Source organism: Panicum virgatum, chromosome 1N (genome assembly GCF_016808335.1).
Source record: "Panicum virgatum strain AP13 chromosome 1N, P.virgatum_v5, whole genome shotgun sequence".
Taxonomy (NCBI): domain Eukaryota; kingdom Viridiplantae; phylum Streptophyta; class Magnoliopsida; order Poales; family Poaceae; genus Panicum; species Panicum virgatum.
The window spans coordinates 16,693,447-16,765,535 of record NC_053145.1 but is presented as its reverse complement, the minus strand read 5'-3'; the positions used below and the strand labels follow the sequence as shown (position 1 = coordinate 16,765,535).

Genomic DNA, 72,089 nt, shown 5'->3' with positions numbered 1-72,089 from the left:
GACATTCCAATGGGTGTCTTGTATGCTATCCGGTATGCCCAAAGTGCATCCGGTAATTTCAGCTTCCATCCCCTTTCCATCTCATTCGCGGTCTTCTGCAGAATATTCTTGATTTGCTTGTTAGATGTTTCTGCTTGACCGCTGGTCTGAGGGTGGTACGGAGTCGCGATGTTGTGCCTTGTCCCTAGTTCCTTGAGGAAGTTCCGGAAGGCCGAGTCAATGAAGTGTGACCCTCCGTCACTGATTACCATCTGTGGTGTGCCAAACCTTGGAAAGATAATCTCACGAAACATCTTACGGGCATGCTTTGCATCAGTGGCTCTGCATGGCATGGCTTCGACCCATTTGGAGACGTAATCTACGGCGGCTAAGATATACTCGCATCCTTGGGATTTCACAAAGGGTCCCATATAGTCAATACCCCAAACGTCAAAAAGTTCAACTTGAATATTGTAGTTTAGGGGCATTGAGTCGCGAGCTGTGATCCCTCCATGCCTCTGGCAGTTTGGACATCTGCGGATGAAGTTCTTTGTATCTTCGTACATAGATGGCCAATAGAAACCACTTTGCCAGATTTTCGCTTGAGTGCGAAATACACCATAGTGACTTCCATATGGTGCTGCATGGCATTTCTCTATGATCTTTTGTCCTTCTGCCGTAGGTACACAACATCTGAGTAACCCATCTGCATAGACTCGGTACAGATATGGTGCATCCCATAGGTGGCGTCTGCTCTCTTGAACCAACTTCTTTTTGCTCTCCCCTGGGGTTACATACCCCGAGACCATGAAGTTCACGATATTCGCATACCAGGGGTGCGAAGCTATTACTTTGAGAAGCATGTCATCCCGTAGGAAGTCATTTATCAGCGAGTCTTGGGTATTCGTATTGGTCATGCGCGATAAATGATCCGCCACTGAATTCTCTACTCCTTTCTTATCTTTAATTTCCAAATCAAACTCTTGGAGTAGAAGAATCCATCTGATCAACCTTGGTTTAGCATCCTTCTTAGTGAAGAGGTACTTGAGTGCGGCATGGTCTGTATAGACGATGACCTTGGTACCCACTAGATAGGATCTAAACTTGTCGATAGCAAAGACAACTGCTAGGAGCTCTTTTTCTATGGTGGCATAATTGAACTGAGCTCCAGTGAGTGTCTTGCTTTCATACGCGATCGAGTGATGCTTCTTATCCTTGGTTTGACCAAGTACGGCCCCCACCGCATAATCACTAGCATCACACATGATCTCGAACGGGAGCTTCCAATCCGGGGGTTGAATGATTGGAGCTGAGATGAGTGCCTTTTTGAGAGTAACAAAGGCTTTATGGCACTCATCTGTGAATTGGAAAGGAACATCCTTGGCTAAGGAGACTTGTGAGGGGTCTAGCGATCTGGAAGAAGTTCGCGATGAACCTTCGATAGAATCCGGCATGGCCAAGGAAGCTTCTGATTCCTTTCACATTGATGGGAGGCAGAAGTTGTTCAATGACTTCAATCTTCGCCTTATCCACCTCTATCCCTCTTTCGGACACTAAGTGTCCTAAAACGATGCCTTCACGGACCATGAACTAACATTTCTCCCAGTTGAGGATCAGGTCCTTCTCTTGGCATCTCTGCAAGACTCTGTCCAAATTTTCTAGACAATGATCGAAGGTTGTTCCATAGACTGAGAAGTCGTCCATGAAAACTTCCATGATTTCTTCGATCATGTCGGAGAAGATGGACATCATGCACCTTTGGAATGACACGGGCACGTTGCATAACCCAAACGACATTCGTCGGTAGGCATATGTTCCATAGGGGCACGCGAACGTAGTCTTGTTCTGATCTTCGGGATGGATGGGTATTTGATGGTAACCAGAATAACCATCAAGGAAACAGAAGTAGGAGTGCTTTACCAATCGCTCTAACATCTCATCGATGAAAGGTAGTGGGAAGTGATCCTTCTTAGTGGCCTTGTTGAGTTTTCTGTAATCTATACACATCCTCCATCCCGTGACGGTTCGTTGGGGAATTAGCTCGTTCCTGCTATTTTCCACCACCGTCATGTCTCCTTTCTTGGGCACGACTTGAACTGGGCTTACCCACTCACTATGCGGAATAGGATAGATAATTCCAGCATCTAAGAGTTTGAGGACCTCTTTCTTTACCAACTCCCTCATAGCATTGTTCAACCTTCTTTGGGGTTCCCTAGAAGGTGCTATTGCGGGATCCAATGGGATTCGGTGGGTACAGAGGGCAGGATTGATGCCCTTGAGGTCTTGTAGGGTATAGTCTAAGACTGATCGATGCTTCTCTAGAACAGCGATGAGTTTATTCGTCTCCTCTTCTGAGAGTTTGTCGCTAATGATCACGGGAGACTCTACATCGCTATTCAGAAAGGCGTATCTAAGCCCGGAAGGTAAAGGCTTTAGCTCAATCGGAGGTCGTGATGGCCTCTCAGTCATGAGCAGTTCAGAAGTGTCACCAGATTCTTCTTCTGCATCACTGGCTTCTTCCAGCATTTCCTCGATATCCTCCTCGAGGCCCAAGTCAAAAAACTCAGAGGTGGAAGTGGCCATTATTTCTTCGATCGGCTCTGGAATAGGGAGATCTTCCACTGAGCATGTCAATGCTCGATCCATGGGGATGTGGAACGTGTCCTTCCCTAATTTGATGTTTAAACATCCGTCTTTAGGAACATCCGTAAAGAGAGCCTTAAGGGGATGTCCTATCAAGAAATCGAGGTTGAGATCTTCGAAGATATGGAAGTTCAGACAGATTTTAACATCATTGTGCCAAAATTGCACATCGGTGATTATCCCGTAGCTGCTCGTAAGAGAACCTGAAGGTCTCTTGAGCTGTTTGTCTGTCGGAGTGAGTTTGTAATTGCCCAGACAGGCTAAGGCAAACTCATCTGACATTAGATTGGCTCCAACAGCGGGACTATAGAGAGCGTCCACATTTTGATCTTGGAGACGGCAACGGAATGATGAGGAGGGAGAGTTGAGAGAGATTGGAGATAAGGATAATTCTCCTTCCTGCAGACATTCGTTGCTGATCAATGTTGTCAATTCTTGAATCGTCTCCCGAAGAAAATTCTCTTCTACGGGATCCGTAGGAGTGACAGGACTTGGTGGTCGCTTCTGGTAGAAGTATCTTGAGGTGTTGCCAAAGTCTTCAAAGACATCCGGCTCGATACTTCGGAGAAACTCCGGAGGTGAAGGGTCTTCCTCCTCCGATGTTTCGGATTCATGTTCAGGGGCGGTTTCATAAATCGAATCTACTGATGGGCTTTTAGAGGGTTCCGATTCGATTTCTGAAGGCTCCGCTTGACGCATCTTGGGCTCTGTGGGAACTGGCTCGTGGATACAAACGAAAGAGGTTCTATCCAAGATTTTGTCGAGGACTCTCCTACTTTCGGTTGGGGTAAGATGAGCGAAAGATCCTCCAGAGGTAAGGTCGAGATGGTGTGCAGACTCTTTGTCAAGACCAGCATAAAAATGCTGGAGCAATAAGTGCTCGGGTAATGACAAATCTGGGCCTGATTTTTCCAATAAGGTAAATCTAGCCCAAGATACACCGATTGATTCCTTATCATTCTGACGGAAAGTTAAAATTTCCGTTCGTAAGGCACATATTCATGAAAGCGGAAAGAACACAGAACAGAATCTGTCCCGAAGTTCAATCCAATTTCCATTCAGACAGCCTACGACACGAATGTACCATTGCTTCGCTTCGCCCGAAAGGGAAAGAGGAAACAATTTCCATTTAAGAGTTTTGTGTGTCATGCCTGAAATTTTCTTGCATGAGCACACTTGCTCGAACTCGCGCAGATGATGGTTGGGATTTTCACAATCCCTTCCTGAAAAGGAATTTTCCTGAACAAAAGCTATGTAGCCTGAGTCGAGTTCATAGCTAATAGAAAGAATTAGGTCAGCAGAGGGTGCTGGCTCATTGAACTCGCTCTTGGGTGAAGAGAGCTATAAAAGATTCAAGGGGAGCGGGGGTTGAGGTAGAATCAAGGAAAAAAGAAAAAAAAGTACGAGGACGACTGAGTCCGCAGATAATGTAGCTACCGTTCCCCGGCAACGGCGCCAGAAAGCTTGTTGGTATTTTGCAACGTCACGAATAAAATCCGCAAGCACACGGATACCGCTGTAGCTTTCACCCAAGAGTATTTCAGGGTATCATATCCACTAGGGAATGTGAGTACGCTATCTACAGGTTCAGGTTCATCGAAGGACACACGCGCCAGTGTGGAGAAGACAGAAGAGAGGACTTTCTATATCTAGAATCTATGCCTAGAAGAAGAGATCACGTCGCCGTTATACTTCGAGCTAAAGGTGTCGACCGGCTTATACAAGCCGATAGCTCCTAAATGATGCTCTATCCAATATCTGAACATGGAGGATTACTAGAAGGCTCGAACAGGGCTGTCACCATCAGCCGGCTACCTCTACAAACCATGGGACTATCAGACAACTGAGTGCTATAGTCCAGCCTAGACACCACGTCTACGCCTTTCCCTACTAACCTTAGCCCTGGCCAAGACTACCCTTTTCTATCCGGGGTCGTAAGCTAAGATCAAATGCTACTCACACGCATACACATCAACTAATATAAGGCAGATATGATAACTTGCGATCTAAACTCTAATTCCAAATAAACAAACAAAGAAAGTCTCGAACACTTACAACCGAATAAGCATCCGTCGAGGTACAAGCGGAGAAGAGTGCCGACAAACCCGGCACTTCCCCCGACTCCTCCTCACTCTCCTCCTCTTCTTCTACACCTCCTAGTCTACCTAAGCATCTAGGATGAAGGCCTCAAGCTCCAAGGGAGGAAGGGTGAGTTGAGAGGGTGAGATGTGTGTGTGTTCATTCCTCTACCCCTCCCCTTGTATTTATAGGAGGGAGCCATAGGGTGAGCTGCAGCCGAGCCTCATCAAACCGCCATCACCAACCAGTAAGAGACCTCCACGTGGAACCTGAAGGCGGTGGGGCCCACGGGTAGGTCGGCCGGCCTGCTTGGTCGGCCGGCATCCCAGTGGGCTCCCCGACCTTGCATTTTGGCCTGTGGCTCGCTTCCTGGGCCCACTTGTTAATGGAATGAGGTTTATCTTTTATCATGTCGGTTCCTTGCTCTGGTGGGCCCTATACTCCATATTCTGACACATGTCGCATCCTGATTCGTCGGAACATTGTGTCTTGAATTAAACCACACCATTATGCTGCAAAATTAGCTCAAAATCACCTGCACACATTCTATAATATCATCTGTGGAATCTGTTAGTAAATAAATCTATCCTAGCATTTATTCCACATTTTGGTTCCTTTTTGTGCAGAAGTTGACGGTCAAAATTGGTCGTTAGTGACCGTCAACAATGAGGATGCTGAAGTTGTTAGTGAACTGTAGGGCCAAGTGAGTCTCTTCTGAGGTGGGACGATGCGGCGTCTCACGCTTCTCCCGATTCTTTCTGGATTCGGGTTGAAGTTACTTGGTAGGTCGAAAATGGTCATTCACTACTCTGCATCGATCAAAACATAGAGAGAGCAATGATAAGCCCGCTAGGGTTAGCGGCGACAAAATAGTAAAGTTTATCAAACTATCTATGATATCTTTAGCCAATTGCTTCCCCGGCAATGGCGCCGGAAATGCTTGTTGGCATTTCTTATGCCCGATAGAATAGATATTCTGCAAGCGCACAGAATCACCGCTGTAGCACTTCACCTTGGAGTATTCCAGGGTATCGTATTTTTCCTCAGGGAAGCACTATGGTAAAGAGTATCATAAATTGAGTGATAATTGTACTAGCTTGATTGACCGACTGACTAGACAGGGGTAAGCTAGATAGTTAAGTGAGATAAATGGCCAGGCGATGACTGAGTGACACATGGAGGTTCAACTGCTTAGAGAGGTAGCAATTGGGAGGACAACGAGCGAGAAAAGACACCTGATACACTTCAGAACTATCGAGCTAGCCTCTCTAGATCAGACTAAACACCTAACTAGTTCTCGGGAAAGCAGAGCTTACTTTGGTGGCTGGAAGAGGAAGGACTTCAGAAAGGGATGAGAGGGGAGTCCAACGGCAACCTGCACTACAGCTATGAAAACACCCGAACGTGGTGGACTACTAAGGACGGATAGGGCTGTTACCACCTACCGACTACCACAACGGTTCTGTGGGGGTGGAACACACTTTCTAGCTAACACTAAGGTCAGACACAACGTATGCACTCGGTGTTAGGATTTCTCTCGAGGCCTTCGAGAGAAATCCCCCTCAACCTAGAGCACTAACTTGAGATACTCTAGTCCGGGTGAGAAAACTTGTAAGATAAGATCCCGATCACTTAGAAAGATAACTTAGCCAAAGCTAAAGGAAAAATTCCGCGCTCGAGCTAGACACTCAGACTCGAGTAAATAAAAGACAGCGTAAAGTAAAGCTGACTCAGAAAAGTAAAGAAGATAACTTGTATTGATAATGTCAAAAGAAAGATACAAGCGCTATACCAGACTTCCGACGACTCCGGAATCCCGAGCAAGCTCGACTCGACTCTAACTCCCAAGCTACTAACCTACTCTAGAAAGTACAAGTGAAGAGAGAAGAGCTCCAATGGTGTGTGTTACAAGTGATGGATGGGTTCTCTATTTATAGGCTTTCAAGGTCGGTTCCTGGATGGTACTGCAGTTGGTGTCAGTTGTAAGCAGGTAAGGCGGTTGAGCTTAACTTCCACGCCAAGACCCAACCTGAGGGGCTTCCAAGTGGGGCCGGCCGGCCTGGGGGTGAGGCCATCTGGCCACTGTCATTGCACGGACGTTCCTGATTGCTTCCTGAGGTCGATATTCGTTGCGTGGCCCGAATACTGACAGTTGTAGGCCGGCCGGCCTCCCTCTGGCCCAACTCAGCCCTCCGTTGCGCCGACGTTCCCTCTGCGTTCTTGTGATCTTGCCATGGTGGTGGATCGCTGCCCTGGACCCAAGTTGGTACTGAGTTGTGGGTCCTTTGTCCTTTGTGCAAGCCTTTCAATCCATCCAATCAAACCGAGACCCAATCCTCGACTCAGGGCATTATGATCGTGTCACATTGCCACTGGTTCGAAGCCGAGACCTTGTCTTCAAGGGTGCCAGGCCGGCCGGCCTGGGAGAGGCCGGTTGGCTTGGGTTTTTGCCCAAATTTGCCCATTTTTGGTAGATGTTCACCTGAAATCAGAACTCATCCAAAAGTTGTGGAACTCGTTAGAAATAAATAAAATATGAATGGAATATAGTGTAAAGCATGTGTTATTCCCAAGAAGTTGACGGCTAGAATGTGAATTTATGGCCGTCAACACTTCTAAAACTGTAATTTTTTGAAAAAAACCAAGTGATCTGTTTAATAATTGGTTTATTTTTGAAGCTGGAACAATTTGAGAGAATTCTGCATTCTTAACATGATTTGAAGTGAGAAACAACAGAGAATAAATGATAAATTATATCTTTCAATTTTTATTGCTTATTCAAAAAGTCATTTGTTTAGCATATGAACTCAATATGAGCATGTGGACAAAATGGTAATTGTTTTGTTTGCTCATATGCCTTGGGCTAAGTTAGTTGCTGCTCTAATTATTAAACATATTAGTGTGGTGTGTACCTATAAGTGAAAAACAGCACTATACCAGATAGCTAGTTTTGCCATCCAATAATATTAACAATAGCTGCATGTTGTGTGGTTGTTTGCCATTTCCTTTTCTGAAACTGCTGAAAATTTTTACTCACATGTTCAAATTGACTTTCAGGGAGAAATGTCAGGTGGGACGGTTGATGACGATGGTTGCAAGCTGATCACAATGTTCGTTGAAGCATATGTGTTTGTTTTGTTTTGAACTTCCTAGAGATGAAATCTTTTGCCCACAACCTTGAGGGCTGCTGCGATCTTGGTTGTAGTGAACCGTGATATTTTGGTCATAATTGTTTGATAGCTTGCTCACAATGATAGACGTAGAAATGTGGATTCCTTGACCATATGCAAACTTTATGGCTGTGAGCTAGGTCAGTTTGTTTTAATGATCTATGTGATATTACATTGGACTAGATCATGTATAGATGTCTTAATAATATCAATGTTTGTGTATGCTGATTTTGAATAAATCGATGTCTATTTTCTATTTCTAAAGTATCTTGTGATGCATGTTTATGCACGGGTAATAGAATAATTTGGGGGACAAGTACATGCTAATTAGCAATATATATATATGCTGAATAATAATTTATATTATGTTTATTTGAATAGTTGCCGTTGGATTGTTGGTCGGTATTTCTTTCCTGTCGCATCGGATAGTCTATCGGTAAAAAAGCCGGTCAGTATATATTTATACCGACGCCACTTTTACCGATAAATAGTTAGGATCGACATAATTTTATGCCGATTGATGATTTGTTGCTAAAACAACTTATAGCGACCTTGCAGTAACTATCTTGGGGGCTATGGTGTAGTACTAGCAGCTAAAGTTTAACTGATGGATCCAAACACGATCAAACTGAGGAGCATGCATGCACTTGCTGCCTGCCTAAAAAAATGTAAACTAAGACGTCAGCCTAACTTTTGCCTGCTTAGTGCCTATTGGCATCGACTTTCGTGAGCAATAAACCAATCCGAAGGTACCCATGTGACCTTTCTCCCGAGAGATTCGACGAGCACGCGAGTTAACCGCTACCATATACTCGCCAACGCCAATATGGATGCAAGCTTACGGTCGCATGTGTAAGTAGGGTTAGTGACTTGTAACTATTTAAAATTCAAATTCGATTTCATAACAAAAATGATGGACGTACCAATTGGGACGAAAACTATTAATTCTGGTTGGGACCACCTATCGGAACTAAATGTGCTAGCATATATTCATCCTTCACTACGACAACAACCCACTCTAGGGGCGTCTGGTGAGCCACTATAGGGCAGCTTGGCTAGGCGCCTGTACCCAACCAGCGCTGGAAATCAAAGATTTGTAGGGGTTGTTTGGGAATCACAGCTTAGAGCCGCTTCTACAAATCTGATCTGTAGAGGCGGCCCCTATATATAAAGTTATTTGTAGAGGCAGTTCCCAAGCCGCTCATACAAATCTGATTTTCAACTAACTAGATTAGGATATGCGCCTTGTTTAAATAAAGGGAATATAATAAGATGTTAGACGATGGTATTGATGTAGAATTGGTCAACACACAAGCGCTAGGACACGCGGATCGCAGTTGATCACAGCACCAGCAAAGATCCCAGGCGACCAATCAGACCGGTCGCGCCAACCGGTCAAACCACACGGATCACAGTTGATCACAGCACCAACGAAGATCCCAAGCGACCAGTCAGACCAGTCGCGCCGACCGGTCAGACCGTTTGGACGCAGAGAGCACTGCAAAACCTAAAATCCCAAGCTCGGGAGGGATCCCGTCGGAGCTTGGAGATCTAGGGTTGTCTTGAAGTCGGCAGGCCACCCAAGATGCCCTTAAACGCCGTAGAGACGAGCAAAGAACAGCACGAGATTGGAAAAGCTAGAGTTTGAGAAAAAATAATAGATTAAATTATTCGATTGGGTGCGTTGACCTCAATCGGCCATGACCTTTATATTTATAGGCCGGGGAGGACGTACCCCTATCAAATCGAGTTACAAAAGGACTCCAAAATACAATTTTACCACGACTCAGATTTCTCAGGTCCAGACCGATCTGACCGGTTAGTCCAACCGGTCAGACCGGTTGGCCTTGGTGCTTGTCAATTTTGGCTGCCAACATATGCCCTCTGCCTTATTGGCGAGCTTTAAAAGCCAAAAAGCAAATACCAGCAACTAGTCTAAATACATGATTTACACAGAAAGTACAAGGCTCAAAAATAATGCTAAGGACGATACTCATATACCGGCCATGTCCGTTTCAAGCGTCTTGCCACACGCTGGGTAGTATTTCTTCAAGTATCTTCCATTAAGAGCCCTTGGAAGACTTGTCCTTGCAGCGTCTTCACCATATAAGAATTGCCGAAGATAACCTTGACTATTTTATATGGTCCTTCCCAACTTGGTGACCACTTGCCGAACTTGTTGCTCTTTGTCCCAAGAGGTAAAATTGTCTTCCAAACCAGCTCACTAACCTGAAAAGATTTAGTTTTTACCTTCTTGTTGTAAGCTCTAGCACCTGAAACTTGTCATTCTCAATTTCCTTCAAAACTTGCAACCGCTTGTCGCTCTCCTCATCAATGTTATCCATCATCAAATCATGGTAATCAACAGCAGAAATGTCATATTTTTAGCCAATCTATAAGCGTCCAGATTCACCTCAATGGGATAAAACGGCCTCTTGACCATATACAAGCTCAAAAGAAGTAACTTTATTAGCACCATGTCTAGATATGTGATGAGCCCACAATGCTTCAGATAAAACCTCATGCCACCTCCTAGAATTTTTTTCTATCTTCTTCTTGATGAGCTTTGTCAAGATCTTCTTACTAGACTTAGTTTGACCATTGGCCTGAGCATAATATGGAGATGAATTGAGTATCTTAATTTTATAAGATTCAGCAAAATCACGCACCTCCTTCGAAATAAATGATGAACCTTGATCCGTTGTCAAAGTTTGTGGAATGCCGAATCTATAAATAATATGCTCTGTAATAAAGTCAATCACCTCTCTATGTGTCATATTCTTTAAAGGAACTGCTTCGGTCCACTTGGTGAAGTAATCCATAGGGACACGAAGTGATGTCCTTTTGAAGAAGGAGGATTAATCTGTCCAATAAAATCTAGCCCCCATCCTCTGAATGGTCATGACTTGATAATATAATGTAATAAGGCAGCAGGCACCAATTGTATATCACCAAATCGCTGACATTCTTCACACTCTTTATAGTATCTGAAATAATTTGCCATCATACTATGCCAATAAAAACCGGTTCTCCTAAGTAACCACTTCAGTTTAGGAGCCGATTGATGTGTACCACATATGCCTTCATGAACTTCTCCCATATAGTAACACGAGCCTCATTAGAATCTAAGCACTTTAGAAGCAAATCTTTGGTGGTCCGATGATAAAGCTCATCGTCGCTCAAAACATATTTAAATGTCAATCGCCGAATATTTCTCTCTGCACCACGACCAGGATCCCTCAAATAAGTTATAATAGGCACCCTCCAATCACCAACATTAGCCTTACTCTTTGAAAAAGATTTATTGGCCGAACTGCTGTCTTCAACTGCTTCGGCAGTTAGACCGGTCGGTGCGACCGGTCGGATCGGTTGGTCCAGAACCAGTTACTCGGATGTTGCTCGCATCGGCTTTCTCATGTTAAAATATTTTCTAGTAACATTATAACCAGATGCTTGCTGAGCCAGATATTAGCCTTTTTATTATCTTCTCTTGAAATATGTCGAATTACAAATTCATCAAGTAAGAGATAATATCAAGGCATCTATCAAGGTATGCATTTAAAGATCCATTGTAACATTGGCATACCTTGGATACTTGCTGCACCACCAGAAGTGAATCTCCTTAAGCTTCCATATGCTTGACGCCCATAGATTCCAAAAATTCCAAACCAAATAGAAGTGCTTCATATTTAACTTGATTATTTGTGCGTTCTTCTGCTAATCGGTTTGAGAATTCAAAAATAGTGCCACTCGGAGAAATAGGAACATCACCAACCCACTGACCATCATCACAAGCTGACTCATCGAAGAACAACTTCCATGGTGTGCAAGTAATATCGCCGACTTCCAAATCATGCTCATCATTAATCCGATATTCAAAAATAAAATCTGCTACAATTTGGCCCCTCATAGATTTCAAAGATTCATAAGCCAAATCATACTCAACAAGTGCATAGGCCCATTTAGCGATTCTCCCACTTAAAATCAGTTTTTATAGCATATGCTTAATAACATCGGCTTGACAAGTGACTATGCAAGTACTAGATAATAAATAATGTCTCAATTTGGTACAAGCATAACACAAAGACAAGCACAACTTCTCAATAAAAGTGTATCTTGTTTTCACATCAATAAGTCGTCGACCCATATACGTAATAATATACTCCTTCCCATCGGTTTCTTGAGTCAAAACAGTACCAATGACTTTATCCTCTGCAACCACATAAAGCTTAAAAGGAGTACCTCTTCTAGGCGCCCTGAGAACCGGTAGTGAAGATAAATTATTCTTGATTTTCTCAAAAGCTTTTTGTTGTTCCGCCCACAAGTAAATTCCGCTTCATTCTTTAACCGAAGAATAGAAGTAAAAGCATCAATCTTCCTAGACAAATTAGATATAAATCTCCTCAAGAAGTTTATTTTGCCTAGAAACTTTTGCAAATTCTTTTTGCAAGTAGGAGCCTCTACACACTTCATGACTTCAACTCACTTTGGATCAATCTCTGTGCCCTTTTCATGAATAATGAAACCCAAAAATTTTCCAGCCGACACACCAAAAGCACACTTGAGTGGATTCATCTTTAAACCATACCGACACATTCTCTCAAGAGCAAGTTTTGAATTAGCCAAATGATGATTCCCGCCGGCCGACTTAATCACAATATCATCAATATAAACCTCCAATATAACACCAAGCAAATAATGGAAGATTAAAATCATAGCCCTTTGATATGTAGCGCCAGTATTTGTTAAACCGAAAGTCATGACAACCCACTCAAACAAACCAATAAAACCAGGACATCTAAAGGCCGTTTTAGACGTATCTTCTTCGGCCATAAAATTTTGATTGTAACCCACAATACCATCAACAAAGCTAATAACACGATGTTCAGAAGCTTCATTGATAAACATATCGGCTATAGGCAAAGGATATTCATCTTTAGGAGTAGCTTTATTAAGATCTCTAAAATCAATGCAAACTCTAATCTTGCCCGAATCTTTCTTTTCAACAGGTACAATATTAGAAATGCACTCTGCATAACGATAAGACTGAATAAATCCAGCATTTAATAAATAACTAATTTCTTCTTTTATTTGATCATACATAACAGGATTGAAACACCTAGCAGATTGTTTATAAGGTCTAAAACTGGCTTTAATCGGCAGCCGGCGCTCAACCAAATCATGACTCAAACCAGGCATCTCAGAATATTTCCATGCAAAACAATCGACATATTCTTTTAATAACTTTATTAAATCAGCCTTATAATCAACTGATAAATTTGTATTTACAAAAGTCGGCCTAGGAACAGTACCATCTCCAATATCTATGATTAGCCAACTTAAAATCCTGACCTAATTTATCTATATCACCGAAGTCCTCAATGGCCTCGCACATATCGTTCGTCCTGGCCTGATAATGCTTGATGCACGGTTGCAGCTAGTCTACACTGGACCAGTCTGACCAGTCTGGTGTACCGGTCTAACCGGTCGGCCGGTTAGACCGGTCAGAAGCTACGGTCTGACTGGTTGGCTCTATGTTGCTGACCTGATGCATCACAACAATAAGTGTAACCGATTCTCCATCGGCTTTAGGACAGCAGATACAAAACCCTCCTTGGTGCAGCTGATCAAGTCGTAATTGGTCAAATCCAAGCCCAATAAGCACTTGATGTTGTCGCGTGCGCCACCAAACTCAGAATCAGCGGTTGCAATGAAAGAAGAGGTGTCACCATGCACCACCTCAATTTCATTGCCGATCCACTAAATAAGAAACTAGCGCAAGGAAGATGGTACATATTGATTTGCATGAATCCAATTATGTCCAAGTATGAGGTTGAAGTTACCTTGCACTCAGAGATGAAGAAGGCTGTTGGGATCATCTTGCTCCCAATGGTCAATTGCATCGAAGCAACCCCCTTAGCACCAATGGGATCGCCTCTACCGATACCGCTGACCGTCATGTTTGTCTTGATCAGCTCCTTGTCTGTCCCACCAAGCTTTTTGTACAATGAATAGGGGATTAGATTTACAATTGCCCCGCTATCAACAAGCATACGGGAAACTGGCTTCCCATTGATGTGCCCCCTCATGCTTCAAATGATTATCTGACTCTTTGGGGTTCAAAAAAGTAGCCTCGCGTGGCCCAAAGTCCAGATGAGTAGTTTCTTCTTCTGAGATTGCCAAGTACTTCTCAGAGAAGTGCACAACATTGATCTCCATATTGCTGTGCTCAGGAAAAGCTTCATAATCTACCAGCTCCTCATCTTCCTATGATGGAGGAGCCACTGGTACCTCTATTGTGCTAGTAGCCGAAGCGGGAGCATCTCCTTCGGCTTTCTGCTCTGTCTCAAGCTCGACCGGTTCCTCTGACCGGTCAGATCGGTCTGTCGCACCGGTTAGACTGGTCGGCTGGGGTAGTCCGACCGGTCCTGCTAGCTAGTCAATTGCCTTGACCTGCCACACCTTGCCTTGAGGGATCCTCGGTCTGTACTTCTTGAAGTGCTCATCCCTCAACTTCTTATCCTCCTTCTCTTTCTGCTTTTGGCGGCGAAGGCGCTGCAAGCTCCACTTTTGAGTATGTGTCAACCCCGGTGGGTACCACCTAGGTTGAAGATATTTCTTCTTGTCTTGGTCCTTGGAGCTGTTGCTGCTGGCCTCATGGTCATTAGCCAACAAAACTTCTGAGAAGTGTTGACCGATTTCCCAAAGATCATCGGTCCATCTTGTGCATCTTGAGCTTTGATTTCAACATCTCTAGCTTGCACAATACTGCTAATTGGGGCCTTCCTAGAATACACTTGCATTGGCTCAGGTTCGTCCTTCTCCTTAATGCGATATTCTTGGCATGGAGGATGAATCTAGAACGATCTCTACTGAGACCGGTCTGACCGGTGTGGAGTTTTGCCCCTGACCAGATTGGCAATGCCCTAATCGGTCCTGCACCGGCTGTCTCAACCTGTCAAATACAAGTTCTCTGGAGCTTCCCTCCCCTAGAAGTGTGGTGGATATGGCATTGGATAGCATCGCATCCAAAATCCTCCATGCTCCCATGAAGGAAACTGAGAATCTGATGCTGGTGGAGCCCATGGCATAGTAGCGTAAATCGGCTGTGGCTGCGGTAGAGGGAACAAAGTAGTCATGTCACCCCGGCGCTTGCTGGATTCTCCCCTAGGAGATGATGGTGCGCCTTGCCGCGGTGGTGACCTTGATCTCTTTTTTAACGGTCGATCGTTACGAACGGCCTTTGAGTACTTGTTGAGCAACTAGCCAAAGGTAGGTTTCTGAATTGCAAGCCTTCCCTGTACCTTTGGCTGGTTTGTCTTCCACGTACCCACTTCCAGACGCTTTGGTTTGAAGGTCCGGGGCTGACCACTGGGGCGGTCTGATCGGTGTACCGAACCAGTCTGACCGGTTTGATCGGTCTGCTTGGTCGGAGTAACTGGACTGACCGATCACCTGAAGAAGAACTCTCTTGCCCCTCAGGCATACGAGCTTTGATGCTATCTTCAGGGTCTCCTTTCCATTAGGAGTTTTCTCCTGAACCAACTCCCTGGCCAGAATCTTGCTATCAACGGTTATTGGCCTTTTATCACCAATGATCACATTCTTTCCCTTTGCTCCTTCGGCTTGTTCAGGCTGAGTAAGAACCTTGGAGTTGTTCAGATCAATGTTGTGTTCAGGAAACGGACCTTTATCTATCTTCATCTCCGGAAAGGTCAATCATCCTTCATTTATGGCTGATTGTACCTGTCGACGAAACACATTACAGTCATTAATAGCGTGAGATGAAAAATTATGAAATTTGCAATAAGCACGCCGCTTTAGCTCCTCAACCGGCGGTATAACATGAGTAATCTTCAAATACCCAAGTCTTAATAATTCATCAAATATACGATCGCACTTGGACACATCAAAAGTAAACTTCATCTCTTCTTGCCGATTCTTTTGATCGGATTGAGAGATGCACAAGAACAAGGTTTGGCCGCCGCTGGCCAAACAAACTCAATAGTGTACACCTCTTTGTCCTCATCGTCCGATGAATCGGAATCAAGCTCAACAATATATTTGTTTGAACGATGAGGTTTGTAGGTGTCCTTTTTCCTTTTAAATCCTACCTCTTGACCTAAATCTCTTAGCTGAAGTTGATTTGTAGAGTAATGATCCATACCATGCATCAAGCTTTTCTATATAATTAGAACGCAAAACCCGCAGGAGCTAAATCGGCCAAATTCTTTTCGAAAAGCGACAAATTAAAGCATCGGTTTTTAATGTCTTTAAATCTTTTAAAATACTCATAGATAGACTCATCTCTACCCTGTCTAATCGATGTCAAATCTGTCAATTTAGTTTCACTATCTCCATTATAAAAATGATCATGAAATTTCTGTTCTAATTCGTTCTAAGAGTGGACCGAATTTGGGGCTAACAAAGAAAACCAAAAAAAGCTATTTCAGTTAATGAAAAAGAAAATAAATAAACATGCAAAGAGTTACAAGAACCAGCCTCCTCAAGTTGAGGCACCGGCTGGACCGGTTCGGCCATTGTGGGCCGAACTGAGCCTGGTGGTGGTGATTGCCCTGCAAAGTAATTCGGCGGCATACCATATCGTGGATTTTCTGTTTGAGCAGCCAAAGAACTAACATTAGGGGTTCTCTAGGATAATCATGAGCCACTTTTTTTCCTTGTTATTACCAAGTCGTATATTCATATCAATAAGCAAATCTTGTGTAAGTTTTTGCAACTCTTCAAATCTACTACAAAAAGCATCTACAAACTGATTAAGAGAATCATTTGTAACACTTGCATTGCTTGTGCCAGAAATAGATGTAGTAGTAGTAGATGGGTTCGGCGGCATGAAAGATGGCATGACAAACTTCTCCTTCTCGACGACGCCTTGCCGAGTCTTCCCATAACAAGCAAGCAATCTCCTCGTGGCCTCTTCTTGCTCCTTCTTGAGCTGGGCCTCGAATTGCTTACGATGCTACTCAGACAGGTCTTCATACTTGATGTCAGTGGTTGTAGCATCTACCTTGGATGGATCTGGCTTGTCACCGGACATAACTGCTGAAGGATGCTTCTCCTTCCCCAGCGGAGTCGTAAAAAAGTAAGTTGACACAGAATTGGTCAGCACACAAGCGCTAGAACGCGCAGATCGCAGTCGATCACAGCACCAGTGAAGATCCCAGGCGACTGGTCAGACCGGTCGCGCCAACCGGTCTGACCGGTTGGATACAGAGAGCATTGCAAAACCTAAAACCCTAAGCTCGGGAGGGATCTCGTCGGAGCTTGGAGATCTATGATTGTCTTGAAGTCGGCAGGCCACCCAAGACGCCCTTAAACGCCGTAGAGACGAGCAAAGAACAGCACGAGATTGGAAAAGTTAGAATTTGAGGAAAATAGTAGATTGAATGATTCGATTGGGTGCGTTGACCTCAATCGGCCGTAACTTTTATATTTATAAGCTGGAGAGGACGTAGCCTTCCAAATTGTGTTACAAAAGGACTCCAAAATACAATTCTACCACGACTCAAATTTTTCAGGTACAGACCGGTCTGGCCGGTTGGCCTCGGTGCTTCCAATTTTGGTGGCCTAACACACGGTCTATCCCACCCTCCTGCTTAAATTGTAAGCAGCAGCAGCTCTCTTCAGCTAGCGTCACTTCTGCGCGGGGGGGGGGGGGGGGGGGGTTGTGCTTGTGCGGAGGGAGAAGCAGCGCTGTTCTACATCAAACAGCAACGGTACTGTTCTCTCTGGCACTTTATTTTTTTTGGGGGGGGGGGGGGTGGCGGCGGAAGAGTAATCCGCCTCTAGTGTTGTTGTGCGTTTTCTCCTTCATCACGAGGATTTTTCCTAGGTTTCCTTGCTCCACCCTCCGCCCCGCGGGCTCGCCCTGCACTCGCTCCCGCGCTAGCTCCTGCTGCCTGCTGGGAAGGCCGGCCGCCCTGCTCGGCAAGCAAATTTGCTGAGGAGATCGATGAAGCTACGGAATCCGATGTCCAAATTGGAGGTACTACGGAATCTAGTCGGAATTTTTGCTGAAGAATCAGATTTGGACGGGAAAAAAATAATTGATTTGCCGCTGGGGAGAACAACAGAAGAGACAAACTCGTCGCTGCTGCCATGGAGATCGATGGTGAGAGCCAGCCGGCAATCAATTTTTCCAGAGAGAGAGAGAGAACCGGTCCAACAGTCTATGTAAAATAAGTTGGATAGGTAAATATAGCCAAACTGAGGTAAAAAATTAGATCCAAGAATCCTCACTACCTCGCTAGCTATCCGCGGCGCCCCGTTAGCCATCTTTGCCGAGCCCTGTTGCCTCGCTATCTCCTCCTCCCGCGCAGTCCGCACGCTCTCGCGCCCTACCAATCCTTTCCCGCACGCCGAGATCCACCAGCAGCTAGCCATGGCGTGCCTCTTTCCTTTCCCTCACCGGCGGCAGTGTACCAGCCAGCCTGCCTCTTCGCTTTCTTCCCCACCGAACAGCCGCAGGGAGCCGCCCCCTCTCTCCCATGGAGCACCTCCACCAGCAGCAGCTCTCCCCTCCAGCCCTTCCTCGCACTGCGTCCACGGCCAGCCGCGGGCGTGTCCAACAACCGGGCTGGCGCCGGCGCAGGAGCTCAGGGAGGTGATGCGCAGCCAGCCGCCACCAGGCGGCCAACGCGGGGCGGCTCCAGGCGCGGCACAGCACGGCCTAGAGACCAGCTTGCGGCAGATCCAGGCCGATCCTGCCGGTGATACCTTGCCATGCGGCCCACCAGGCACCAGCCACGGGGCCAGCCGGGCGTGGTCGACCATCGGCGACCCAGCCGCACGAGGGGAGTAGAGAGGGGGATGGGCGCCGGCTGCTGCTGGTGGAGGAGGCAGAGGAGAGGGGCGCTGGCAATGGAAGGGGAGGTAGAAGATGAGTTGTTGCTCGTACCGTTGCTTGCATGTTGAGTGAAATTTTGCTAGATTGTTGGAGCATACTAAAATATGGAGAGGTGATTTTAGCTAATTAAATGGAAATTTGATGAGTGAGATTTAGCTAGGCTTTTAGAATTGCTCAGGTTAATTGATTTATTATTGTATTAAAGTGGGTCCCATATAAGGTAGCTAACGTTGTAGGTATGTCAACTCATCTATTATATATTCATCTGAACTTCTATCCAAATTTTCCTAATTTTATGGTACAATAAATTAAAAAATTATCACCATAGTTGCTTTCAACTCATATTCACCATACAAATCAGCCTAGGGTCATATAAGTCATTTTACACTGATGATAGAGAATCTACCGGCAACAAACAGGCACCCAGATTTTTCAAACCATAGATCTTTTCTAGACCATTGTTTATCAGAAAATTCTGATCAGATTGAAATTGATTCTCAGATAAGCATTTCCAAACAGATCTATTTGTTGCTTGTTTATGTTGTTCCTGTTGACACTGTATGTTGCTGCTCCTCCGTGTGTGTTTCCTTAATTGTATCCGCTGTGGTGCTAATTCTAACTGCAGTGCGTAGGTGCTAGTTTGTTTCCGTTATGTTAACTTCAGTTGACGATTAGAGGTGCTGGTTGTTGGCGCTCATTAATTAATTCGTACTATTGCAAGGTGACACAACCCGTATTAATTACATACCTGCACTTCGTCCCAAAACACTAAGACGTCCTGAGTTTGTTCTAATCAAACTATTCAAAATATGACTAAGCTCGTGTGCTTGCATTTGTAGCTAGGTGCTTAGCTGCCTGTAGGCAGTGAGCAGGGCTAAAAAAACTGATACTTTACTTTCTCTAGTGAAGGCTGTTCGATACGTGGGCCGTGCAACAGTGGAGGTCGGTTCTGCCTGCCAGCTGTGCGAAGGAGCCTTCTCATGGATCCGGACAGCATTTCAGATCCACCCCTATGTTTGTATGTTGGGAAGTTCGCCGAAGATACAACTCCAGGGGATCTCTGGGAATTACAAACAGTGTTAAAGGAGCCGCTCACGTGAGTACGGTCCATTTTCTTTCGCTTCGCTTTTACATTTGATTTTTTCTGTAATTCATAATCTCCTTTTCCTTTTTATACAGCTGGAAATTATAAAAAAAGAAAAAGAGAAGCCGTATGCTATTGTTACATTCAAGGATGCACAGTTAGCTTCCAATGCCGTTCCACTGGTCAACAAGAAAGATCTAAATGGTTTGTTTTCAGCTTAACACAGGGTTGATTCTTTTTTTTAAAATTCATTTCAATTTTTTTTGCCATCATTTATATTGTTCTCAAGAGAAAAAATGTAGGTGATAAAATATGTCAGACCATAAATAAATCTTCCCAAAAATAGTATTAGGCAACTAAGTTGAATTTTTTTATCTTGACATAGATTGTTACAACTAATTAATCATAAATAGGATCTTAGCTTAGTCTAATCATAATCACTAATTAATATTAATGCGGGAATCATAAAACTAGGACTAACCAGAGCCTTGCAATGCCATAGATGCCTCTGTTGTTGTAGATGTGTTGATGTAGTTCTTGTAGATGTCTTGATGTAGGTGAAGTAGACTTGAATCTTCACCAGATTTAGACCTTGTAGCCCTAGTTGAAGAAGAACATGTTTGTAGATGTAGATGAACAGCAGTCCAAGAGCTTCCGCTCCTCTCTAACACGTTTAGCAATCGGATTTATGGTGGCTAATCACGTTTAGGGTTTTTGGATGCCAAAAAGAGTCGGCCACCCCCTTAGATTTATAGTGCTGCTGGTGCAGGGCCTTACCCTTAGTTTAAAACTAATCTGAACCCACCGATATTATAGCCCAATAACTTAATCACATTTAGGTGGTAAATGTGCTATTAGTTCTTTTAATTTCTTAACTGTGAAGATCACCTTATAACTACATCTCATGAGGTATTTAAGTCCTAACTGCCCTGATCTTTTGTGTATCGTTGTGACAAAGCCAATTACAAGGTTTTTTTCACAATTATTCCCACATCCGCTTTCTGCTTTTAAAAAAATCTCAACTGGTTCCGCTGCAATTGCTGTTCTGCTATACTTTCAGAAAACAAAACTGTGGAAGGTGATACCATAATTTACACTAAATTCATGGGGGAACTTTCAAACGAAAGCTGCAAATCTGTATTGTGCTAACCTATTACTACTGTAAGAACATTTATGTTCTAGCTGGTACTTCCTGGTTCCTTGGTGTACCTGATTAATTCTTTTATCTTCTATTTTGATACTAAATATAACTTATGCTCTTGTAACAGGAAAGGAGATAGCAGCTTCTATTTTCGTGCATGGTCAGGTAATGGTTGAAGTTTCTAAAAATTTTAAAAGAAAAAGTTCAATTTACATTACACAACTATATTTTTTAAGAAGATAAAAATGGGATAAGAACGCATACAACACAACACACACAAAACCACACACAACTCTACACACTCCACTGCTGCTGCTGATGCTGCTAGGAAACTAACACACTCATGACATAAAAATCACGTCCTACAACCAAGGTAGACAGGGCTCTAACCTCTTAGAGCAAGGGCATCGAAGAGGGATAATCCTCGAGCCCCCACCAAAGACCACGACCTTCTTTAATTTCATCTTCAGCTACAGCAAGTGCGCCTGCAACATTTGGGGCGGCTCCATCAAAGACACATTTGTTGCGGTATGTCCATAAGGACCATGCTCCAAGGATTATGAGAGAGTTCGTTCCTTTCCTTAACATGTCACTAGCAGCATTGCTCACTTTCTTCCACCAAAAATGGAAGGATGTTTCTCTGGGTTGCGGGGGAAAAGCTTGGAGTCCAATCCAAGAAAAGAGACAGAACCAAAACTCTCTTCGAAAGACACACTGGAGTAAGAGGTGATCAATAGTTTCGGCAGCCTGGTCACAGAAAGGACAACGCTCAGGATGAGGGAGCCCACGACGTGCAGGGCAGTTTGTAGTCCAATATCGGTTGTGAGCTACCAACCAAACAAAGTAGCGGCACTTGGGTGGCGCCCAAGTCTTCCAAACTTATCACAATGCTCAAAAGATGTAGTCCCCACAAAAATCCCTTGTCTGCAGTCCTGGTCGAATATTGACCATCTGATGAAAACCGCCTAATATGTCTATCTTCGACATCCGGTTGAAAAAAGAAATCAGATAGGACATCCCAAAGGTGGAGATAATCAATAATTACACCAACCGTGAGAGCCCCTTTTATATCAGAAATCATTGTTTGATCCACCTTTTAGGAATGACGGCAAAAACACAAGGCGCAAGATCTGCGATACATTGGCCATGGAGCCAATGGTCTGTCCAGAAAAGGGTTTTTGTTCCATTCCCAACTTTGGAATAAACAACCACTGCGAAGAAGGCTCCGACTTGCTCACTCGCAGTGCCCAGCCCAATGATTCAAGATATCAAATTCCTAAACCTCCAAGTTCTCCAGGGAGACATACCTTAACCCAAGCAACGAGACAGTGATGCCCCCCTCCTTTCGCATCTCTGCGACCTCTCTAAAGGAACCCACGCTGAATTTTATCCACTGCTCTAATAGCCCAAGGTGGAAAGTCAAAAGCCATAACTAGATAGGTGAGCATACCAGTGAGCACAAATTGAAATTGAACCTTTCTTCCGACCTTGGTCATCAATTTCCAGATAGGAAGCTGATCAGCGATGTGATCAATAATGGGTTGAATTTGTTCCATGGTGAGCTTCTTCAAAGTGAGGGGCAATCCAAAGTATTTGCATGGAAAGTCTGTGAGTGGACAGGGTAGCATGTTTTGCAATCATGCAAGCTCCTCATTGCCACATCTGATGGGCAACACGCGTTGCTCTTTTGTAAGTTTGTCTTGAGTACCTTTGCTTCTCCAAACAAATTGAGGATAACCAAAGTTACATCAATGTCCCCAGCTTCTGGACGGAGGAACATAACCACATCATCTGCATAAGTGGATATTCTGTGTTGTAAGATGTGGCTAGATAGTGGCTGCAACAAGCCATCATTCTCGGCCTTCAAAATCATGTGCCTCAACGCATCCATAACCAAGATAAACAGCATTGGGAAGAGGGGGTCAATCACCTTGCCGCAGACCTCGTTGATGAGTAATATGATTGTTGGATGTATGCCCTAGAGCCAACCGGATTGGGATCCGCTGATGGGCTTTGATGGATTTGATTCATTAGTAGAGTCATAATAGGCTAAGGCCCATTAGTCACATCTATACAAAGGGCGGCAATACACCAAGAGAAACCCTAGCCTTCTCTCCTAGGTGAACAGAGAATACCACCACCAGCTACTTGCACTGAAATTGGAGTCGTCAGAGGAGACACACCTGATAACTGCTGGGTAAGCTGGGCACTGATAAAAGAAGTGGAACTGCCCAAGTCAACAAGGATGGAGACAGACTTATGTTGAATAGAACCACTGAACTTCATAGTACGAGGAGTACCCTGACCTATCACCGCTGCCTTAGAAATGGCTATAAACAATTGCTCAGAAGAACCATCCGGCACAGAGTTGGTTTCAACAGACATGTCCTCTAACTGAAATAATTCCTAGAGTTCCTGAACGGCATGTAGCTGCACTGTGGGAGAGCACTTGTGATCTCTACTCCACTTTTCAGCACACTCATAGCAAAGTCCCATTGCACGATGATAAGAGCGCAGAGTGGCCAACTTGGCATCAGGAGAACTCACTTGGGAAGTTTCCCCACTGCGATGATCATCAGGAGGCACAGGAGGAGATGGCCGTGTACGAGAAGGGGGAGCCGGCAGAGGAAGAGCCCCCCCGAAGCAGAGGCTTAAATGACGGGTCAAAATCCGATCGCCGGGAATCCTTGCGGTGAGTGAAATCCCCAACTTCTTGCAATGAAGCAAGCACAATAGCAGTATCTAGATCCCGTGGACGTTGCACTAACATGACCGATTTAATGTCATCACGCAGCCCATCAATAAAATGCAAAACAAAGTACAAGGGATCATTAGAAGATGAGTAAGCAGCTAATTGGTCGACCAGTGCAGATAATTCCTCGACATACTATGACATTGAGCCGGTCTGCTCTATGTGAAGGAGTTGGCGAATCAACATTTCATGCTGATCACACCCAAATCTATCCTGAATCAAGCAACAAATATCCTACCAACTAAGAGACATGAGCTTGCGCTCGATCGACTGCAACCAATGGGATGCAGCGTCCTCGAACTGCATAGCTGCCACACAAACCCAAACCGACTTGTCGACGCCATACATATCAAAGTAATTCTCAGTACGAGACTGGCAAAGCTTAGGGTTCTCGCCAGTGAAAATGGGGAAATTCAATTTAGGCACACGACCGGTAGCAGGAAACATAGCAGGGCCCGACGGACTCTGGAAGCGGTAGAAACCAGAATTACGCGAATCGGAGGCAGAAGAGAGTGGATCGGCGGACGTACCCTTGACCGGGAGATGGGAAATGGTCATGACCGACCCAAACCCAGGCTCCTGGTGAGAATTGTTGATGAGGCACCCATCAGGGCCGACGGCTGTGTTGCCGGCAGGAGTAGTTGCCGCAGCCAGGATGTCAGGAGGAAGGCGATCGAGGACCACTCTATCCAACTTGCTGGAGAGGGAGCCCAATTGATCCTTGAGGTCGTCAACTGCGCCGAGCTTGGAGTTGAGATTCGCGATGGCGGAGTCGATCCTTGGTTGCCTCGCGCGGAGATCGGAGGCGGACTGCTCGACAGTGAGGAAGCGGTCGGTGAGGGATCCTTCCAAGCTGTCGACACGGGCTTCAACCAGAGAGAAGCAGTCCCCCAATTTCTTCATCTCGTCGAGGAGAAGCTTGGATCTGGAATCCATCGCGCCAAGAGATTTCGGCATACGGGTGTACTGGTGATGGGGATCTAGGCTGACGGCGCTGGAATGAGTCTCTGATACCAGATGTTAGCGGAGCGGTAGTAGGAGGAAGATGGGAGGAACTCGAGAGAATCGGAGCAAGCAGAGACGGGAGAGAGAGCACGAGGTCGATGAACAGAGGCCGTCTTCCTTGGATCAAGTGTCTGGTACAAAACTGAGTGGTTCTCTCCTCTCCTTCTCAGACTATATCTAGTCTACATCTGCCACTCTGGGCCTTGGAGTCGGACGTTGGGCCGTGCTGTGCCCTTGGGTCTCGGGCCAGGGTGATCAGTAGTGCTAACACTCCCCTCCTCTTGAGACGCGACTTGTCCCCTCATTTTCTCGCTCCAAAAAATATATCTTTGAAACATAGTGGTGTGGGATCTTGTTTTGAAACTTTTATTGAAATGAGTGCAACAGTTTAATGGGATTTTGATTTGGACGTTTGATATTGAAACTATGATCTTTTTTTTGTTTGAAATTGTATATTTTATACATGATGCAAAAATTGATCGAAGTAGAAGAACTGCCAAAATAGGAAATCATATTAGAGACTTCCCTTAAAAGGAGCAGCTGTACAGCCGATCGTACATTAGGCAGGTATAGAAATATGGATTAATCCAAATAGTTTTTAGCTAATTCATTTTAAACAAGAAAAATATGAAACTATCACTACTAGAAAAGAGACCTTAGCTAAAAAAACCGGTTAGTAAGGGTCTTAGGTACCGGTTTTCGAACCGGTACCCCGAAACCGCGACCTTTGGCGGCCTTAGGTACCGTTTTTTGAACCGGTACCGATTTCGACCTTTGGCCTCGATCTTCGGCACCGGTGCCTAAGGCTCTCTTAGATACCGGGTGAAAGTTCCATCCGTACCCAAGTAGTTTTGGCCAAAAGAATATATTAAACCTGGGAAGAGGCTCACACACGCGCGTGCGGTGGCCGGGATTCGAACCCGCGACCTCTTGCCTCGCGCGTAGCTTTCTTACTATCTCACCTACACATCACTTGTAATTGAGAGGATATATTTTTCTTTTGAAGTAACATATGGATGAGCCTAAGATACCGGTCGCTAACACCAACCAGTACCTAAGACTATCCTTAGGGACTTGTTGGTGTTACCAACCGGTACCTAAGATTCTCCATAGGCTTCCATCCAACTCAAAAGTATCGGTATGAAGAAGAATCGGTACTTATGCTAGTATTGGTACCGGATCTTCGTCATGGTGGTACTTTTGGAGTGGACATTCGGCCTCTTTTCTAGTATATTATAGTTTTCTTTATAAAAATGTAACCTATCTGTCGGCGATGTAATTGATTTTATTTGTAGCTTCTTCTTGTATTTTATTAGTTGTTCTTGGCCATACATGTTATTATTTAAAATATTATATTGGGCTCTACTTTGTGCAGCACTAGTTTTGCCCTAACCTTGTGTGTGTATGCCTTATACATGAGTATGTCCACATGCTCTATGTATGGTCACATACTCAACATATATACCATTATAGATATTTTAGTATGATCACGTACTCTATGTACATGCTCTTCACTAGGTCAGAATTGCATCCTACGTCATAAGATACACATGTGGGAGTAGCTACAAGTGCGTGCATAATGTAATTTTTCTATATTTATACACACACATATACATGTATATACATATACATATACATATACATATACATATACATATACATATACATATACATATACATATACATATACATATACATATACATATACATATACATATACATGTTTTAGCAGTTTATATATTGCTGTGTTTTCTTAAAAATAAACGCTTCTACACGAACACTAATAAAGCCTATGCATCCATCCCATGCAAATGACTCAGCGAGTTTTCATGCCGTACAGTACATAATTGAGGATAAGCCACGGAAGTACAAGGATTTCATCGGCCGCCTGCGTAACCTCGTCGCCCGCCGCAACGATGGTGCCCTGGAGTATATCGACGAGGGAGAAGACGGCAAATCAGGCACTACCAACCCAGTAGTGCTTGGGGAACAGCGAGGTGGACAACGTCCAAATCGGTGGATTCACATCAAGCTGTTTGCGAAGGACAGCGAAGAGTCAACAACACTAGTCATCCGGGATGACAACCTTTATGTCAAAGGCTTCACCGGCAGGGACGGAAGATGGTTCGAGCTTTGCGAGGCGAGAGAACCGGAGAATGAGAAGCTCCCAAAGGAAATATACCGCAATCCCACGAGGCTGACATGGGGTAGCAAGTACGACAATTTAATGAAGCTTAATGACAGGGAGCAAGTCAAGGAGACACTCAAGAACACGAAGCTGGGTAAGGACTTCGCGGCGAGGGCCGTGCTCAGGCTCTCGCGCTACTGCCAAGAAGATGTAGAGAATAATGATGATATCCCCGTCCGGGTGGGATTGGCGGGCCTGATCGTGATGATCTGTGAGTCCGCAAGGTTCAATCCTATCCTCGACAACATTGCAGGTGATGAATGAATATAATGATCCTCCGATCCCTAGCTGGAAGAAATAGAAAATATATAGCTCAAAAAAACAAAAACACAAAACTAACCAAAGAAGTCTCTGCAGATTCTCGTTCGTGGAATCAGGGGCGGGGACTAGCAGCGCTGAAGGATCTGGCCGGTCTTATCTGGAATTGGAAGAACATGTCAGCCGCTCTGCTCAAGTGGAGGAACAGTCGTGGTAAGGACCCCTGGAACGGACAGTGCGGTGCCGATACTCTTAAACAAGTGACAAAATATGTTAAGCTTGTGCTCAAGGCCAAAGATCGCCGTAACGAAGTCCACGTGGAGGTTCTTGGAGTCTCTGCCAACTTGGACGTCGGTGACATCAATGTCATCGATGAATATAACCGGCTGCAGAATATCTACACTAAGAAACAAGGACATGATGCGAACAAGGTACATATAATAATTCAACCTATAAACCTCATTCCATCAGTTTTCTTGATTTGTTTGATCATTCATCTCTGCAAGTACATATTTTCCAACCATCGTTTACGCACTTATCTGTTATTATGAAAGCTGCTCTATCATAGATGTGTGAATGTTTCATTCGTCAGTTACCATTACCAATTTATTATTCTTTTAAGATTTAGATTTAGAATACCGTTAGTATTGTTGTGTCGAATTCTCAGTCTAAGCGCCAATCTTCAACACAATCCATACTTGCAGTAGAGGCCTATCCTTTTATTTGCCTTAATAACACATGTGCAACCTAAAATCAAGAAATAATCATTTATCGATCTGATCCACATCCACAAACCCAAGCTTCCAAAATTTATAAAAAGAAAGAACGTACATATAATATTTGATCCGTAACTCTGATAAGTTACAGGTATAGCGCATCTCACGTAACTCCAACAATGATAAAGTTTTCTTATTTTTTTGGTGTCCTTGGCATTAGAAGCCAGAAGATGGGATGGAAGAATCAACAAGAAGATGAGAAGTTATCTCTAATAGTATTTTAGGGTCCTGTTAGCATCTGGACGTCTGAAGGAAAACTTTCCATCGGCATATATAAAAGAATAAAGCCCCTGCAACGTTGAAGCTTACCTTCTGCAACATCAAAAAGTATGTGGCAAAAATAACAGGTATCAAACATCTAATTAAGGAGACCCGAAGAAAATAAATTCTCAAACAAATGGAGATGTTTTATGCCACTCCAATCCAAATCCTCCTTTTTCTTTGAGAACCACGGCTTTGCAAAGTCTGACATCGAAATATTTGTGAAGAACTTATCGCAACCTTAGACTAATAGTCTAACACATCACTGCCGGTTAGGGACCCCCCCCCCCCCCCCCCCCCTCTTTCACAAGCAGTTTTTGAACTGCCAGAAGGACAAAGGCAGTGATGAGCCCGCCTAATCACTGTCGGTTCTTATAAACCGGCGGTGATCACAACTTTCACTATCTATTGGTGTAACAAGCCACCAGTGATCTGTAGAGCCATCACTTTTGGTTGGTGGCTGCGGTAAACATATTGAATACGGTCGGATACCTATGGATACAAATACAAATGATTATTTTTCTTCTTCGATCCAGATCGGGTACGGATGGTGTCAAATGTGTCGGATAAGATATAATATTCGAATTCGGATACAACGTCAGATACTGAATATCCGGACTTGAATATAGATGGATATTAACCCATCTAAATGAATCCAAACTCAAATATGAACGGATATTATCCGTACCATTCTCACCCCTGGGTGGCTCAAACTGGCAGTGTTGACTCCAAAAACATTGTCAGTTGGTGACTCGAAAACAGGAAGTGTTGAGTCCAACACCACTACTAGTTCATTTCTCAAACCGGCAGTCATTTGCCTATGATTACTGCCGGTGTGTGTAATGAACTGGCAGTGATGGTTTAGGCAGCACTATCGCTTCGTTGCATAAACTGGCAGTATTATGTCCGGTTTTTAATGAAACGGCTACAATATAATTTTCATATTTTGTTATTAATAATTTATTTTGTTGTTTAATAATTTATTTGAACCGGTTATGGTAATAATATAGGCTAGACTGGCATACATCACATCACAAATCCATCATGATCTATATTACAAACATTATGGTTACACTGAAAATATACTTATCAAAGATGTTATCACAACAATATTACAACATTCTTGCAATCAGCTCGTTACCATAATCTTTGAGGAACTTTATGGACCTTGCAACCGGGTATTGTTCCTTTTTTACTGCATATCTCGCTCGTCAGTGATGAATTTTGCTAGCACCTCTTGGAATCCTCCGATCTCCATTTCGGTCAATCTTTTGTGCCCAAGTTTCTTGCACTGTCATTCAAGCACAATTATATTGAAATACACAAATATAAGATGGAACAGTAGATGTTTTAGTTTAGTTAAGCGATAAACATAAAATGAAAAGTATACACCAGCTCATCTCCTTCGGGGGTGTGCTGAAGCTGACGTGATAGACCATTGTCCACATTACATAGAACCAGCATTCGTTGTTGGCCAGCGGCTGTTTCCCAGTTACATATAATCAACCTCGAGTTTGTGCCCTCTTCCATTTGTCCCTTGACACTATGACATGTTATAAAATGTGAAAGGCGCAGCGACAACAGATGCACTTGGCCTTCTCTTCGTGTCCCACACCTTGATATGTGATCCTTCAACATCAATATCAACGCGGAAAAAATGGTGTCTGTGTAAGAAACATGGCCCCATTAGGCCATTATTTGTGATTTTGGTGATTGTGTGACAACATAATCAATAGGACTAACAAGTTTGTGAGATCACATTTGTAGGATTTTTAGGTCCCATGGATAAAATCTATAATTCGCCATAGAGATGTGTCCAATTCACTGTCGAGACACTCAAACCATTATGAAAAAGTAGAGAGTATTTTTTAGGTGTCCAAATGACCCCCGCGACGAGTTGGACAAGTGGATGCAGAAAACAACTGCACCGGTTTAACCAATGGACAGGCATCAGTCCATCCGGACAGCATCGGACACACCGATGGTTCAGCGTCGGTGCATTGCGCTGTGTGTTTTGGAAATCAAGCGAAGACTCAGTGGAGAAACACTATAGCACCAATTGAACCGATGGTATCAAGACAGGCATTGGTACAAGCAACGTACTATTGTCCAGAGGCGATATCAAGCGCGCAGGAGCCAAGTCTTCAACACCGCTTAAACTGATGGTGCATCGAAGCAAGGCATCAGTGCAATGATGTCAGCGCTACAGGAATGTCAAGGCAGATCTTTTCAGCACTGGTTGAACCGATGGGTCATCGGTGCAATGCATCGGTTTAACCGATGGTTGTTGAGTTAGCAAGACAGGCGCATCGAAGGCCAACGGCTAGTTCAGAACTGTGTGTGACCGGTTACACCGATGCCCAGTCATCAGTTCTTCCGATGCCTTATGCAGAAAATGGATAACAACTAGTAACAGCTTTATGGGCTTGGAGGCCTATATATGCCACCCCCCGGCCATTTCAAGGTTTCTAGAGTTGCTAGAAGTCCCACACACATCCAAGAACATCTCCAAGCCATCCAAATGCTTAGTGATCAAATCTTTAGCCCTTAGCACAAGCTTTGTAAGTGTAAGTGCTAGGCTTAGTTCCCAAGTGAGTGAGAGAGTAAGGTGTTTAAGCCTTGTGTGCTAGTTCTTGAGTGAACCACCATTGTAACTCAGTGCGCCGGCCTCCTTGGAGTCTTGGTGGCTCGCCGAAATGTCAACGACCCTCCGACTTGGTGTGGAGTGGCATCGACAATGTTGTGCGGCGGATGTGGAGGCCCCCACCCTTTTTGGTGAAGCTCCTTAGTGGAAAGCGGGATCAAGGTGACCATGATTGTGTTCACGGAAGAGACTTGATTGCCGTGAATCCATACTCTTTGTAAGTGCTTCAACAACGTGGATGTAAGCGTGCCTTTGTGGCTAACCGAACCACAGGATAAATCTTCGTGTCGGGGGCTTGCTTCCTCTCATCCTGCCTCTACATTTCTGCATTGCATACTAGCAATCTTTATGTGCCTTTACTCTCATAGAGTAGTATCTTTATGTCTCAAATGAAATGTGGAAGGAGACCCCTAAAATTCAAACAATCATGCGTGCCAAGGACTCGTTTCAAAATATTAAGGACCTTTCTAGTGTTAAGTGTCACAAGTAGATGAAGGACACTTGATTTAGTTGAGGTTTTATAGTTTTTAGTTCTTGACTGTACTATTAAGAGGGGTTCTTGAGTTAGTAGCTTGATCCAAATTGAGTTGGCCTTAGAAATCTCGCACACTTGCTCAAACTCAGCTCAAGACAGCTCAAAGAATTCAAGAAAACACTTGGAAGTTCAAAAACTCGAAGAAGCAATTAACTCCAAGTCAATTCAGCTAAAAAACAGAAAAACTCAGCAGCACCGGTTAAACCGACGTCAAGGCATCGGTGCAACCGAAGGGCATCGGATGCACCAATGCCTAGGCTTCGGTCTAACACTGAAGTGCAGATGGAACCAGTTGAGAAAATCGTTACTGCACTGGTTTAACCGACGCTTCAAGGAACATGCATTGGTCTATTCATGGTACTATTACTCAGAGAGCAAGTTTTGGGAATTCAAAATTAACTTCAGCACCGGTTGAACCGGTGGTATCAAGGGAAGCATTAGTGCAAGCACTGTACTAATGACCAGAGATGATGTTTTGCTCGAATCAAAACATCCTTCAGCACCGGTTTAACCGATGCCCCATCTGAACATGCATCGATGCATTGACGCAAATCTGTCAACAGTGTTAGAACCCCAATGGCTACTATTGGGACTCAGAGTGACCAGTTGAACCGCCACCTAGTGATGTAGACTAGGCCCGATCTTCTGAGAGATAATGGTACGTTCGATTGGTGGAGTACGTGACATTGGCGATTCGGCTTCTAATCAGACACGAATTCAAAGTTTACAACCGTTACACCACCACTCCGTTGGTTATCAACCAAGCACAACTTGATTGACCTCGCCAAGAAAGCTTTTCCTGCAAGTGAATCGAAGAACACAAGCAAGAAAGTATAAACGCACAATCTGAAATTGCAAGTATGAATGAAGCGAAGGTAAAGTAGGGGTTCAAGAACTCGATTCCAAAGGACTAATCGACACAGTGGAGGAGATCAAGAACGGGGGCCCTGATTCACAGCAAAAGGACTTGTCATGACAGTTACAATGAAGAAGACAATTTCTCGATGGAAAATCTGATCTAAATAAAACCCAAGTCTAAACGGTGGCGGCTATTGAGTTTATGGGAGAAGCCAGGGCGACCTAGGGTTGGGGGCGACTGGGGGCCCCCACAACATGGGCTTAAGGCCTGACACGATACACGGGCCATTGGCCCAAAAGAGGTGGCGCAGCACCCTGACAGATTCTGGACCTCAACTTGTTTCGTGAATTGCCGTCGACTCCGAACTGCTATGGACGTGAATCTGGTGGCGTTGGAAAGTTTATGAAATTATCTTTCCAACCATATAAAGGTCTCCTCAAACGGACTCCATATGTGGCTGTGCTCGACTCCATCCCATCATCAATCTCCTGCAAAAGGTTAGTGACAGCAGGATGCATTGTGCTAGACATAGGAGCATTCGTAAAAGATACATATCGACAAAGCATAGTATAGCAATGTGCATTATGATTATCGCAAAGCTCAGCAGCAGATATAGTAGCAATATAAACTCCTTTCAATTTAAATCCATTAGTTTTAGCATTAGAAGATTCATTGCTAGTAAGTGTATTTGTAACATTTTCAGCAAGCTCTTTAAAATATTTCCTAATATCAGCTGGTAATAAAGGAAGCAAAGTAATTTTTTTGTCCTTATGCATGAAAGTATATGTATTAGTTCTATCAAGGTGTGTAGCATCAGTATCAAATTCCCGTGGTCGTCCTAACAACAATGAAGATGATTGCATAGGTACAACATCAAAATCAGCATAATCACGACAAGAACCAACAGAAAGTGTATGCATGCTGATTTAGTTACCTTAGTCTTACCATAATTGTTGAACCATTCTAGGTGGTAGGGGTGAGGGATAGAACGACTGGTCAAGCCAAGCTTCTTGACCAAATCTGAACTCATCAAGTTGCTGCAACTCCCGCTATCAATTATGGTGAGAACACGGCAATCCTGAACAATGAGAAATATGTGGAATAAATTCTTGCGTTGGAGCTTCTCCTCATTCTCATGTTCTGCTTTAGAACTCAACACACGCTGCAAAAGAAGACTAGGAAGATCTGCCATTGCAGCCACGAAATCAATTGCATTACCCTCATCTTCCTCCGAATCTACAACAATGTTAGCTGCAAGAACTAAATCATCCTCAACATCACTAGCACTTACATATCCATTACCATCAGGTGCAGTGATGTAAGCACGAGCACTTGGACAATCTTTCATGACATGTCCCATGCCCTTGCAGCGGTGGTACACGATGTTTGCAGATCTACTCGAAGAACCCTTTTTCAAAGTAGTATGCTTCTTGTGTTGTTGGCAATGTTCTCAAGGCGCTGCGGCGACTCGTGGCGACCTACCCCCCTCACAACGCCTAGGCGTATAAGGCGCGCGGCGAGGCGACGCCTTAGACGTATCCAGGTATCCTAAATATACTATGACAGCAAAAAATTTAGTAGCATATACATACCTTTGTTGAGCTGTTGTACCATAGATTCTTCCCTTCCCAATTGCTCCTGCCATACTTTCTCTTCTCCCAAGCAGCAAGCTACATAAAGAATGAGCAAGAATGATAATCAGCAAGACCAACAACAAACCTAATTAAGTGAAAGCTGGACATTAGCAACATAAATGCATGGGAATGACAATATAACTAATATCATTAGTTCAGTACTTCAGTCCACAAGCTTAGAATATAGTGGGCATGATTAATAGGTCCCCGTCCACAGTTTTGGACCACATTACAGAATAAAAGATAATAAGTAGGGCACAAAGCAAAAGCAGCATGCATTAGTCTAAATCTCTCAACTCCCATCTCTCAGCTCTCAATATCCATCATCAAATTCATTGGAGTTAGCAGCATCTCTGTTTTCTTCAGCATCATTGGAGGGAGAATCCTCATCATCGGTGACATCTACATCATCATATGGATCTTGAAGCTCTTCCTCTTCTTCATTCTCTGAACACATGTGTTCATCTTCATCATCTTCAACAATTGTAGCAGAACTTCTTGCACGTTTCTTGTAAGTGATTGGCTCACCATGGTTGTATCTATGAGCTGTCCTAGGAAGATTGCGACCACGAAGTGCTTCTGATGCTCCAACAACTTCATCAACAAGGTTCCATGTGAGACCATCATCTAACTCACAGCCACGATGACCTTGAGGAGGTACATGCAACGAATCAGCCCATTCATTGTCCCAATCAAAATGTGAAATGACCAAAGGATCAATGTTTTTCTTCTTCTGACGCAACATTTGAAATCTAGTTTTCATCTTGCGGTTGTATGAAATGAAGACAATGGCATTCAATCTCTTATGTAGCAGCCGGTTCCTTTTCTTTGTATGGATCTGGAAAGATCATGGATTAGTAGTTATATATTTTGCTGAAAAACAGCAAACAAACTACATAGTACAGTAACTCACTTGTTCAAAAGTACTCCAATTTCGCTCGCAGCCAGCTGAGGAAGCACATAGACCAACAACATGCCTAGCAAACCTTTGCAAGTCAATGGCCAAGCCACCATAGGAACGCCACCAATCAACTAGAATGGCAAATTCAAGCATAGCACACATTAAGAGTAATGAAATCAACTTAGCAAGCTGTAATAAATTGCAGAAATTAACAGCACTTACGAGGGCTCTTTGATTCAATGTTTTCTATAGCCATTTCATCTGAAAATGCATCTCCTCTTTGACACTCATAGTCCATGGCTTGATCATTGATCTTGTTCCGAATTTCCCTCTCTGGTACCATTCTTCGAAGCACTTTAAGGAAGCAAGCCCTTAACTGCCCAACAGTTTCATCATCATCAGCTTTTATGAGGGGAAACAATTTTCCTGGATTCAAATACAGTGCAGCCCCATACAATGGATGATCCATTTGGTTCAACCAACGTTTCTCAATAATTCCCATGATTTTTTTGAGCAGCCCTGACTTGTTTTGAGTGGCAAAGCTTAGCTTTATCTTTTCCTTTGCTTCAGCCATTAGTGCAGCAACCTCCGGCATTGCCGGCTTTTCATCACCATCAGCAGCCCTTAGCACAATCAGCAGTGGGGCTGAAGCTCTAAGACAATCTTCAACTGAGTTCCAGAATTCAGTAGAGAGCACAGTGTCATGTGCTTTTGTCCCAGCATTAGTTTTTGCCAACTTGCTGGTAGTCCATATGTCGCAAACAAACAAGGCCTTCAATGGATCCTTGAGTGTATACAAGCTCTTCAAAGAAAGATATGAAGTTGCAAATCGAGTGGCACCAGGTCTCACAATTTCTTTACCATTTGTCTTCTCCCTCATTGCACTAAGAATTCTCCCATGCCTATAAATGAAATTGGCGACCCGCTTACCACGTGTAATAGTCTTCTTAAATTCCTTCAAATTCCCTATGTCCTCTAGCATAAGATCCAGGCAATGTGTAGCACAAGGACTCCAAAACAGTGTAGGAATCCTCTCCATTAGAAGCTTGCCTGCTGCCTTGTAGTTAGAACCATTATCAGTGACAACTTGAACCACTTTGTCTTTTCCAATCTGATTAATTCTCTCCTCCAATAGATCAACTAGCAAATAGGCATCATGTACTTCACCTGATGCATCAATTGACTCCAAAAAATAAGTCCCCTCTGGGCTATTCACAAGAAAGTTGATCAAATGACGCCCTCTCCTATCAGTCCAACCATCTGACATAAGTGTGCAACCATAGTGCTTCCATGCTCGTTCATGGTCAACTCTCATGTTACCTGTCAACTTGACACACTCCCAAAGCAATGGCTCCCTGAGCATGTATTCAGAAGGAGGCACATATCCAGAACCATATTGTGCTGTGGCCTCAAGTGCAACCTCAAACTGTCTTGCAGCAGCAGCATGGATTGCTATGCCTGCCTCGTAGAAAAACAGAGCCCATTGCACATCCACATAATGCTTCTCATCCTTAGTCCTCATGCTGTTTTGGATGGTCTTTTGGAACCTCCCTGAATGCCTTTCATCAACAATCTCTTCAGGAGTTCTTCTAAACATAGCAGCAACTGACTTCTTATTCTCATTTGGTTTTTCCTTGCCCTTGCTAGCTGCTGCAGGCTTGAATTGGAGGGTTGATTGTCTTCTTTTAGAAGCTGTTCCTGAACTTGGCACCTTGGTGGTGACCTGGGAATTTGCAGTGGCAGCCCTTGAAGCCTCTTCTTGTACCACCTCCACCACATCTTCATCTTCCTCATTTTCTTGTTCATCCAAGTACAGTGGCCTCCTCCTCTTGTTGCCATCCAAGTATTCTTTCATCCTTTTCCTTAACTCAGTGCTAGACCCTGGACATAGGATCACATCTCCATAACCACCAGCTAGATGTTGCTTAAACCTTTTAATTCCTCCTGGAATCTTCTTGCTGCACATCTTGCATGTCACTTTATCTCGATCATTAGGATTTTCCCAGTAGCCAAACTCCCATCCTGGATCTTTTGAGTTGGCTGGTCTTCTCTTTGGATCAGTCTTGGGATCGTACTCGGCTGCCACAGAAGCTGGACTTGCTGCTGTGTTGCTGGTGCTGGTGTTGCCCTGTTGGCTGTGTATAAAGAACAAGAGAATTATTAAACTATCAAGCACTTGCACAGCACAACCTAGAGAGCAATATAGTATTATCTAGCAAACATTATACTAATCAATTGACAGTAATAAAGTATACATCAGCTAGTCCATAGCACACAGCAACATCGCATGGCTCAATTAGTAAATAAAAGAGGCACAAATTACAGAGCCACGCACTGGGCTGTTGTGCTCTGGGCTGCTCTTGGCTGCAGCAGCAGCAGCCAGCAGCAGCGAGCAGCCAGCAGCAGCCTAGCAGACAGGCAGACAGCAGCAAGCAGCAGCCAGCAGCAGCGAGCAGCCAGCAGCAGCCTAGCAGACAGCAGCAAGCAGCAGCACCGAACGACAGCAGCAGCCGGAAGCAGCCCAGTAGCAAGCAGCTGGACACGGTGGCTACCAGCAGAGGCATAAAGCAGAGCAGCATACCAGCAAAGCAGAGGGAAGAAAGATTGGAGATGGAATTACCTTGCCATTGCAGTCTTGCAGGGCCAGGGGTCGCACGAGGCCGCACCGCCGCAGAGAAACAGAGGAGGTGGACGGAGCCGCGGCCGCAAGGGGCTGTCGACTAGCAGATGCGCCGCCGCACGGAGGCTCAGAGGAGGCGGGGCCTAGCGGAGGCGGAGATGTGCGGGACTGCGGGGCCGCACGGACGGCGGAGATGTGCAGGGCCGTGCGGCGGGTCCTCGCGGACGAGCAGAGCTGCGCAGGGCCACGCCGTTCCTCGCGGACGGGAAGTTGAGCGAGGCAGCGAGGTCGCCGTGGCCGCCTCGCCGAGATCCGCTCCGACGCTCCGTGAGTTCTCCCGCGCTCTCCTCTGCTCTCTTCTTTCTTTCCCTCGCTCGATTAAGCCTGCGCTCACTCGATTCCGCGCCCAATTTCCGCCCTCCTTTGTTTCCCGCTCGGTTTCCCGCCCGCCCGCTCGATTTCCCGCGCCGGCACAAGGATGGCGCCCGCCTCATCCTCTATGGCGTCCAGAGGACGCCTTAGGACGCCCAGGCGGACGCCTTGCCTCTAAGGCGGACGCCATATGCATCCTGGCAAGGCGATGCAGACGCCTAGCACCCCGAGGGCACCTGGACGCCTAGTCGTCGCCTAGGCGACGCCTAGGCGATGCCTTACGAACCATGGTTGTTGGGTATACACAGCAGACACATTGCTTACCTCAGAAGCGGGCGCAGGAGCTGGTGGTGTTGCTGGTGGCTTAGCAATTGGCGCCATGGGCTTCTCAACATTGGAATGCTGCTGAAACGATCTCCCAGTGTTGGACCTGAAAGAAAGTTGGTCTTGGCGGCGTCCCTGTACTTCTCGTTCTGCCTTAAGAGCAAGATGATACAATTGGAAAAAAAACGAGTCCATTCTTTGTAATCGAGAATGTTCTCTATCTCACGGTTTAAACCACCAAAGAATCTAGCACTAGTTTCATCATCATCCTCACGAATACCTTATTTCAAGGTTTGTAATTTTAAACGTAAATCATGTTGGTAATAAGGAGGAACAAAACGAGACTTCATGCACTGTTTTAAAACAGGCCAAGTTTGAGGCACGGCAGTAGCATTACCAGCATTGCAAAGATCATTCCACCAAAATAGAGCAAAGCTAGTAAATTCACTATTAGCAAGTCTAACTCTATGCTCAGCACGAACTAAATGAGAATTAAACTTTTGTTCAATAGTAAGTTCCCAATCTAAATAAGCCTCAGGATCAGCAGTGCCAGCAAAAGGAATCATGATAAATTTTGCTTTAGCAAAAGGATCATTATTACCACGATTTTGATTACCTCCCATACCTTGACGATTGCGTCGAAGATGGTCCGCAGCACGAGCATCATCATCAAGGTCGGCATCCTCATCCTCTTCATCGTCATCCCCATAAGTTTGCCGTTGGTGTTGTTGTGGAGGAGGACGTTATTCAACATGTTCAACCCGGGTGACCAGGCCGTTGATAATGCGCATCAGCTCATCAAACTTCCCATCGATGTAGGTGCGCTGGTCATCAACAAGTCTCTGAAGCTCATTCTTTGCTATACACTCGTTTAAGTCCGTAGGTGACTCTCCTCCTGTCCCTGACATGGTTAGCAGATAGCAAAAGACAATACTAAGGTATTATCCCTATCAACTAAAAGCTATTAGGTGGTGGTGACAGTGGAGTGCAAAATCTCAAACGGCTTACCATCGTATTGCAAGTGTTCTTACCAATGCCAAACAGGATGGTACAATCTGTTGTTGAGCTGGGTGTAATAGTTGCAAGATGAACCTGTGCTGATCAGAAGTACATGTGTAGCTTGGACAAGCACAATATGGTAGCAAGGGATTAGCAATAAACGCAACAGAGTAGCAAAGTTCAATAAGTATCCAAGGTACAAGTCACAATTGCTGGCTAAGATTTATCCCTGGGCGTAGCACAACAAGTTGGAACAAAGAACGATGGATAAAACTCAAATAACAAGCAGAACAGCACTTGCGCGATTGTTTTTAATCTTTTTGCCGAATTTCCTCCAGGACTAGTAGGGAGCAGCATTTCTTATTTTCTCAACTATTTTTTATATTTTTCTTTGAACAAGGATCACATGAGATGGAACCACAAAAATTTTCACCTTTAACAGAGGTGGGATGTGGTCTACAGAAAATCAGAAACGTTTCTTGAAAAATTGAAAACAACTTCGGAGCCTCAAAACTCGATGTTTGTGAATTATTTTGGAATTTCTGAGATCGGTCCCAAATGGCGAAGTGATTTTACCATATGTGCAAAATTTCATCACCTTTCTGTTGTAAAAAATTGAGCCAAAACGGAATACCGAGCGAAAAGTTATGCTTGTTTTACCGAAGGTAACTCAAGTTATGGATCTGAGAGTGCACAACTTGGCAATTCGGGTGACGGCGGCTAGGGCAAAGCTTCCCTATTCTCCAACACAGAACCACGGCTGAGCAAAGCTTCTCAGCAAATGAACAACCTAGGGCAAAGCGTCCCTAGTGTATGCAGCAAAGGTATTGCCAGATGAAATAAAAAAGGGCTGCGATGCAAGGCGAAAACAAAAGGCGGTTTGCAACCTATCTAGGGCTTGCGCGGCAAGAGTTCACACAAGACGGCTAGCCAGGGCAAGTCAAGTAACGTGAGGGCTCGACTTGTTGTTTGGATAAAAGTGGATGGGACAGCGGCGGAAACAAAAACAGCGATGGGCGGTTGACTACGACTACGAACACACTAAACCAGCAACAAGACTCGACCACGGACACGAACTCAACCAAGCAAAACTGAAACAAAAATTGTAGAGGCTAAAATAGGTTAGAGGACAGCAGAAAGTGTAAATTTTTTTGGACTTTTTGTGGACTGTAGGTAAAGGAACAAGATGAATCTAAAGGAGAAACATGAAATTATACCTCACGGTAAACCTAAATCCTGATACCACTTGATGTAGACTAGTCCCGATCTTCCGAGAGGTAATGGTACGTTCGATTTGTGGAGTACATGACGTTGGCGATCCGGCTTCTAATCAGACACAAATTCAAAGCCTGCAACCGTTACACCACCGCTCCATTGGTTATCAACCAACCACAACTTGATTGACCTCGCCAAGAAAGCTTTTCTTGCAAGCGAATCGAAGAACACAAGCAAGAAAGTATAAACGCGCAATCTGAAATTGCAAGTATGAATGAAGCGAAGGTAAAGTAGGGGTTCAAGAACTTGATTTCAAAATACTAATCGACACAGTGGAGGAGATCAACAACGGGAGCCCTGATTCATAGCAAAAGGACTTGTCGTCACAGTTACAATGAAGAAGACAGTTTCTCGATGGAAAATCTGATCTAAACAAAACCCAAATCTAAACAGCGATGGTTACTGAGTTTATGGGAGAAACTAGGACGACCTAGGGTTGGGGGCGATCAGGGGGGGCCCACACCATGGGCTTAAGGCCCGACACGATACACAGGCCATTGGCCCAAAAGAGGTGGCGCAGCACCCTGACAGATTCTGGATGTTGACTTGTTTTGTGAATTTCTGTTGACTCCGAACTGCTATGGACCTGAATCTGGTTGCGTTGGAAAGGTTATGAAATTATCTTTCCAACCATATAAAGATATTCTCAAACGGTCTCCATATGTGGCCGTGGCGTCGTTTTTGGTGCAGACTGTTTCTAGAATCCAAGAAGGAAACAAAGTCCAAGTTGAAGACGATTGGGTCTTGAACGTGTACGTATCCGATGCAGCAATGTCCTCATCACCTAGCCATCGATTTAACCGATACTCTTGACTTTTATGTAGTTGGCTTGCAATGGCTATGGGGGCGCCTCTACACTATATAAGTCGACTCCCTGGCTCATTTATGTGGCTTTTGACGTATTGAATACCTGAGGCCACCCTAGAGAAGAGGAGAGAGTACTTTGAGCCATGAGATGAAGACCTAGAGCTACAAATTTATCCAAACTTGAAGAAAACATCCATTTCTTGAGTAGCAAGTGTGCTTGAGCTTAGGGCCATCTTAGTGAGGGTCCAATGAAGTCTTGAGAGCTTGTTACTCTTGGTATTTGATGGCACCTAGACGGTCTTGGTGATCGGGAGGTTTTTGGTGAGCTCTTGGAATTTGTGGGAGCCCCAAGAAGTGAAGATTGTACACGGTGTGAAGCTCGCCTTTTCGGAGATGGAAAAATAGCATTCTTAGTGAAGACTTGCTTCTTTTGGGGCAAGGGAGCGATACCCTTAGTGGGTGCTCCAACGTGGACTAAGGGGAGTGTCAACTCCTCGATACCACGAGAAAAGATCCGGTTGTCTCGTGCCCCTTGCATTTACATTCTAGCATTTCACATTATTTGTGCTTGATCTTACTCTTGCTTGATTGATCTTTGACTGGAACATCTACTTTCTAGTGTGTTCTTTTGACTAAGGTTAATTATTTGTTAGGATGATCTTCAATAGGAAAAATGATCATGTTAGTGTGTTTCCCAACCTAGGATCATGGTGTTAGTGTGCTCTAGTTGACAGGTTCCAACTTCATAGATTGGGCAACACTAGTTTGGGTTAAGGACTTGATAGATTTTTTAAAAAGTCTCAATTCAACCCCCTTCTTGGGCCTCGATCCTTTCACAGATGTCCCACGTCATCAGCGCATTCAGCGCATATGCATGTTTTCTCCTTAACTAAACAAAGGTCCAAGAAGGCTATATCATCTAGCTCCTTCCGACCTTCCCTGAGTAACACTCTGCAAAACATCTGCATAAAGCACAATGTTGAAGACGTAGTTGAGATAATATCGTGTAGGTAGTGTACTTACAAAGTAAACAACATCATAGTTTGGGCACCGAGGTCGAACCTTTGGAAGAACTGAAAGAAGGTCTCATAGTCGACATGGTGCAACATTTCTTCTTCATATAATGAAAATTCAATCTGCGGGCCGGGGGATAACAACTGCGATACCAGCATTTTTGGTTGTACAGCTATCAGCCATGTAATATTTATGCAGAGAATGCATAAGTGTTGCCAAATCATTCAACTTAGATTTGGTGGCCACTAAACGTTTGCCTAGTTTAAACTGGTATACGCGACTTTTGCGGTCTGAAATTCCTGCTTCCCATAAAAGATATTCGAAGCCTCCTCAAAAGTTATGTCCAATTCATTGCACATCTGATTTATTGTAATGGATTGCTGCAGGATAGAGACGCTACTAATAAACTTGTGACCGGCACCATCAGTTCAGTGTCAGAGCAACATCGGTTCACGGTACGTACACTCTTTGCGAAAACAAAACCTTCTATATATCTCCTGCAATCATCATTACTATAAAAATTGAAACAATTGAAAATATTTCTCACCAAAAAAGTTGAAACAATTGAAAATATTTCTCACCAAAATTAGGCCCACCGTACCCCTCACGGAGGCCCCACATGTCAGGTCAAAAGGCTTGACGAAAGGAAGGGGGAGATTGATTTTGTCAATGTTTTCCACCAAAATCATATTATTTTTTACACCAGCAATTTCCTATACACACCTCTTGTACCCACATATTACTTTCCTTTAGCACACACATACTTTCTTTTGCACATACATTATATTTATGGAAGGAAAAGAAAGATGCGTATTATTTTTTGAAAGAAAATAAACAACATCATTGTTTGATGGAAGAAAAATTATATATTGTTTGATGGAAGAAAAATTATATACATGCCACAGGCACATACAAATAATAGAGATTTTGTGCATGCATGTATATATGATAAATCCGTGTAGGCTTTCCATTAGATGATAGTATGTTTTTCAAGGAAGAATCATATTTTAGTAATAGCTGAAATAAATAATATTAATTAGAAAGTGCAACAAATATGAATTCATTTTTACGGTGACTTTATTATCAATGTCAAAATCTGCTGGTTATTAGGTTCATTGGAGGTGCAGAGAATTATGTTTAATTTCTAATATACGAGCCTTCACATCCTAGCTTAGGATGGAAACGGATCGGATAGACATGGAAACAGATACGGATATCTCGGATATCCATTTTTCTGTTTTGTTACCATTTCCGTCCCTAATCCTAGCAATGCATGCATGCAGGAACTGGAGCTTAATGTGTGCGACACCGGCACAGGCATCTCATCAGGGCGTGAGTGGTTCGTCATGAGATTTAATCTCCCACACCCCGAACATGGCGTTGAAGATACAGTCATCGAAAGGAGATGGGATTGCCGCAAGGAACAGGATGGAGATGCTACTGAACTTGTGAACCGCACCATCGGTTTAGACGACGCTGGGCACAAGATAGTCGTCAGTTACTTGGTGATGTCCAATGCCAAAGAGGCGAAGGTGGTGGTCAAGCTCGCTGGGAAGCATGCATATTTGCGTCAGAGAATTATATGGGGCAACGGTGGCAGCAAATACACCGCTTACGGTAAAATTACCGCGCAGATCGTTGGCTTGGAGCATCACCCGATCGTGCTCTTCAGAAAGGCAAAGGAGGAGGCCATCCCCATTGAGCGGTTAACCCTCTCACTGGACCGATCTGTCGTTCAGGTTCCGCAAGGTAAGGGGCTCCAGATTGACATGAAGGGCCTGCATGTTATTACTGAAGTTGATGAGAGTCCCAGAAACCGAGGGCCCCAGATTACTGAAAGTTTCAAACCCCGAGAGCTCCAGGTTAACGGAAAGCCCGTCATATTCCCCTATGGAGAATCGAGTCCAAATACCAGCGCTGACGACGTCGTCGGTGAAGTTCAAGTCAACGTCAACTGGGAGACTCGAGCGCGAAACAAGGTACTAATTAATAACTAATAAGCATTCAAGTGATTGCAGGGCACTAGTCTCTGCACCAAAATCTGCAGATTGTTTGCTCCTTTCTTTCTCTAACTAACTAAACAAATCATGTCGTCTGATGGGTTATAATGCATTCTACTGCAGAGCGAATCGTCACATCCTGGCCAAGCGCTAAATTTCGACATCAATTGTTTTGCTACATCCATTGCAAACCTGCGTAAAATTGTCGCCCACAGAGACAATAATCCAGGCACCACCGAGTATGTCCATGGTCACCCAGTGCTCGCCAGGCCACGTGCTAACCAGCCGCCGCGGTGGATCCGCATCACGCTGCTGGCAGCAGACGAGGAAAAGTCGTCGACGATCATAGCCGTCAGGGATGACAACTGTTGTGGATTTGGATTCAGGAACCAGAGCGGGGTTTGGTACGACCTTGGCAACCGGGCACTCCCAGCAGAGTACAATTCCGTACCCCTAGACTGGGGCGTCTCCTCCAAGGACACAACACTGAGCGTTGTCAAAGACTGGGATGAAGCCATCTCCTACAAGGACATACTGAACGTCAAAGACTGGAATGAAGCCGTGAGTAATCTGGAGTCGTCGGTGAAGCAGGGCAAGAACTTCGCAAAGCAGGCCGTTCGCACGCTGTGGCGCTACCCAGATGTGGAGGAGGGTGTCAACCCTAGGCTGGCCCTAGCAGGCCTCATGGTCATGGTCTGCGAGTCCGCAAAGCTGAACACTCTCTATGAATACTTTGTAGAGAGATGGGACACCGGGTCTGGCAGACAATCCTTCTCCGAGCTACGACTGATGGATCACATCAGGAACTGGGGTGACATATCACGAGCTCTGCTGTACTGGAGGGATCACCGTTACTGCAAATGGCACAAATATTTGCCAAAGGAGACGATGGATATTATTAGTCGCGGCGTTGATCCCTCAGAAAATATTAGTGACCGCGCAGATCAAGCACAACGTATCGTTCACCTCGTGTTCAACTGGCAGGATCAGGTATTACTGTTTCCTTTTTCTTTAAACAAACTTGCACATGCTCTTTCATGGGTTAGTAGTAGTAAGTTTAATAGAGACAAGAGATACAAGTTTGATGATAAATATTAGTCTTTATATAATGGCAAAGATGGATAATTTAAATGAGGATTTAGGGCAATCGTTTCTGTTCTTTATTCCCTTTCATCTCTAATATCTTCGATATTAGTCTCTGTGGGTATCGTTCACCTCGTGTTCTGGATTATTACACTACTACAGAAACGCTAATTTATCCCGGTTGGGAAACTCTTGTTGTCCCGGTTTCCCAACCGGGAACGCCAGGCCGGGACAAAAGGGGGCCCTTTTGTCCCGGGTCTGGCAACCGGGACAAAAGGTAGCCTTTTGTCCCGGTTGGTAACAGGGCCTCGTGGCTGGCGCTCCCTTTTGTCCCGGTTGGTGTGGTGTTACCAACCGGGACAAAAGGTCCCTTTTTTTCTTCATGTTTTCCTTTTCTCAATTCTTTTCTATTTCAATTATACTTTTGCATTTCTATTAAACTTATGTATTGGAATTCAGTGTGTATGATCTCCACTAATATATACATATATATATAGTTACTTATATAATATTTGTACTAGATAGTTTTCATATATAAATTAATTCACTTATATATGTATACACATATCTATACGTGTGAATTCCTTTACATATGAAAATGTCTAGGACCAATATTATATAAATATATATACACATATATATTATTGGAGTTCTTATATATATAATACATACATACTCATAAATAGAAATATAATACATACACATATATTTACATAGGTATATTCATTCTTAATTACATATATACGCGTATATTATCATATTTGCTGTGATTGTTAATGTTACATTGTCCATCATAGTAGAATTCACCTTTTGGATTGAGGATTTGCTCAACAATAAATCCGGACAATTGTTCTTGAATCGCCATAATCTTTTCCTCCGGTATGAGTTTATCGCGCATCTCCTCGACCTATGGAAAAAGGGGATAATTAATTTCGACTAATTAAAATACGAGTTCAAACATTAACAAGTTTTTTACTTACTTCCTCCTCCCAATCTGTCCAGGCCCTTGGAGGACTTACCAGACCATAGAGGTTCTCGCATACATAGTATGCGCATAAATTAATGTCTTGTTCCTGCCTCATACACTTTAAGAGTGAAGAAATTATCAGATATTTACATGAATATATAATAAAACTAATGAAACGTGCAATGAATCATCCAAGTGCGTACCGCAAAATCTGTCTTGATCTTCAATTCCTTTTCCAATTTGCCTGGATGATTTTTAGCGACTTGTTTCCAAACCCTGTGCATGATTAGAACAATTATAGTCAAGTAACAAAATTATTCAAGTTATCGGTCATCGATGGAGTAGTGGTAGAATAACTTTTTCATCATGTTAAGAAGATCTTCGTATTGTTCTGGATGTCTCCTCAATGAGTCCATAACCACGAGTAGGCTCTTCTCGGGAATTATGACAATTAGGACCCAGTGGTCACTACAAGATTATACAGAGGCAGTTCTTGATAGTTAAGGTTTAAACAATTCGATTACAGAATAGGAAGAGTTAGACGGAAGGAATCACTCACGCAAAGTTGTAAGGAAACAATATCATTTGCTTGTTGTGATGAACGCTTATGTACTTGAACAAGTTTTGGAATATCTCATCAGAATTGTCGCGTAGAAGCCTCGAATTACAAGTAATTGGGTTGATGAATCCGAGGTGAGAGTATCCCTTTCTCCTGCAAGTTTGTATCTCCATTCTACATGATACCGAATAAATCAAGGGATCAGTATGTTAAGATCATGCAAAATAATACGTAAGGAGAGTAAAATACTTACAGAACCCACAAGCCGACCATAGAGATGTTGAGGTCCTCCTGATGGAATAGTTGGTAAGCTTCTTCCCAGTTTATCCATATAATGGCCTCCCCCCGTAAGAAATCGTCATCTTTAATCTTTGCGCCCTGCATGAAGATGCAATCGGCCATCGCACGCATGTAGTGTTGGTGCAGCTTATACATTTGCGTTGGAAGCACGGACACTACTTCTTGGGGTACAAGAGGTTTGCCCAGCTCATACGTCCATTTGACGACCACATCGGCCTTTGGAATATCTTCTCCCCCTGTAATCTGAGCCGCTGTCAGGTTTGATTCTTTCAAAAATGTAACAAAGTCTTGTTGTTGCATCGTCTGTCCCACTACCAGAGGCTCCATTGATTGTTTCTTTTGGGCTCCGAGCTGTGGAATGTCAGACGACGACTTTGATTGTCTCTTCTTTTTCTCAGTAGTTTTGATAATTGTGCGGTCATAGTCTGAAGAGGGATCTCTCGGAATGAATTTTCTCTTATTTGCTTCGCACATTCCCTTAAAAAATTTCAAATCTCCTGGATTTATCACTTTCTCGGGCTCCGGCTTCGGCTTGAAGTGCTCTTTAACTCTTTCTTGAGTTATCCGATCGCATTCTTCAAGGCTCATGTCCCAGGGTTTATTAGGAGCCTCCTTGGTTTTCTTCTTCTTTTCCTTCTTCTTTGGAGGCTCCTTAGCCGGTGCAGCTACCTTCTTTGCCAGCGGCGGAGGGAGTAACCATGGAGGCGACGGTGACGCTTGAGTGTTCATTGGTGCATGAGATGATGGTGATGGAGAATGTGCCGGTGAACCTTGCCGAGATAGTGCTGCCCTTGGGGGGGGGGGTTTTGCGGAGATGACGGCCTTGGAGAGGCATGTTGAGATGCCGGTTTTGGTGTTCGATCATCCGACTTTAGGACAATGTAGCGCTTATCCCATAGGATGTAGCCATGAATGGCTTCTAGTGTCCTCTCCCCGTCGCCTCCAGGAATATCAAGCTCGAGCGTCTTCCAACCCTGGCACACCTGCTCCATGCCAACTCTTGTATATCCTGCTGGAATTTGCTGCCCGTGGTACACGTCGCCTGGTTGGGTTGGCATGGCGGTACCGTACGCAACAGTGAACATTAAGTTCTTAATGGCAGTCTGCAGGTCACAAGGTGTCCGCTGGGTGATCTCATCCACTGGAAATAGCTGCGGGGCCGTCGCTTCAACTGGGGCCTGGATCCCCATTGGCTCGACGGTGACGTCTGTGGAAGCGCAGCTGCTTTTCCGCTGAGACAGATGATCAGCTGCGACATTAGGCTCTGGAGGCAGTGATTGCGCTTGCTGTTGCTGGCTCATTGCTATGGCCACTTGGCGTTGAACCTCTTCCTCCAGTCTTTGATCGTGTGACCTGAGCCGTTCCGCTAGCCTTCACAAGTGCTCCCGCTCATCATTTTTTCTTCTTTACCGGCTTCTATATGATTCAATGTAATCTCTGAACCCATACTTCCACGGAACCACGCCTTTGCCTCTTGTGCGGCCCGGATGCTCTGGATTCCCAAGGGTGTAAATCAGCTCGTCCCTCTCTCTATCCGGCTGGAATGTTCCCTCGGCCGCTGCTTGTATGGCCTCCTGTAGTCTATGGGCTGCTAGCTGGATGTTTGGCCCATAGATGCAGGCCCCAGTCAATGGGTCCAAGCTTCCCCCGTGACCATAAAATTAGGTCCTTGACCTTTCAGGCCAGTTCATGGTCACAGGTTGGATGCCTCTGTCAAGCAGATCCTGCTCCATCTTCTCCCATTTGGGTATTGCAAGCTTGTAGCCTCCTTGGCCTAGAGTGTGATGGTACACTTTCTTCGAGGTGTTGTCTTTGGCCTTCTACACCTTCTGAAGCCCAAGCTCTGAAGACTTGTATTGCACAAATGCATCCCAGTGACCCCTGAGCTTTTCGAGCTCGCCGGTAAATACGGGTGTGGTCCCGGTCTTGATATATTCCTTTGTCAAAATTTTCTTGAATGATTGCAGCTGTTCGGCCATCTTGCTCAGGGTCCAGCGCTTGCATATCTCTTCGGATTCAGCTAGAACCGTGAAGTTTTTCTTAAGCTCCCGCCAGCACCATTCTTTTTCTCTTTCGGGTACCGCATCCCGTTCCTCACTTGGATTGGAAGCTTTCCAGAGCCTGAAACTGATCGGGATGTGGTCCCTGACAATACATCCGGATTGTCTTATGAATTTTTTTGGCGGCAGCTTCTGGAGTGATCGGTTCGCCATCTGGACCAACTTCCGTTATAATGAACCGCCCTTCTAGTTTTTTTGTCGGGCCTCGCTTCGTCTTTTTCTGCTGCGACGATGATCCAGATGGCTATAAAAAAATATTCATAGTATTCATATAGATTCAGATGAAAATATGATTTTCACTACAAATAAGTATAGTTGTGATTGTACATTAGCACTTTGTTCACCAGCAGCGTCATCCTGAATAGATGGTGGCTCAATTCCATCACCGGACATATTCAAATATATGTCGGTATTGCTGCCATCATCAGCTTGTTCAGGGGCATCTCCTTGACCTTCGGCAATCATATTCAACAGGAACTATTCGTCTTCCGCGTCTGTGTGTCAGCGGGTCCATCGTAACTAAAATATGAATACAAATAAAACCCTTAAAAAAATTCACTAAATAATCCACATATTTGCGAGCATTTGACTAAGTACCGATCGATGGACGAGGTCGAGTAATATTCTCTAAGTAATTCAAGAAATAAACTTGAAATATTCTATATATGAAATACTCTAGACGGGTTTTTCACTAAGTACCGATCGATGGATGAGGTCGTGAAATATTCTCTAAGTAATTCAAGAAATATAAAAGAAATATTCTATCGATAATTTCACTAAGTACCGATCGATGGATGAGGTCGAGAAATATTCTCTAATTAATTCAAAAAATACACACGAAATATTCTATCTATAATTTCACTAAGTATCGATCGTGAAATATTCTAGATGGTTTTTTCACTAAGTACCGATCGATGGACGAGGTCGAGTAATATTCTCTAAGTAATTCAAGAAATAAACTTGAAATCATCTATATATGAAATATTCTAGACGGTTTTTTCACTAAGTAACAATCGATGGATGAGGTCGAGAAATATTCTCTAAGTAATTCAAGAAATATACATGAAATATTTAAAAGAAATTTAAACTCACTTTACACATACATACATACACATTCATACATTTAAAAATTTGTAAATATACCTTAATTTACACAACAAATTATGATTTCACTCTAAATAACATGAACTCTAAATAATATAATTTCAAAAGTAATTAACACCCTAATTGTCATCAAAATTAAACAAATTAACAAATAATCTATATTTTACAACATAATTTCTAAACAAATAATCCATATTTTCAAATTTAAACAAATAATCCACATTTAAACCAATTCTAAACAAATTTAAACAAATAATCCACATTAGGGTTAGGGCGGCGCCGGCTGGTGGCGCACGGCCAGGCGCTGCAGTGGCAGGGCCAGGGCAGCGCGCGGCGCACGTACGGTGAGGGAGCGCACGGGTGACGGCGGGGCGAGCCGGAGCACACGTCGGGGAGGCGGAGCCGGAGCTGGATGCGAGGGGCGAGGACACGCTGAGGCGGAGGCGGAGCCCTGAGGTGAGGGCCGAGGACGACACGCCGGGGAGGGGGATGACGGCGCGGCGGTGGATTACACAAAGTCGGGGAGGAGGAGGACGACGGCGTGCTCGGGGAGCACGCGGGGCTCTAGGCGGCAGTGTGAGGTCGGCGGCGCTCGGGGACGTTGGGCTCGCGCGGTGGGGAGAGCAGGGGACGGCGTCGGCACCAGGCGCAGATCAGGAAACCAAGTGTTTGAGGGAAGGGCGGAGGAGGAAGGAATTATATTGGGGGGGCTTTTGTCCCGGGTGAAGCCACCACCCGGGATAAAAAGGGCCTTTTGTCCCGGGTGGTGGCTTCACTCGGGACAAAAAGTGTCTTTTTGGCTGGCCGGGAAATTCCCAGCCCGCGGCCCATCTTTAGTCCCGGGTGGATCTACCACCCGGAACAAAAGGGGCCGTTTTCCCTTCTACCCGCCAAATCTTTCTCTTTTTCATTTGTTTCTTTTTACTTCTCTTTTAAAATAGGCTTTCATTTGTTAATTGAGTAAAAAAATTATGAATCCAAAAATTTTGGAACAAAATTTCTTGTTGTATATAGACTTGATATACGCAACAAAAATATTTAATTTTCATTCTAGTGATTGGGTCAACGAAGTATATAATTTTTTTCATATTATATTTTTTATTTTGACAATACAAAAATATATTAGGTGAATATATTTTCTCGAACTATTGCTTTTTGACAGAAAGTGGGTTCTATCACGATATTAACGTTTACAAAGTGAGTTTTAGATAAAATTAAGCCATTTCATGAGATTAATGTGTAGTGTGTGAGTTTGTGAGATAGTGTGTGTGTTAGTGAGATTGTGTGTGTTAGTGAGAGAGTATAGTGTGTTAACGTGAATGTAATTTCATGAAATAAACAAAATTAGTTGAGTAATCCATTATTGTATGAAAATTATAATTGAGTCTGATAATTAAGTGAAAAATATAAAAAAATGATATATATAACACATAAAGTATAATTGTACAGTACATATATAATAAAAGTATTCGAATTGTAATTACTTTTTTATACAATAATATAAAATGATTCAAGTACATGAAGGATTAGCGGTAACAGACTTTCTTTTCACAAATGTCCCTTGATTATGATCACGGCGCAAGTATGGAGCATCATCATTGACTAGCAGGATGCATGGATCAGCATTTACTTCAAAAGGTGGAATGACAACAAAGTTATTATATTCTTCTGACAAGTCTGTCTTGTCGTCCACTCCAACGATGTTTCTCTTTCCTGATAGAACTATGTGTCGCTTAGTCTCATCCTTTTGCTTGTTTATCCCCTTCTTTGGCTTGCTGGACATATCCTTAATGTAGAAAACCTGAGCGACATCCTGGGCTAGAACAAACGGCTCGTCTCTATATCCAAGATTGTTGAGATCAACTATTGTCATCCCATACTCATCTTTTGTTACCCCTCCTCCAGATAGCTTAACCCATTGGCAACGAAATAGAGGCACCTTGAAATTGGGACTGTAATCCAGCTCCCATATCTCTTCAATGTAGCCGTAATATGTGTCCTTTTTTCCATTATTGTCCGTGGCATCCATACGAACACCGCTATTTTGGTTGGTACTCTTTTTATCTTGGGCTATCGTATAAAATGTGTTTCCATTTATCTCATACCCTTGGTATGTTAAGATATTCCAAGATGGTCCCCTAGCCAATAAGAACAGTTGTTCACTTATATCCATGTTATGCATTAGATGCTTCCGCAACCAGCTGCAGAAAGTGTTCATGTGCTCACGTGTAATCCATGCCTCAGAATTTTCTGGAAATTTGGAGAGCAGAATTTTCTTGTGTTCCTCGATATACAGGTCAAGCAAGGATGATTGTTGAAGAACCGCATAATGCGCTTTCTTGAATGAGAAATCTTCTGTGCAAACATAATATTTCTTTCCTAAAGTACTCTTTCCAGTTAGTCTCCCCTCATATCGCGATTCGGTTTAAGGTCATCAATAAAGTCAACACTAAAGTCAATGACCTCCTCAGTTCCGTAGGCACTGGCGATGCTTCCTTTGGACGAGCTTGATTACGAACACATTTCTTGAGTACCCCCATGAACCTTTCGAATGGGAACATGTTGTGTAGAAATACTGGTCCGAGGATATCAATCTCTTTCAAAAGGTGCACTAGAAGATTTGTCATGATGTTGAAGAAAGATGGTGGAAATATCAGCTATCAAATTCTCCAGGTCAATTACCTTATAAGAAACTGCGTTGAGGAAGGCACATAGCTTCACGATGGTTAACCGGACGTTATCAGGCAGAATCCCCCACAGCACAACCGGAAGAAGTTCGGTCATAAGCACATGGCAATCATGGGACTTGAGATTTGTAAATTTCTTCTCTGCCAAATTTAAGATTCCTTTTATATTGGATGAGTATCCAGATGGAACCTTTATACTGCTCAAGCAGTCAAACATGGTTTCCTTCTCTTCCTTGCTAAGAGTATAGCTGGTAGGACTTAAGTATTCTCGTCCATTATCTCGCTGTTGTGGATGTAAGGCATCTCGTTCTTCCATACATTGCAATTCTTGACGTGCTTCTACTGTATCTTTTGTCTTTCCGTAAACTTCCAAGAATGCTATCAGGTTGACGCAAAGATTCTTCGTGAGTTGCATCACATCAATTGCATGATGAACATCTAAGACTTCCCAATATGGTAGCTCCCAAAATATAGATTTTTTCTTTCACATGGGCGTAGGGGTGGTAATGGGCCATGGCCCTAGTGGCCTCTTCACAGCCCAATAGGGCCCTTAAAATTTTTAGTTCAAAAATACATATGTTTAGAGCCCGGCCCTTTTAGGGCCCGATCCTTAGATTTTCTAGTTCAAAATGTTGGGCCCTTTACCACCCCTACATGGGCGCCATTCCGTTGTCGTTCGGAACAGGTTGGCTACCAGGTCCTTAGGAAGTATTTTTTTAACAAGTTTGAGTAATTCACCAAATCCCTTGTCGGATACACCATTTGTCGCCTTCCATTGCTGCAACTCCAAGGTGGTGCCAAGTTTCTTCAATCCATTTTCACAATCTGGGTACAACAACTTACGGTGGTCCTCTAACATCTTCTGGATCTTCAACCTCTCCGTTTCACTCTCACAGCAGTCTGCCTACACATTGTGCAATGCCTGCCCAGATCATCGCTGGGATCATTTTCTGCTACATCTACTTCGGGCTCTTCCATGAGAATATCGTCATCGAATGCACCGAATCCAGCATTCCCGGGAAAGTAGTCGTCAAAATCTTCTTCTTCATTGTCTTCCATGGTAACCCCCTGTTCTCCGTGCTTCGTCCAACAAACATACTTCTCCATGAAACCATTTGCGAAAATGTGGCTGTGTAGGATTTTTGAAGATGAGTAATCCTTGTTATTGTTGCAATGAACACACGGGCAGCACATAAAACCATTATGCTTGTTTGCCTTAGCCACAGACAAAAAATAATGCAAACCTTCAATGAATTCGTTCGAACGTCGGTTAGCATTGTACATCCATTGCCGGTCCATCTACATTTTAAAGAAATCGATTTGAATTTTTTACACGTATCGAATAAATAAAATATATCAAACCTAAATTAAACTAAATGTAACATAACATGAATAATTAAAAAATCTGCAATATTCATCATACATCTTGATTAATTAAAAGGAGTACTTAATACATTACAGAACTTAACAAAGGAGTACTCAACATGAAACTTAAAAATTTGGACAACAACACATAGGTTTTTCTCGCCCCTTGCCACGCATTCTCTATATTCTTTTTCCAAATAATGGAGCCCTGCCCTATGAAAAGCACTACATTTCTTGGACCGACGACCTACTCGAGTTGTGCCCTTCTCTCCAGAAGGACAACGTTCACCCCCACCGGCGCCACTCCCTCCAGCTGCTGAAGCCATATTTTACTGGAAAATACCTTTATTTTTCACAAAATTAAAAATTCTTACCATTACAATGCAAATATTATTTATTATTACAATTACAATTACAATGATCAGATTAATAACTCTTGCAAATAACAATGAAATTATATAAAAAAAAGGCGAAATGTATCATTAATTGAAAGAAATCTCTAATTAATTGAAAGAAATCTCTATAACTTCTAATTACTTTGACACCCTTCAGTTCCAGGAGAACACTCTTTTCAATATCCAGAAACCCTCTAGAAGAAAAAAAAATCTTTATTTCTGAAAATGTATATGTCAGTAACCTCGACCCTACGGTGATGACACGACCTTTCGGGGGAACACGGTGCGGTACAAGGATGTCATCAATCGGCCAGTCGTAGCACCAACATTTACGATTAATAGGAACACAGCACTTGGCACAGACAGTGTGCTCGTTGATATGCTCTCATTACAACAACGGCCATGCTGACTTCGTCAAATGCTGTCTTCGTATCAATCGGAAGTGCTAGTGATGCGACCAGCCGATTCGCGACGTCCTTATAGTGCATCGTGTATCCCCGAAAGGTAGTGCCATCACCGTTGGATGGAGATTAACGACGTATACTTGTTTCGAAATAAAGATTTTTTTAGCTTCTAGATGGTTTCAATGTGATCCTGAATAAATACATCACTAGAGTGTCAAAATAATCCATTCATAATACAAAAAATTCTAATATACTCATTTCATTAATTCATTCATGAATACAAAAATCAACTATCCACAATATGGTCATATATACAAGTACATCACATGAAGTGTCTACACTCATTCTAAAAATTTCTACTATCCACATACTCATCTAAATCTAAAAGAAAATCACACCTACATATGCAATCTAAATGTCCAAGAAATGAGCTAGCTACACATTTTCTCTATTTCTAAAACATGAAATGAGCTATACAAGCCAAAGATGAAGAGAAAAATAAGCCCCAAACCTTTAGCGCCGATGGATGGACGGAGAATCAAAGATCTTCACAAATGTGGTGAAGAAATGAGCAAGAACTCCCCTCTCCCGAGCCAAGAACAACAAGAACAAGTGAACTGAATGGCTCGGGCGGGAGGAGAGGGAAGGGGATAAGGGGGCCAAGGAGTTTTGTCCCGGTTGGAGACACCAACCGGGACAAAAGGGGGGCCTTTTATCCCGGTTGGTGGCTCCAACCGGGACAAAAGGCTGCGCGGGCCTTTTGTCCCGATTGGTGCCTCCAACCGGGACAAAAGGCTCCTGTCCCCCCCGCTAGCCTGGCTAGCCATTGGACCCGGGACAAAAGCCACTTATTGTCCCGGGCCCAAAGGCTGCCGGGACAAATGGCCTGGAACAAATGCCTGTTCTGTAGTAGTGTTATTTTATATTTATAATACTTGCAATACTATTCTTTTTTTGTATCTAACTCTTGTGCCTCTATTTTCTTGCTTCTTTTTATCTGTTTGGATTGTATTTTAAATAGGAATCTACACTTAATAGTTTAAAATTAAAGTTTAAACAGCTATCTATATATATTTAATAGTATTTAAGAAGTAGGGAGTCAGCGATGATGGGCAAGTGGTGGGGGCAAGAATACAATAGCTCACTAGGTTGCACAATTGTGTGCTAGTGGTATCGGAAAGCTATAGTATTGGAACATACATTTATAGCAAGGTCATTGTTTTATGTATCCCAAAACTGAAATGTGCTTTGTGTGTGTGAAAGAGAATTTCAAGTCTATCTATTTCTCTGTTTTGAAAGAAGGTACTGTGGCAAGATGGTCATTTCCTTGTATTTGTAGATTAATCATGTCATGTCGTCTAATTGTTAGTCACTAATATATATGTAGATCGACATGGAGTACGACATCGAGGATAAAGAAGGGTTCACTGCATTCATCGGGAAGCTGCGTAAGAAGCTCGCCTATCACTTTGACCGCGAGGATCTCTTGGACCGCCGTCTGGACCTGCCTGCAGCCTTCTCCTCTGCCAGAGACAATAATCACCCAGTGCTAGCCAGGTATCGTGCTGGGCAGCCAGCGCGGTGGTTTCACATCAAGCTGAAATTGGTGGAAAGGAACAAGGAAGAAAAGTCGACTACCCTAGCCATCCGGGATGACAACTTGCTCGTAGTTGGCTTCATGAACGAGAAAGGAATTTGGTACGAGCTTCCTAACCTCTTCAAGCAGAGCACCGGCTCGGGGATACTCCCAGCAGAATACAACTCCAAACCCCTATACTGGGACTGGTCCAGGGAGACCATGAGAGACCTCCTCGCCGGCTTCTACCCGGGTCAGCCGAGCACGTTCTTGCGCAACCTGTCGAGCCACGACCCAGCAAAAGGGTCAGCGATACGGGAACTGATGGGCCTGACAATCATGGTCTGCGAGTCGGCAAGGCTCAATAGCATCTGTGACTTCTTTGCAAGTGGCGGCGTCGGTGACAAGTTTGCAGATACAAGGCACTATAAGTACTGGAAATATGATAACATCAAGGAGGATGATTTCATCGAGGACCTGCTGCGTCACATAACGAATTGGGACCTCCTGTCAGACGCTCTGCTGACGTGGAAGGATGGCGGCTACTCTTACAACATTTCTGATGAAGAGAAACTGAAAAATACACTGGTGGCCATTCACCTCGTGTTGAACCGACAGCCACCGCCGAGGCTATATGAAATATATGAAGACTCTTCATCTGCCTCTTGAAGAGGTACTATTTGCCGTCCGAACCGCGCGTGTGATTCGTTTGTTTTCTTCTTTTTCTTCTCCTTTTCTATTTCCTCTCTCATAATTTCTATGTTCCTTTCTTTATTTCCTTCTACAAGTGGACATGCACCTGTGACACGCACGTGTCTATACTGTGATTGGCTGTGCATTGCGATGGACAATATTTATGCATCAACGGTGACACATTTATATGTGCTAAAAAATCATATTAACCATCCATGATTATTCTCATGATGCAACACACTGAAACTCGCCAATTGTCAACACATTATGCAAAACACAGACCACAGCCTTGTCCAATTGTCCACACATTATATTCTCAAAGGATGGTTAGCAGAGTTTTTAAGTTATAAATTCGTTCAAATAAAATCAGATGCCCTGTCCGCCTTCGTATTTCCACCAGCTCCACGTACGTATCACTCCTCAGGTGCTCCTCAGCTCCATGTTGAGGCAATTTACTATCACCTCTACATCAGTTTTGCCACTAAAAAGAGCATTAAAAAAACAGAAATAATTTTCAACACTGCAAAAAGAGCTCAAAAGTCATAGTTGTGTATAACCTGACGAAAAGCAATAACCTTAGCTTTAATATTTGTACAGCTAGTTAAGGAGATGAATGGCCCTAAAATGTTAATGTAATATATATACTGGCTAGTGGTTACTCCCTCCCTCCTGAAGTATTCCAGGACTCAAAATTTGTCCTCAAATATAAAGCATTCTAGGTTGAAAGTGGACCTAACCATCTTAATTGTGCATCATTTTTGAGTCTTTCTCAATAGAAAGATGTGCATGCAACCATGTGGGGGAGGTGCATGGGGAAATAGCATGATATTTTAATTAGCATGTATTTAATGACTCAAATAAAATTCCAATGCATAATAATTAGTGATAGGAAAGTCTTTTCCATCCAACCATAATCCGTCCTAAAAACTCCAGAATGTCCTACATTTCAGGACGGATGGAGTACATCACAGAAGCATGTTTCATGTACTGGAACGATCAGCATGTACCAAATACTATAAAGATGGAGCATGTATCATTAAAGTAAAGATTTGGTCTGCCTCGAAAAAAATATTTATGATCAAGCTCTGCAATTGCAAATTATAAAGAAAATGGTTAACAATTCTGAAATACATATGAGATGTGTATGGAGGTCAACACACCTGAATCATAAGGCGTGCATAATTGTTATAAATAGCACTTGTATTCATTTTGGGGGCACTAGGTCCAAATATATATAGGTGTAGGTATGAGTAAATATGCACAAAAGCCCCTTATACAATAGGAAGAATACAAAAATACATATACATCTAACACCCCCCCCCCTCAAACTCAGGGTGGATCAAGAACACTGAGTTTGGAGGAGTTTGGAGAGATAGAATCTATGCCTAACTCTAGTCTATGCCATTGTAAATAAATCAGTCAACTGAATCTCTGAAGGCACATACTGAGGAGCAACAATACCATCATGTACCTGTGCTCGTGTATAAAAAGCATCAACACCAACATGTTTACTAAGTTCATGCTTCATTAGATCACGAGCCATGCTGATAGCACCTGTACTGTCAGACAAAAGAGGAGTCGGCATAGAAACAGAAACACCAAAATCCTTAAGCAACCACCATAACCATGTAACCTCCACTGTCACAAGAGCCATAGCACGCAACTCAGCTTCTTCACTCGAATGAGAAACTATTGTCTTCTTCTTACTTTTTCAAGAAATGAGATAACCACCAAGAAACACCGAAAAGGGAGAAAGAGACCACGATTAGAGAAATCACTAGAGCAGGTAGAATCACAATATGCCTGGAACTGTAAAGAGCTGGAGCATGGAAATAACAAACTATGATCTATAGTTTCACGAAGATAACGTAGGACATGAAGTAAGTGAGTGTAGTGAAGCTAGGTGGGAGCCGAAACAAACTGGATATGCACAAAATGCGAGATATCAGGACGAGTGGTATTAAGATAAACAAGACTAGCCACACTATGACGATAGCGAGTATGATCAGAGAGAGGCGCACCATCAGTGGTGCGAAGTTAAACATTAAGCTCCATAGGAGTCTCAACTGTGCGATGATCAGTGAGAGAAGCATGACCAAGAAGATCATGGATATACTTTTCTTAGGATAGATAGAACCCCTCAGGTGTAAAGGAAATATCAATCCCAAGGAAGTAACAAAGAAGATCAAGATCAGACATCAGAAACTGCTCACTGAGATGTGCCTTCACAAATGCTATACTAAGAATCATCACCTGTAATGATCATATCATCAACATAAAGAAGGAGAAGAGTCCGACCACGAGTAGAAGTGTGAATAGAAAGCGCTAGATCATGATTGCTGGCAAAAAAACAGCAACAGTGACCACAGAGGCAAAGCGCTAAAACCAAGCAAAGTGAGTGACAAAGATGACAAACCATACCCTTAGGAATCGATCAAATAACCAGGTGGAGGACGCATATACACCTCCTCATGCAATTCACCATTAAGAAAGACATTCTTAACATCAAGCTGAGAGATGGATCACTCATGGATAGAAGCCACAACAAGAAGAGTGCTAACAGTAGTCATATGAGCAACAGGCGCCAAGATCTCATCGTAGTCATGTAACGAACATGGCACTATTCATGCCATTTCGAGTGATTTTGGTGATCGAATGACAACGAAATCAATGGGACTAATGGTTTTGTTAAGTGAACATTTCTAGATTCCAGGGATGAGTAAAGAGGCCATGCAAAGCAAAACACGAAGACACCGAAGCTCATCAAAACCAATCCGTGGAGCTCACAGAAGCATCACTCAAGCTCAAGGCCCTTGAAATGAAGAAAAGAAATATCGGAGCTCAGTTCGCCACCAAAAAGAGGGCACTGGACCAGGCATGGAATAGCTGATCGCCTTTCTCTTGGGCAGAATGCCGAACTGGTCCCTTAGTATTGTGCTGATCTGCTCCACACTAAGAACTCCTGGGGCCGAGGGGTCAGCACTCGGCCCGGTAGCGTACTTCGCTAGCCATGCTTGTTTCTCCGCATCTGCCCTTGAAGCTCCTGTACTCACCAGCTGTCCCGCGCGTGTTGGGTTGATGTTGTCAGGTATGTACACGCACGTGTAGCCGTGTGAGATCTCCTTAGGCGGCTCGCTCAGGAACTGGCCCTCCCCGGGATCACCGCTGATCTTGTAGACGACGTAGATCCGTGAAGTCTGTGGTCCTGGAGTTGTGAGCGAGTATGGCATTGGCGGCCTAGACTGAAATGGGGCTTCTCCCCTGTGACTCCCCAGGATTGGTCCCGATGGGGAGTACTGGTTCTTGATCACCTCCTGGACGACGCGATGTGCCACACGCTCGAGCTCGTTCACCAGGCTTTTTGAGTGCCGATGAAGCGAGTGAGCCACCATGTAGTTCATCTCCTAGCGCAGGCTTCTAGTGCGCTCCTCTGATGGTACGGACAGGTCGACGTTGTCGAGAGCGCCTTCGGGTGAGAACCCCTTCCACCTGATGCCGTGGCTGCGGGTCCTCTCGAAAGAGCCGATGAGATCGGCTTCGAACTGAGCTTTGACCTCATCATACTTCGGCTGGTGTTCGGGGGTCAGCTCTTCATACGTGATAGGGTTGGTGGCCGGTGGAACCGGCGCTTGGTTCTGAGGTCCAGTCATCCCGGCGGTGGACATTGTTGCTGATGAAGGTCCCACCGGGCGTGCCAGAATGTGTTGTCGGTCAAAACCCACCGGCGAGTAGCGACAGGCAACACGAAGAGCCGGAAGGCTGCCGGGGCGCTGGCTGGCACCGGTCCCTCGGTCAATGACCTAGATCCTGGCACACGCCGATGTTTCCGGAGATGCAGGGCGTGCCACCTGACCTATACCCAATCAGGAAGGTGCGAACGTGCTTTCGACGATTTGCCTGCATGCACATACACGTGTAAACATTAGTCCGAGCCGTGGTCGGCTCCCGGGACGACTCTTGCATCGGCTTTAAAGAGCCGATCGAGTCCCGGTGTCAGATCAGATCTGCATATCCGGATATTAATAGATAAAGCAAATAACTGCAAAAACTGCTTCAATTAGATCTAGCTAATCTAATCCACAACGGTAAAAGCTTCACTGCTAGATCGGAACATCCTACACGTAGTTAGGCCTAACGAGCGTAATAGATAACCAAACCTTAACCAGAATAGAGGCCTAAAAATAAGTGAAAGCCGATTCCCGGATCAATCCCTATTAAGATCAAGGCAAAGCTTATAATACGTCGCCGGATCGTCCAACCCGTTTGCAAGGCCTAACCTAGCAGATATTAAGCCGATTCTTAAGTATAAGAACAAACCATAACAGATTAGATCTACTAGATAGAAAAGAAGCAGTGTGTTATCTCAACGCGACTAACTCTATGCAACGAGAATTAGCGTAAGATTAATACATGATCATGCAGAGATAATATGATATTCGTAAACAACAAGAGAATGAAAAATCTACTAAAAGTCATGCTACGAACATCAGGATAACTAGCACTACTCGCCATCAAAAACGCTTCAGTACGAGTAATACCAAGGTAAAAGCAAGAACAATGCTGCTCTGATCGCAAGAATTGATCAGGGCAGCATGGCGCTTACTTGGATGAAACCCTATGATTAGGGGTGGTGGTGCGCCGAGAATTGTTGTTGCGAGACGTGATGACGTTCTTCTTTTTACGAATATCATAGGGTACATATTTATAGTCCGGAGACTTGGAAAACAATCTAAACTAAAGTGTCCAAATCGGACTCTATCTCTAACACAAACTGAACTAAATCTAAAGATACATGGCCCAAACACTCACGCAGGAGCCGATTCACAAGCCTTCTTTAATTCCTGCTTTAATCCCAACTTGCTCGCGGCCCATTAATTAACCTGTTAATTTATGGTGATAACACCCACTTACAAGTAATAGGATGAACACGTGCAGGAAGAGGAACAAGATCCACGTGCCAGTATGCTCAAGAGCAGCAATCTCCATAGCCATGGCAAGCTGCTATTCCTGATGAAGAATAGCATCATGGTAAGAGGTAGGTTCAGACAGAACCACGATATAATATAGGCAGAAGGAGAATAAAAATCGGGACACCGGTGAGTAGTACGATCACTACATCTGAGGAACTGCTCGGGTGAAGAATTAATCCTCTAAGGAAGATGCATCAAGCGAAGAAGATGGTGCATCCAGAGAGGAAGGCTCATCAGGAGAGAGAGGCACAAAGGATGGCTGAATACTTCGAGTATAAAACTGTATAACTGGTGGCTTCATAGAATAGTTAAGTACCGGGGAAGAAGGACCTATAGTAGACTCTCGAGGAGAAGCAACCACATGAGAAGATGGTGGCTGAACACTACTCCGTTTTCAAGATCAACAGACAGCACAACATGGCTTCTCAATCTCAGGCTCGAGGTTCTAGTTCTACAGGCTGTTTCTTTTCTTGCACCTGCCTGATCTCATGTTCTAAGCTGCCCGGTCTTGTGGGAGCTGCATTCTATCTTGCCGGATCAGTTTGATCTCATCGATGTACTCTGTGTGAACTTAATAAAAGTCCTGTTAAAAAAATGGTTGGTACCTCTCAATATAGCTATCGGCACCAATGCAAAAATTTGTGATAGGAATCACGTCACAAATAATAAAAGTTTGGCAAGTAAGGCGTTGGAAATCATTGTCTTGGATATTTTTGTCAAGAATAGATGGAGAAGCTATATAATAAAATTTAGTTTTGATTTTTTTCCTTTTATTCGCGTACACATACCCTTATTACCTGCAATCATCAGCTTGTGAGCTAAGAATATTGTAAAAACTTAATTGTGTGCGGTCGCAGAGGCTATCAACTTATATATCCTTTTCCAAAAAAAAATGGCGGTCATCTTTTCAACGCATTATTTGTAGGGACTGAGAATATAACTGTGACACGCAAGGCACAGTCATTCTCGCTAACAAAAGTACTTAGAATATAGTCTTGGACACGCAAAGGGTAGAGGCTGGGACACAGTAATAACTAAAGCTGCAAGAACGTACATATATACCCTACCGACTTTATCTTTTTAACTTTTATTTTCTATTTTTCCTTTTTGCCTTTGCCTAGCTAGCAGGTGACATTTAGCTTTTTCCCACGACGTAACTAAAGTGCATGCATGTGTTTTTAGTAGTGGCTTCCCAAATGTACCGAAGAAGTCTGTCCCGGGCTGCAGGTCCTAATAAGAACCCTGTGCCTGCTGATTGCCGATCAAGTGATAGACGACAGAGAGAAAGAAAACTAATTAAGAACCAAAACACAGAGCGCGCGAGAGATGTTTCATGTTTGGAGGGCGGTGCGATGGTGGGATGAGTGGCAGCTGCGCATCCTCGTCCTCGGCAGCCTGTGCCTCCAGTGGTTCCTCCTGCTGGTCGCCCCCATGCGCAAGTACACCATCCCGCGCTGCCTGAGAGGATGCATCTGGCTGGCCTACATCAGCAGCGATGCCCTGGCCATCTACGCTCTGGCCACCCTCTTCAACCGCCACGCCCGGGCGAGCGCCAGCACGGGCACCAGCTGCGCCGTGGGCATGGCCAACATCCTGGAGGTCCTGTGGGCCCCCATCCTCCTCATCCACCTCGGTGGCCAGGAGGAGCTCACCGCCTACACCATCGAGGACAACGAGCTGTGGACGAGGCACACCGTGACCCTAGTGTCGCAGGTCGCGGTCGCCCTCTACGCGTTCTACAAGTCCTGGCCGGCCTCCAGCGACTGGAAGCTGCTGGCCTCGGCCATCCTGCTCTTCGTCATCGGCGTCGCCAGCTTCAGCGAGAAGCCGTGGGCCCTCAACAGGGCAAGCATCAACAGGCTGGCCTCCGTGTCGGCCAAGATCCAGGGAACCAAGAAGCCTTCCAAGTGGGGGGTTTACCTGGACGACCTTGTCTTCTCCGACTGGTACAAATGCTTCACCATGTCGTCGTCCCGGGAGGCGGGCGGCGATGGGCATTGGTACAACTGCTTCAGGGGCGACGACCCATCATCATCTAAGGGGACGCCGGGAGACGACGGAGAGGTCTTGTCAAAAGTAGACAAGGTCTACATGATCCTTTCGGACCTGTCCCTGCTAGCAGCTGCCGATGACCTCAAACTACGAGGCATGGACAAAAAGGGGGACGAGGTCCTCCGGCCCCTGGGCACGAGCGCGCGCAAGGAGATGCGGCGCTGGCTGCGCGGCGCCTTCGGGTTCATCTACACCCGCGCCAACGTGGTCGTCCACCCCGCGTACCTGACCTACCACGTGCTGGTGGCTCCGGTCCTGCACGTCGCCGCGCTCGCGCTGTTCGCGACGAGCGACAAGCGCCGGTACAGCCGCGCCGACGTGAAGACGACGTACGTCCTCATGTGCTTCACCGCCGCGCTGGACGTGCTGGCGGTGTTCATTCGCCAGCTGCTCTACAAGGCCATGTCCAGCTGCCCGGCGCTGTGCGAGACGGTGCCCGGCTACAACCTGGTCGACGCCGCCGTCCGCAGGGCGCACAGGGGCGTCGGCTTGCTGCTCAGGTGCGCTGCGCACGCCGGCTGCAAGGAGGAGGATTTCGACTGCAACGCCGGCGAGAAGTACGCCACGTACGAGACGGTGTCCACGACGGTCATGGGTGATCTGGCCGATGCTAGGGGGCGCGACCTTGCCAGTTACAGGTCCTTCCACTTCCTCCACAGGAGGCACATTATCCCGCGGCCTCCAAGTCAGAATCAGGCCGCCGGCGGCAATGGCGCGGCCACGGAGGAGGAGATACAGGTGATGATGATGATGGAGGACCCGGGCGCCGCCCTGGAGCCAACAAACTTCACCACCGACGACGACCATAGGCGCCGCCGGCCGATCAGCCCAACAAGCATGGCTTGGCCGCCCTACCCCGACGACGCCGACATGGAGAGAGCACACGCGCCTGCTTGGACCAACTGGGCTCTGAGTAAGGAGCTGCAAGAGATGTGCGGCCCCAGGATGCGGAGGAGCCTGCGCGGGTCGTTCGACCGGAGCATTGTCGTCTGGCACATCGCCACCGACCTCTGCTTCCGCACGGACCCAAACAATCCGCGGGTGCAATTAAATTCCGATGCTCGCAGCAATGCTGCATCCTCAGGGTCAGGCCTTCCTCCATGGTGTTGCCCTCCATTATTCCTGCAGGCCGGCCAAGGGCGCCGTGCAGGTGCAGCAGCGGGGAACGCCGCACTAGGGTCGCCGTCCTACGACGAGGTCCTGCGCAATTTCATGAGCTGCGCAGCGTCCATATCCGACTACATGGCTCACCTGCTCAACTACCACCCGGAGATGCTGCTGACCGGCAGCAGGCAGCACCTGGTCACCGAAGCCATACGCGAGATGGAGGACATCCTGCACCACGACATAACAATGTACAAGGGGGATAGCCATGGCCGCACCGGCGAGCAGCCCAGCACAGAGGTCCTGAACCGTATCATCGAGGTGTACTCGGAGTGGAGGCCGGCGAGCAAGAAGCTGCGCATCAACCGGAGCAGGAACAAGGTCGACCTTCCTGGAGAGGAGGCGGCGGCGGCGACGGGCGGCGCTGCGGACGAGGAGGAGGTATCTCTGTTCCACATCCCCCAGGCATGCAGGGTTGCCAAGGAGCTAAGGGAGATCGAGGACGCGGACGTGCGCTGGCACCTCATGTACCGCGTGTGGCTGGGCATGCTGTGCTACTCCGCCAGCATGTGCAGGGGCTACCTGCACGCCAAGAGCTTGGGCGAAGGCGGCGAGTTCCTCTCCTACCTCTGGCTCGTCCTCTCGCTCAGAGGGGCCGAGACCTTGGCCGACAAGCTCCAGATGCCCGAGGGAGATGACTACGACGATGAACTACTTGCAGACGACGATGACACCCCGAACCAGCAGGAGCGTCGTCGGTTTTAGTTTGGTGGCTACATGCTTGATTTATATACCTCTGCTTTTTGCTTGCTTGCCTCATTCTCTAGTTTCTAGCTCGCTTGGGTGCTGCCTGCTGCGTGCCTCAGTAGATTGTGCTAATTCTCTTTGCTGCCTCCACGTTGGATGCATGTTTGTTTGTTTGCTGTCTTGTGCGAGCGTTATGAATTCGCTCGCGCGGCTTAATAAACAACCTTATTAACTCCCGCCAGTGATTACCAGTACAACTATAAATGGCTGAGCCGGGCCTATGGGGCGTTCGGGTTACCCAAAAAATTAGGATCGAGTATTTCAGGTTTTCTAAAATTCGAGTTTTCAAATATGCTATCATAAATTTGATCTGAAAAATCAATACCCGACATTTTGGGTACCCAAAAGTTCGGGTTCGGGTTCAGGTTTACCCGATATGCTCGAGATCCTCCAATCTGCAAGCCACCGCCCGCCGATGCTCCTCTGCCCTCCCTCCAGGTCGATGCACAGCAGCGGCCGGCGAGGACGGCGCCGCGGCGCTCGTGACCTGTGGGGAGGGAGGTGCGCACCGCTTGCAGGTCGATGCACAGCGGCAGCCGGCGAGGGCGGCGCCATGGCAGTCGCGACCGGCGGCAGCGGGGATGCGAGGTGGAGAGAGAGAGAGAGAGATGGCTGCACGCTCTCTCATGCGTTGCCGGTGGGGGCGGGCAGTTGTGGCGGTGGTGGCGAGCGATGGCGGGCTGGCGGTGGTCGACTCACCGCTCGACGCTCGCGACTGGGCGCTCGAGGTCGAGTAGCCAGTGGCGGCTGGGGTGGGGCTGGGCAGCTATCTGTGCCTAGGGTTAGGGTTAACCGGTTAAGAGGTTTGGTGGACTGGGTTGCAATGGATAAACATAGTTGGGCTGGGCTGTTTTTCGGGTTGTTCGGGTAGTTCGAGTACCGTGGCCCAATACCAGAACTACCCGTAATAATTTCGGGTACCGTGGGTTGGAACCTTAATAAGGGTTCAGGTTTTTCGGGCTCAAAATTTTTGGGCTTAGGCTCTGGTTTTTCGAGTATGGGTTTCAGGTTTCGGATATTCTGCCCAACCCTAGGCCTGATTACCATTAATTTCTACCGTTGCCAACTTAGAAAACTTTCAACAAGATTCACAGGAAAATTTATTCTATGCCTGCAGTTTGTTACTGAGCCGTCATATTGAACTAGGCAACCAGAGAGTTGGAGTGAATGTAAGCCTTTGAAAAATTCTTTGAGAGAAAAAAGCCTATATATCCTGAATTCAATCCGATACGCCTTTCTTCTAACCGCCAAGGTGAGACAAGCCAAGCTCAACACAAAGCGGGAGAACAAAGATGAACCAAAATACCGAAAGCTTGATACAAACCCGAAGCAACAGAGAAGCAAACACCTCGAGCAAAATCTACCATAAAAGCTTCACTTAACCAAACATGTGATGGTTTAACAATAATTAGCACAACTCAAAAACAAGTGTAAGCAAAGCTTATCCAAAGGACCAATCAAAAGATTAGAACTAATCACTATAAAAGTCATCTTAATTAAGCATGCAAAGATTACCAATAATAACTACTTAACATAAATCGACTAAGCATGCACTGTTCACTATACTCGCCCTGGCCCAGCTGCTGTGCCTGCCTCGGGATTTTTTTTATGTTTTTGCTGAAATAGACTTTGAATCCAAAAAATAGCAAAAATATACTCCCGCCGCCGGCTCATAGGGATATATCCGTTCGAATCAGCGGTAACCAGAAAAAAGTTGGTCCGTCTGGCGGCGCCAGCTTCCGCCATTTGAATTGGTGGTTGATTTCTGTGACAGTGGGGGCTGCCTGCTTCCGCTGCTTCAAAGGGCGGGCTGGCCCAAACTTGTCTATCCCTACCACGTGTTACTTCAACACTTTTGGGTGGGGCTTAGCAAGGAGTCTGCCCAACAGCTTGATATCACTGCCGGTGGGTCGTTCATGTGCAAAACCACTTCCGAAGGAGAGGCCCTTCTAGATTGTATTATGGAAAACACCTCCTTCACCGAAACCTTCCCGTTAGTAGAACCTTCAAGCTGTGAGGAAGTCCCGCTGATTGAGTCAGAATCTTTACCGTTGACCAACCCAGACTCAACCACCGAGCCTTCCCCCGAACTAGGAACGCCGGAGGAAGAAGAAATTCAACCTTCGGCTCTTCCATTTGAATTCGAGGATGATCAATTCAAGATTAGGGAAATACATCAAATTACCTTTACAAGAAAAGACCCCCAGTTCTAGTTGGTTCTACCGAACCTCTCGACAAGGCTTTCCTTAAAGAGACGGTTAAGGACCTAGCCGCTGTCATGAGTAGTGAGTGGGTGGAAGAAGGAGAGTTATCTTCTGAACCACTTCAGATTATCACCCCCTCTTTGAACATTCGCTGCTTTATCCAAGGAACCTTGGAAGAGGTCTTATACAACCCCACGGTTGGAGCTAACATCATGTCGGCCTCCTATGCGTTTACGCATTTGGAGAACTCTTTGGTTCCAATCGAGAAAACCCTCAGGAATGCATCAGGATCCATCCTAGAGGGAGTTGGGATAGTCCATGATGTACTTATATGTCATGATGACTTTGAGGTTGCCCTTGATTTTTATATCTTCGATGTCTATGACTTCGACATTTTAATCGGCCATCCCGTTGAAAAATTGTTCCTAGAAGCTCCTCTTCTAGGAACCATCGATTTTAAGCTGGGAAGAGAAACATTCTCGCTCCCGATTTCTCGAGCGAAAAATTCTCCCACTGAATTTCTTCCCCAGCCAGAGCCGGTTGAAGATGTGATGGCCATTTTCCCTTTTGAGCCTTCCATGTCGTCCTTAGAACAAGATGCTGAACTCTTCATTCAAGAAGAAGACGACTCTGGAGAAACTCTTGAGATTCTCACTGATGAACGGCCATCATGACCACCAATCGAGCTAAAACCCCTTCCTTTTGACCTTCGCTATGCTTTCTTAAATGATGATATTGAATATCCCGTCATCATTAGTGATAAGCTTTCTGACGTGGAGACAGCCAAACTCCTAGCCGTTCTAGAAAAGCATAGGCCTGTTTTCGGTTACTCACTCCAGGACCTTAAGGGAATCAGCCCTACCCTCTGTACTCATCGCATCCCTATAGACCCATCTTCGTCACACCTTCTAGGGAGCCTCAGCGTAGGATAAATAATGCGATGAGAGAGGTAGTCAAGACGGAGGTCCTAAAGCTCCTGCACTCTGGGATAATCTATCTCGTGCCTCACAGTGAGTGGGTGAGTCCCGTCCAGGTTGTGCCAAAGAAAGGAGGGATGATAGTCGTTGAAAATAGCAAAAAATGAGCTAATCCCACAACGACCTGTCACGGGGTGGAGGATGTGCATTGACTACCGGAAGCTCAACTCGGCAACAAAGAAAGATCACTTCCCACTGCCTTTCATTGATGAAATGTTAGAGCGGCTAGCAAAGCATTCTTTATGGGTATTCAGGTTACCACCAAGAAACACCGAAAAGGGAGAAAGAGACCACGATTAGAGAAATCACTAGAGCAGGTAGAATCACAATATGCCTGGAACTGTAAAGAGCTGGAGCATAGAAAGAACAAACTATGATCTATAGTTTCATGAAGATAACGTAGGACATGAAGTAAGTGAGTGTAGTGAAGCTAGGTGGGAGCCGAAACAAACTAGATATGCACAAAATGCGAGATATCAGGACGAGTGGTATTAAGATAAACAAGACTAGCCACACTATGACAATAGCGAGTATGATCAGAGAGAGGCGCACCATCAGTGGTGCGAAGTTAAACATTAAGCTCCATAGGAGTCTCAACTGTGCGATGATCAGTGAGAGAAGCATGACCAAGAAGATCATGGATATACTTTTCTTAGGATAGATAGAACCCCTCAGGTGTAAAGGAAATATCAATCCCAAGGAAGTAACAAAGAAGATCATGATCAGACATCAGAAACTGCTCACTGAGATGTGCCTTCACAAATGCTATACTAAGAATCATCACCTGTAATGATCATATCATCAACATAAAGAAGGAGAAGAGTCCGACCACTAGTAGAAGTGTGAATAGAAAGCGCTGCATCATGATTGCTGGCAAAAAAACAGCAACAGTGACCACAGAGGCAAAGCGCTAAAACCAAGCAAAGTGAGTGACGAAGATGACAAACCATACCCTTAGGAATCGATCAAATAACCAGGTGGAGGACGCATATACACCTCCTCATGCAATTCACCATTAAGAAAGACATTCTTAACATCAAGCTGAGAGATGGATCACTCATGGATAGAAGCCACAACAAGAAGAGTGCTAACAGTAGTCATATGAGCAACAGGCGCCAAGATCTCATCGTAGTCATGTAATGAACATGGCACTATTCATGCCATTTCGAGTGATTTTGGTGATCGAATGACAACGAAATCAATGGGACTAATGGTTTTGTTAAGTGAACATTTCTAGATTCCAGGGATGAGTAAAGAGGCCATTTAAAGCAAAACACGAAGAAAGAACTCAAAGAAACGCTGAATTGGACGAGTTCTACTGAAATCAGTAGCACCGGAAGAACCGATGCCTATAGCATTGGTGCATCCGATGGTTGTCGGAAGATCCGACGCCCTGGCATTGGTGCAAGACTGAGCGCCTCTGGAGATCAAGTGAAGAAAGAAGTGAAGCACCGGTTGAACCGACGGTGTCAAGAGAAGCATCGGTGCATTCAACGTACCATGTTCCAGAGAAGTTGTCAAGCGTGCAGCAGCCAAGCCATCAGCACCGGTTGAACCAGCGGTGCGTTGGAGCAAGGCGTCGGTGCAATGATGTCAGCAAGAGCAACAGCTATCTGCGGATCAATTGTCACCGGAAGATCCGATGCCTAAGCATCGGTTCAACCGATGGTCCCTGAAGGTGTTGCGGCCGTGTCAGAGAAGCCAACGGCTAGTTCAGAGCGCAGAGTGACCGGAAGAACCGATGCACTATGCACCGGATGTTCCGATGCCTACGCAGAAAGCTGCTAACAGCTACAAACGGCTAGTTCGACTTGGAGGCCTATATATATGAGCTCCCCCGGCCATTTGAAGATTGCTAGAGTCCCAAGACATCTCATACACATCCAAGAACACCTCCAAGCCATCCAAGAGCATAAAGATCAAGTCCTTAGTCCTTAGCACAAGCTTTGTGAGTATTAGTGCAAGGTTAGCTCTTAAGTGAGTGATCAAGCAAGGTTTAGATCCTTGTGCTGTGGTTCTAAAGTGAACCTACATTGTATCTTGGTGCGCCGGCCATCCTTGGAGCTTTGGTGGCTCGTCGGCAAGTCAACGACCCTCCGGCTTGGTGTGGAGCGCCGTCGATGATATTGTGCGGGGGACAGAGCCCCCTCCTTCGTGGGCAATCTCCCTTAGTGAAGATCGGGATCAAGGTGACCATGATTGTGTTCACGGAAGAGACTTGATTGCCGGGAAGCGATACTCTTAGTGAGTGCTTCAACAACGTGGACGTAGGGGCGCCTTTGTGGCAAACCGAACCACGGGATAAATCCTCGTGTCGAGAGTTCGCTTCCTCTCATCCCTCCCTTTAAGCTTTCGCATTTCATATTGCAACTTGTGTGCCTTTACTTTCTTAGTGTAGTATTTTGCTAGGATTGGCTATAGGTTGCAAAACTCTTTTGGGATAAGGGTTTTACACTAAGGTGATCCGTAGTTGCACATCTAGATAGCTTGATCTAGTTTAAGTTTTGTGCAAAGTAGTTGGAGGCATAGGTTAAGGTTTTTAATAGTGCCTAATTCACCCCCTCCCCCTCTTAGGCTAGAGCACCCGATCGCTTT

General features: G+C 44.8%; 3 protein-coding genes across 4 annotated transcripts; 2 read left to right on the top strand and 1 right to left on the bottom strand.

The window, feature by feature from the left end:
- Positions 1-17,556: 17,556 nt before the first annotated feature.
- Positions 17,557-57,583, top strand: LOC120655358. Its single transcript, XM_039933119.1, has 10 exons — positions 17,557-17,608; positions 19,648-19,834; positions 19,918-20,026; positions 21,091-21,128; positions 26,561-27,161; positions 27,266-27,597; positions 42,574-42,642; positions 43,471-44,166; positions 44,311-45,177; positions 56,499-57,583. The coding sequence occupies exons 2-10, from the start codon at positions 19,751-19,753 to the stop codon at positions 57,354-57,356; spliced, it is 3,654 nt and encodes a 1,217-aa protein (XP_039789053.1). The 5' UTR covers positions 17,557-17,608; positions 19,648-19,750; the 3' UTR covers positions 57,357-57,583.
- On the bottom strand, positions 33,965-37,605 carry LOC120655360. The gene is made up of 4 exons (XM_039933120.1): positions 37,397-37,605; positions 34,999-36,911; positions 34,789-34,907; positions 33,965-34,713 (listed from the first exon to the last, which is right to left on the bottom strand). The coding sequence occupies exons 1-4, from the start codon at positions 37,402-37,404 to the stop codon at positions 34,189-34,191; spliced, it is 2,565 nt and encodes an 854-aa protein (XP_039789054.1). The 5' UTR covers positions 37,405-37,605; the 3' UTR covers positions 33,965-34,188.
- Positions 57,584-63,575: 5,992 nt separating the features above from the next.
- On the top strand, positions 63,576-66,494 carry LOC120655357. Of its 2 annotated transcripts, XM_039933118.1 has the most exons (2): positions 63,576-65,074; positions 65,252-66,494. In XM_039933118.1, the coding sequence occupies exons 1-2, from the start codon at positions 63,677-63,679 to the stop codon at positions 66,269-66,271; spliced, it is 2,418 nt and encodes an 805-aa protein (XP_039789052.1). In that variant the 5' UTR covers positions 63,576-63,676; the 3' UTR covers positions 66,272-66,494. The 2 variants fall into 2 exon arrangements, with proteins under 2 accessions (XP_039789052.1, XP_039789051.1); XM_039933117.1 differs by having other exon boundaries at positions 63,577-66,494.
- Positions 66,495-72,089: the final 5,595 nt, after the last annotated feature.

Excerpts from the sequence above, each read along its gene's own strand:
- LOC120655358 (XM_039933119.1), top strand. The coding sequence starts at position 19,751 with ATGTTTGTATGTTGGGAAGTTCGCCGAAGATACAACTCCAGGGGATCT. Across the intron at positions 27,162-27,265 it reads TATCCTCGACAACATTGCAG|ATTCTCGTTCGTGGAATCAG; the intron begins GTGATGAATGAA and ends AAGTCTCTGCAG. Across the intron at positions 27,598-42,573 it reads AAGGACATGATGCGAACAAG|GATAGAGACGCTACTAATAA; the intron begins GTACATATAATA and ends GGATTGCTGCAG.
- LOC120655360 (XM_039933120.1), bottom strand. Across the intron at positions 34,908-34,998 it reads CATTGAATCAAAGAGCCCTC|TTGATTGGTGGCGTTCCTAT; the intron begins GTAAGTGCTGTT and ends TTGCCATTCTAG. Across the intron at positions 34,714-34,788 it reads ATTGGAGTACTTTTGAACAA|ATCCATACAAAGAAAAGGAA; the intron begins GTGAGTTACTGT and ends TGATCTTTCCAG.
- LOC120655357 (XM_039933117.1), top strand. The coding sequence starts at position 63,677 with ATGTTTCATGTTTGGAGGGCGGTGCGATGGTGGGATGAGTGGCAGCTG.